This window comes from Spermophilus citellus, assembly GCF_964194105.1.
Source record: "Spermophilus citellus genome assembly, chromosome: X".
Taxonomy (NCBI): domain Eukaryota; kingdom Metazoa; phylum Chordata; class Mammalia; order Rodentia; family Sciuridae; genus Spermophilus; species Spermophilus citellus.
Window position 1 is genome coordinate 117,255,837 of NC_138190.1, and position 72,089 is coordinate 117,327,925.

The 72,089-nt window shown below is 40.5% G+C and overlaps 1 protein-coding gene across 1 annotated transcript; it reads left to right on the top strand.

The window, feature by feature from the left end:
- Window positions 1–857: 857 nt before the first annotated feature.
- Window positions 858–1,280, top strand: LOC308639529 (rhox homeobox family member 1-like; the record flags this gene model as incomplete). Its single annotated transcript, XM_081277743.1, has 1 exon — window positions 858–1,280. The coding sequence occupies one exon, from the start codon at window positions 858–860 to the stop codon at window positions 1,278–1,280; it is 423 nt and encodes a 140-aa protein (XP_081133869.1).
- Window positions 1,281–72,089: the final 70,809 nt, after the last annotated feature.

Genomic DNA, 72,089 nt, shown 5'->3' on the forward strand with positions numbered 1-72,089 from the left:
AGACCAAGGCCCGCTCCAGCTTCGGGAGCTGCTCGCGACAGTCTCACTAAGTGTCTTAGGTCCTCACTGAGTTGCCAAGGCTGGCTTTGAACCCACCATCCTCCCGAGCTCCTCAGATTCCAGGCATGCATCACCACACCCGGGTCAGCCTGATAATTCTTGAATGTGACCAGCACTACTCAAAGTTTTACACCTGGACTCTGTCATGGATTCGATACTGAAAATGGGCAGCATTTAGACTTCCTCAAGGGACTCAAAGGGTTTCCCACAGAGTGGGCCTCTTGACCCAGAATGCTTTGCGAACCAGGCCCAAGATGCCGCTGCAGCACTTCTGGGAGCTTGGCTTTGCTTGCAGTTTCCCTGTGGGAACTCTGAGCAAGCCACCCGCTAGCGGGTCAGGTCAAGTGAATTCCTCTCTCGTGCCACATGGTGAATTACAGATGGCACGGTGGCCCTGAGGTATTCTCCAGATGTTCACACAGGGGCACCTGTGGTTAGAATGAGCTCTCATCCTCTACAAAGTCCCTTTGGAAGGCCATTTGTAGTTCATTTGTGGTTAGTCATCTAAGAGGCCAATCTGGCCCCCATTCTGCACACACCTGAGGTTGGCACAATTCTCCACACAGTCTTTCTTTGTGGTCCTGCCCCATTACTTCGTGCCTAACTAGCCCCGCCCATCACAACTGGCGGCAAACATGCAGCCAATAGCAGTCCTCAAAAGAGTAGCGCGTGCACGTCGAACGTGCCGTAAACCCGTGGCCAATACAAATCTCTAGGGCTAGCTCCACGCTGAGTCACCGCTCTTTGCCAGCCAAACCACTCTTGGGGGTGCCACGAGGTGTCTGGGCTTCGCAGCCATGGCACACTGGTGCCAGTATTGCGATTCCAACTACTATGGTCTTGGGATGTATGATATAGAGATAGCAGCTGAAGCAGAGGAAGGGATTGCAGCGGCAGCCGCAGAAGAAGAAGCGGCACCTGCTGCAGGTGGCCACTTCCGTGAAGGAGGTATAGGCCTCATGGAAGATGTGATTCAAGAGGGTAACCTCAACCTCGAGGGCGCTGTGAACCAGGCATATGAGGTTGACCACGAGGCCGATGGTGGTAACCAGGGGCCTGAGCAGGAGCAACAGCCCAGGCAGCGTGCAAATGTGGCTGCTGCGGGTCCACACCCCCGTCACAGGCGTTCACGAATCCAATACAAGTTCTCAAAGTCACAGGTGCAGGAACTAGAGAATGTTTTCCAAGAAACTCAATACCCTGATATGGCCACCAGGTAGGTGACTGGCTTGGGAGACTCTCAGGTCTCCAGGCGTTCAGATTCTTTTGGGGTTGCTTTTCTCTGTCCTGGCCCACTTCCTGACCAGCCTGTCTTGAGCAGGTCTTCACCTGCCCTTCTGGTCTGTGGGGGTTGCCTAGTGGGAACCAGGCCAACGTTTTATTGTAGTATCGTCATGAATTAAGTCTGGAAATCCGTTGGTGGCTGCTCATTTTGTTTTTTGTTTTCAAATTGGACAAAATACAAAAAAACAAATTTAATATCTAAACCACTTTTGAAGTGTGGCCTTCAGCAGCCTTAAGTATTTGCATTGTTGTGGGACAGAACTCCAGAAACATCCAAATGTGGACAAAATGAAACTCTGTACCGTTAAACACCTCCCCTCCCCAGCGCCCTGTAACTACCATTCTTTTTTATTTATTCTATGAATTTGATTCCTCTGGGCACCTCATATAAGTGAAATCATGTAGCATTTGTCTCTTAGTGATTGCCTTATATCTTTTTGTGTAATGTCCTTAAGGTTTAATCATGTTGTAGCATGTGTTGGAATGTCCTTCCTTTTTAAGGCTGAGTAATATTCCATTATATGGATGTATTCTTATTTTCCTTTTTTTTTTTTTTTTTTGGTACCAGGGATTGAACCCAGGGGTACTTAGCTGCTGAGCCATATACCCTCTCCTTTTTATTTATTTTGAGACTGGGTCTCAATAGATTACTTACAGCCTCACTTAGTTGCTAAGGGTATCTTTGAACTCACAATTCTCCTGCCTCAGTTTATTGAGCCACTAACATTACAGGTGTGCACCACTAGGCCAAGCTTATATTCCATTTGTTTAAGCGTTCATGTGGAGAAATAAATGGGGTGCTTTTGCACATGGCTCTTTTGAATAGGGCTGCTGTGAACGTAGGTAGACAAATGTCTCAAGTCCACATTTTCATTTCTTTGGGGTGTATACCAATAAATGATTTTTCTAGATCCCAATGAAAATTCTGTGTTTAATGTTTTTATACTTTTATGAGTATATCATAATGATACATAATAGTTTGCTTTTGACATAATCATACATGCATGAAATTTAATTTGCTTCATTTAAATTCCCAGTCAGTGCCCTCTTTTTAGCACCCCTGTTCCCTCCCTCTGTTAATGATTTTTTTAAAAAACAATTTTTTTGTAGCTTTTCTTTTTTTATTTTTATGCAGTGCTAAGGATTGTACCCAGTGCCTCACACATGCTAGGCAAGTGCTTTGCCACTGTTACAACCCCAGCCCCTAAGTTAATGTTTTTGAGTATTTTTTAATCTTTTATTTTTTTATGAGGTACTGAGGATCAAACCCAGTGCCTCATGCATGCTAGGCGGTGAGCACTCCACCACTGAGCCACAACCCCAGCCCTTTATGTTAATGTTTTGAGGAACCACCAGACTCCTTTTCCATAGTCACTTCATAATTTGACATTTCCACTAACAGTCCATGAGATTTCCAATTTCTTTGCAGGTCCTCACCAACCGAAGTTATTTTCTGTTTTTTTTCTTTTTAATATTGTTTTAGTTGTAGATGGACACAATATCTTTATTTTTATTTGTTTTCATGTGGTGCTGAGGATTAAGCCTAGTACCTCACACGTTCAAAGCAAGTGCTCTACCACTGAGCCACAACTCCAGCTCTTTCTGGGTTTTGATATTAGGCATCGTAATTAGTGTGAGATAATATCACTGTGGTTTTGATTTGTGTTTTCCTAGTGATTGGTGGTATTGAGCATCTTTTCATGGGCTTCATGATCATTTACATATCTTTGGATTTGTATTTGGAGAAATACTTCAGTAAACCCTTTACCCATTTTTAAATCTGGGAGGGTTTTTTTGATTATGGAACTATCACCTGTTTCTAAAAGTTACCCTCATCAGATATTATAGTTTGGAAATATTTTCTTCCATTCTGTGGTTGCCTTTTAACTCTCTTGGTTGTGTCATTTGATTCACAGCCAATTTTATTTTTTACATAGTCCACTTTATCTATGTGTCTTTTGTTGGCTGTTTTGGTGGCCTGCTTTTATAAGTGAAGTCTTTTTTTACTATCTTTATGTGGTGTTGAGGATCGAACCCAGTGCCTGGCACATGCCAGGTGAGTGTGCTACCACTTGAGCCATATCCCCAGCCCATAAATGAAGTCTTATTGAAATAAGAATTAGGAGAATAAAGTCCTGTCGTGCAGCTGCATTCCTATAGCATTCTTGTATAGATAATTTGTATAACATGCTTATTATAGATTTTGTAGTCACTTTTATTCTTTAACACAGTGGGTTAAAATTATGTGCCTTGACCACTGAGCTTTTAGTGTCACCTTAAATTTTGTGATGAGGTAAACCCACTTTTTTTCTTTCTTTCTTTCTTTCTTTTTTTTTTTTTTAGGTGTAGAGGAACACATACCTTTATTTTATTTTAGGTGATGCTGAGGATCAAACCCAGTGCCTCATACATGCTAGGCAAGCACTCTACCACTGAGCCACAACACTAGCCAAAGATTATAATGCACATATTATATTGTATTGTATCCACAACACTGAATACTGAACATCTATTATATTCTCTCTACAGAAGAGAACTTGCAAGATACATGAATGTGAGTGAAGCCAGAGTGCAGGTCAGTAAATCTGAGAAAAGCAATTTGTGAGGGCAGTCATTCTAAAACCTGCTTCATGATGTGCACAGCTCTGACCTAGACATTTTTGTTAATTTTTAAAATATTTTTTTTAAAGAGAGAGAGAGGAGGGAGGGAGGGAGAGAGAGAGAGAGAGAGAGAGAGAGAGAGAGAGAGAGAGAGAGAGAATTTTTAATATTTATTTTTTAGTTCTCGGCGGACACAACATCTTTGTTTGTATGTGGTGCTGAGGATCGAACCCGGACCCGGGCCGCATGCATGCCAGGCGAGTGCGCTACCGCTTGAGCCACATCCCCAGCCCTTTTTAAAATATTTTTATTAGTGCATTATAATTATACATATGAGTAGGATTCATTTTGACATAACCAAACATGCAGATATTTTAAGTTGGTGTTATTTTAATTGTCTTTTGAAGTAGACTAATTTTGAAACTTTGGAGTTTGGATGAAAAATAGAATGATAAATGTGAGCTTGTAGTAATTTCCCATTACCACAGGGAATATTATTTCCTAATGGACAAAAAAATAAACCAAAAAACTACTTCTGCATTTCTGTGTACAAAATTAAATATATAAACATTAAAAATATATAATTACATACATAATAAATATGTATAGGTATATATTTTAAAATAAAGTTCGGCTTTAACCCCAGGTATCTGTAAGATAGCATTTCTGTGAAGAGTAAGAATGGGCCTGGTCTGACCTTAGAAGTACTCAAATTTATGGTGAAAGGTCTAGAATTAAGAGAGGGAGAGAAGAGAATTAAGAGACTTGAACTAAATTATTTGAACCAAGTATAAGCACTGAGTTATCTGAATGAATGTATAAATACTGTGGTGAGAGTAATTCATTGAAAGCACACACTCTGTGTGTAAGAAGCATAGGTTAACCTGAAACTGATGTGGGAAGCTACCTGAAAAGCAAAAGTGCCTAGTCCTCCTACTTGTGTTTGTACATATTGTTAAAGTAACAGAAAGTGGCAGCCCTCAATTTTAATTTTCTTGTATACTGTGACATATCTACCTTAAAACATTGCCAAAATGGTAATATTATGGTTACAATAGGGCAAAGGTTTGCAAAGGTTGGGAAATTTATCCAAAGAATGATCCAACAGGGGTTGAGTTTGTAGCTCAGTGGTAGAGCACTTGGCATGCATACGGAAGGCACTGGGTTCGATCCTCAGCACCACATAAAAATAAAGTAAAGGTATCATGTCCATTTAAATATTTAAAACAGAGTGACCCAACAAAAAGAATACTGAGGGGCTGGGAATGTGGCTCAGGTGGTAGCGCGCTCGTCTGGCATGCGTGCGGCCCGGGTTCGATCCTCAGCACCACATACAAACAAAGATGTTGTGTCCGCCGATAACTAAAAAATAAATATTAAAAAAAAAGAATACTGAATTAATTTCACTTTATGTTTATGTAGACTTGAGGGATGGGACCTTTTGGATCCCCCTCAGCCTGGGCTTTCTTACACATGCCTTCTTTAAATTATATATTCATGTAGCTGAAGGAGGTGTGAGGGCAGGGAGGCCATTTGTGTCATTTACATTTGCAGTGAAGAACTTACCAAAGAACTGAATACAATGGAAAACTCATCAAGTAGGAGACTGAGAGGATAATGACACCTGACAGAATGTTTTCCTTTTGTATTTTAATATTTGCAATTATGGTTGCAGCTTTTTGCCTTAGGAATCAGGGACAGCTCTTGCATATCTTGGTTGAACAGTGGGGCCTAGGATGCCCCTTCATGCTGGGCAATAGCACCACTGTCCAGGATCTGGAAACTGTAGCTGAAACTGTGAGCTGATTTTGTCCTGTCTCCAGAGAGGTTTGGAGGCTGTGGCAGGTTGCTAGGGCAAGACTGACATTGGCTTGTGTTGCTCTCAAGTCCCTTAACCTTGTCAAAGCAGTGTCTGGTCCTCCCTTGCAGATACTCCTTCAGTTCTCAAAAGGTTTCAGAGGTAAATGATCCAGGGGCCACCCTGAAAGGAACCCTCTGCCAAAGGGCTCACACACCCCTTCCTATTGAATATTGACTTCACACCGAGGATGGGTTTTTCAACAGGGAGGGGTATTCCAACATCCCCACAAACAGAGTGAAACTATCCCTAGTGAGGAAACAGGAGGCAGCTTCATGGCCCATGGATAGCTGTCAGGATACAGACTGTGCTTTATCAGTGGTTAGCAGGTGCAGGATTAGCATGAGGGACCAGGAGCCACTCACAAGATAGACCTGCATCCAAACTTGCAAGAAACCAGTAGAGAACATTAGAATTGGAAGGAGAAAAATAAAGAACTCAGCCTCTTCCAGAGCAGGGCACAGAGTTGGTGCTCACTGAGGATGAGCTGAAGGAGGGGGTAGGGTGTTTAGTCTCCTGAGGTGGTTTCCTTTGTAGTGCTAGGGGTGGAACCCAGGTCCTCCTGCACTCTAGGCAAGTGCCCCCCTCCTGAGCTACATCCAGGCCCCCTGAGGTATTTGAGCAATAAGAAAATAGCTTCTGGTGGGCTAGGGTTGTAGCTCAGTGGTAGAGTTCTTGCCTAGCATGTGTGAGGCACTGGGTTCAATTCTCCGCACTACATAAAAATAAATAAAATAAAGGTATTGTGTCCATCTACAACTAAAAATTATTTTTTAAAAAAAGAAAGAAAATAGCTTCTTTTTAAAAATATTTATTTTTTAATTGCAGTTGGGCACAATATCTTTGCTTTATTTATTTATTTTTATGTTGTGCCGAGGATGGAACCCAGGGCCTCCCATGCGCTAGGTGAGCGCTCTACCACTGAGCCACAACCCCAGCTCCGAAAATAGCTTCTGGTGACAGAATATCACTCAGTGATATCCTTCCTTGCCTAGGAGGTGTGAGGCCTGGAGTTCCATTACCAGTACTGCAAAATTCCAAAGCAACAGAAACAAAAAAGCTTTTGCTGTGCAATTTAAAAATCCAAGTGGCCTATAGGGCTGCATGATGTGTTTTTTACCATTATGACATTAACTTCAAGATATTAAAATAGTACCTGTTTCCCTCTGATACAGGTTTGGTTTAAGAATAAGAGAGCCAAATTCAGGAAACAACTGAGGGAGTCATTGCTGAGAAATGCACCTCCTCCTACCCAGGAACACCTTGAACTCCAGGTGTTGGAGGGGCCCTAGACTGCCTTCCTTCTTCAGGAACCAGATTGTTGATGTGTTTATCTGTTGTCACTGACATATGGGCTACTGTTGATACCCACAATGCACTTATTTCCTCAGGACTTAATATTGGCAATAAAAAAGTGAATTATCAATATATTTGTTATATATGGAAAATGTGATGTAAATTTTTCCAAGAGGGACATTTCAACATAATAACAAGAAGCTCTGCTTTCATAGGTGACATGCCTGGGTCACCATCAGTAGGCCCTGCACTTCACCTTTTCCTAAGTTTCATGGGGGTCCACACTGACCCATACATTCATCTATGTTCCCTCCCCTATCATGCCATTGTCACCCCTACTCTGCCCTTTGGGACCTCTACATGTGCAAGGAGGGGCAGGCCAAGTCTTTAGCTAGAGAACAGTAATGTCTTCATGGAGGGCCGAGTTCTAGCCAGGCTGACAAGTTCACTGTGAATCCTGGCCTGAGAAATTCCCCAAAGGGCAACTCACAGGATTTATGGGAAGGTGGCAACTGAACATTCATGTTGTTAGCTCCAAACTGTTCACTGCCCTCCATTTTTGTGGTGCACGTGGCCTCTAGCAGCTATTGCCTAGATGTCCTGCTGCTCCAAAGAAACAGCAATACCATCAAAGCCAAAGTGTTGAATAAACTCTTAGGAAAGCAGGGTGATAGCTGGAAAGCCTTCATTATGCCAAGTAGCATACAAAAGACTCCCCTGGAAGGACATTATTTTTTAACTATTTTTTCCTAACTATTTACTAATAAGTAGACATAATAGGGGGACTCCTTATGCATAATTGTATATGCACATAACATAATTGATCAATTTCCTTCCATAGAACCTTCCCTTTCCTTTCACTCCTCCTGAACCCTCATCAAGTAGCTCTATTCTACCCCCACGTCTATTATTATTATTTCAAAAGTGCATCTTAACTATGTGTGTATTTACATACATAACATGTGCATTACATACATAATTATATGTACATTTTAAATATAAATGTAAATATATTTAACATATTTAAATATATGTTCATATATATATATGAATGATTCATTGTGGAATATTCCAATGTGGACATTGCATCATTTGTGAGATTTTTTCCCCCATTGGGAACTACATTTAGTAGTATTTCACAAAGGGACACTGTTCTCAAGTTCTGAGGTTTCCCTTTCCCAGACCCCCTGAGGTACTGAAGAGGGCTTCCCCACACTCAGCAGTAGTCAGGAGGACAGGAGGCAAATGGCCTATTTCCCCACACTCGGTGGGGCCTGGTGCACAGTTGAGCCCTCAGATTCTTCCTCCAAGCTGGGAGTTGGGACCTGCAGCTTTGACTATTTCTTCTTCCTTTTGCATACACATGAGTGTGGGCACACAAACACATGTAGGGTCTTCAGCGACAGAACATCCTGGAATAGTCACCCCACTCCATTTGTCCCTAGTTTCCTTCAGTCATAAGAACATACCTGCAAGTTTCCCTCACGTTTCCACCAGCCACCAGGCCCAGCTGTGAAGCTGTTCCAGACAGAAAACAAGAAACACTTGTGGATTTATGGGAGGGTCTTGCCAACGTGAAATTCCAGAATTTCCCATATATACAGTGGCCTAATGTCAAACTGCATCCCATATGAATTGTAGCAAATACATCATCTAGAGAATCAAGCATGTCAAGCTGGTGTTTGACAGGACCCACAAAGCCAGCCCCCTCAGTAGAGTGTCACAGTGTGCAAATGTGTATTGCCTCAAGAGTACTCAGAATGAAAATTAATGTTTAAGTACCTAGTTCAGGTCCCATCAAACAGATTCCAAAAGAAAACTTTTAATCACTCCTCTTGAAATCTCCTAAGCAGTTATTGACACAATTGGAAACAGCTTATAAAATCAACCAGCACAGATGATCCTAAATTCCTGTACATCCTACATTCCTGTGTGTACCTGCCTCTGGTGCTCTAGGTGGCAGTCAAGCCCCTGCCGATGCCACTGCAGGTCAGTTTGGACAGAGGGGACAGTGAGTAGAAGTTGAGTGCCCCTCCCTGGAACCCTATAACCCTCAAAGGACTCAGTTACTGAAAAGAGGAGCTCAGTAGAGTCACTCAGAAGTGATAATGACCCCTTTGGGGGCCTGGAATACTTCAGTAGCTGCCCTCTACAGACAGACTCCACAGACTGCCTGAACTCCTGGTGAACCTGGCCTCTCCTCCTATCCCATTCCAGAATCCCATGTTGCTCCCAGGAAAGGCAAAAAAAGCATCTTGTGCTGGACATGGTGGTGCATGCCTGTAATCCAGTGGCTCAGGAGGCTTAGGCAGGAGGATCTCAAGTTCAGATCCAGCCTCGGGTACTTATCATGGCCCTAAGCAACTTATTGAGAGCCTGTCTCAAGGGGGGAAAAAAAAGAAAACAGACTGGGGATGAGGCTAAGTGGTGAAGCCACCCTTGTGTCCATTCCTGCTAATGCCCTAGTGCGCGCGCGCGCTCTCTCTCTCTCTCTCTCTCTCTCTCTCTATATATATATATATATATATATATATATATATATATATAAACATATAAACGTGAAGCTTCCAGAAAGGGAGACCCATGCCCACCATTGATGGGGTGACAGACCAACCGTGATTGCAACTTTGGCTTTTTGAGAAAGTGAAATTTCAGCTGCCACTAATGTCAGGCCATAGAGATTTCATGGAGAACTTTCTTGTTAGACAGCTCCCCAAGTCTCCATCCCCTTCTCTCATTCAGCTCTTTGACTCTTCAACAATTACTTTCCAGAGCCAACAGTATGCTCCAGTTTCTCCACTTAACCATATTTCAGAAATACTGTGTCGTTTCATCATTTTCTTCATAGTCAAAAATATGTGCATTCATGTAGTTCATATGCATAGAGTTGTTTCCTGGTACCACTGGAATGAAAGAAAGAACATCTGCATATGTATGGGTTTTTTTCCTTTAAATCTTCTGAGGCTAAGGTTCCAGACTGAAATGTGTATGTTCTTGTTGCATATTGCCACGAGAGGCCGTGTCTGGTTGTAGTTAAGAATGTGTGAGTTTATCTGGGCATGGTGGTGCACACCTGTAATCCCAGTGACTCAGGAGACTGAGGCAGGAGAATGGCAAGTTTGAGGCCTGCCTCAAACTTGGTGGGACCATCTCAAAACCTAAAAATGAAGCTGGGTGCAATGGTTCATGCCTCTAATACCAGGGCTGAGGCAGGAAGATCACAAGTTCAAAGCCAGCCTCAGCAACTGCAAGGCTGCTAAACAACTCAGTGAGACCCTGTCTCTAAATAAGTTACCAAATATGACTGAGGATGTGGTTCAGTGGTCAAGTGCCCTTGAGTACTGGGGAGTACCCCCCAATAGAAAAGAAAACTTAAAATATATAAAGGGCTGGAAACAGCCCTGGGCTCCATTCCCAGTACCAAAAAAAAAAAAAAAAAAAATTCTGAGAGTATAAGGAGATATTATATATATATATATATATATATATATATACACACACACACACACACACACACACACACACACACACACACACACATATATACATACACACACACACACTTATACATTTTTCTACTAATTAGCAGAGTTTTTTTAAGGGATATCATATATTGATATGAAAATACCATTCTGAGATAGGAAAATTACAAAATTACACATATATATATTCACACATCTCTGTGTATGTAAAACATATACCTGGGTATATGGGTGAATATAAAAACAGACATTCACAGCAGAGATCTTATACCTTTCATTCTCCAATTTTAGCCACGAGTTAGGCAGAAGCACAAAAATACAAAACTCACTGGTTGATATAAAGAGAGTTGGCCATTGCATTTATATTTTATTTATTTATTTATTTTTAGTTTTCAGCGGACACAACATCTTTGTATGTGGTGCTGAGGATCGAACCCGGGCCACATGCATGCCAGGCAAGCGTGCTACCACTTGAGCCACATCTCCAGCCCCTGGCCATTGCATTTAGTAGACTTTATATTTCTGTTTGGAATGTGTTTCTGGCAGATGGGAAAATTGAGTTTACTTGTTGAATGTGAGGACCTAATTTTCCTGCAAGTATTTTTGGAGGAGACTAGGATTTTCTTTGCTGTGATATGCGACCTTATGGAAGTTGTGGATTGTAGTTTGGGTGAGGGACCAAGGATACATCAAGTAGCTCTCAGAATGACTCCAAAACTCAGCAGAGTAGATGAAAAATCCATTTTTTTCCCACTAGCTTTTCTGTGTCTCTTGGGAGTCCCTGAGTCCCTTGATACCCCTAATGAGGAAAGGGGCAGAAAACTATGGTGACCATAGGGCAGTAAGAGGCTGAAGTAAGAAGGGAAAAGTCTGCAGGGATGGACATCAGGGTAGGGAGGTGAGGGTGTTGAAGAGCCACAGATCAAGGGATTTCCGGGATGTGAAGGGAAGATCAAGGAAATTGAAGGAAGAGGAGGAGAGGTCTGATGGGACAGGAGAGACCTCAGAGGAGCCAGTCTAGTGAGGTCTCCAGTTTCCCAGTGCAGTTTCATCTTATCCTTGGTGAAGTCTGCCATGTATGGAGACAGGAAAGAATGGGTACCCTTTCAGTATCAAGAAGTTCCCTATTAGTGCTGTATTGCTGTCTATTCTCTATGTGTTCTGTAAGTATTTTCTTTACATATTTAGGTGCTCTAATACTTAGTGCAGATATATCTACAGTTTTTATATGCCCCGATTAATCAACACTTTGCCATTATCTAGTAACATTATTTTTATATTTATATAGTCAAAACCTTTTTCTTTTTTCCTTCTTTCTTCCTTTTCTCCTTCTTTCTTCCATTCTTCCCTCCCTTCCTCTTTCCTCTTTCCTTCCTTTCTTCTTCTGGGAATTGAACCCCAGGATTCTCTACTGCTGAGCCACATCCCCAGCCCTTTTTACTTTTTATTTTTAGACAGCATCTCATTCTCTTGCCTCAGCCTTCTTGAGTCACTGGGATTACAGGAGTGCACCACCATACCTAGCTAAAACCTTTTCTGATCTCTGCTATGTATAGTCACCAGTGTTTTCTTTGGGTTACCATTTTCATGGAACATCTTTTTCCATCTCTACTTTCTACCTTTGTAAGTCTTAATAGCTACGGTGAGTGTCTTCTAGGCAGCATGTAGTTGGACCTTTTTCAAAATCCAAAGCCAGGTGTAGTGGAGGGTGCCTGTAATTCCAGCTATTTGGAAAGTTGAGGCAGGAGGATTGCAAATTCTAGGCCAGACTCAGCAACTTAATGAGACTCCATATCAAAACCAAAAACTCCATTCAGCCATGGTATGTCTTCTGATTGGAGAATTTAGTGCAGTGTCATTCCATGTAGTTATTGGTAGGTAAGTACTTAGTATTTTCATCTCATTGTTTTCTGGCTGTTTTGTAGAGCCTTGTTCTTTTCTTCCTCATTTTTTTCTCTTCTTTGTGATTTGGTACTTCCTAAAGTTATAAGCTTGAATCCCTCTGTCTTTCCTTTTTTGTGTACCTATTATAGGCTTTTCCTTTGTGGTTACCATGAGGATTACATTTTAAAAATCTTATGACAGTCTATTTTATACTGATAACTTTGCTTTGATTGCTTATAAAACTCTACATTTTTATTTTCCCCATCCACGTTTTATTTTATTTTAAAAAATATTTATTTATTTTTTTAGTTGTAGTTGGACATAATACCATTTATTTATTTATTTATTTTTTTATTTTTTATGTGGTGCTGAGGATCAAACCCAGGGCCTCCCATGTGCTAGACAAGTGCTCTACTGCTGATCCACAACCCCAGCCCCATGTTTTATTTTTTAATATCGAAATTTACATATTTTTGCATAATATCTGCATACTTTTTATTTTCTTAAGGGATGCTGTCTACCTAGCTTGCCTGGCCTTGACCCAAACTCATGGGCTCAAGAGATCCTCCTTAGTAACTGGGGCTATAGGTGACACCATACCTGGGTTTTGTATTATTTCTATTACTAACTCTGTAACTTGGTCCAAGCCACTTATGCACTGTATCTCTTTTCTTTTTGATATAATCTTTAGAGTAAGAACCTGTATCTTGTGTACAGTTATCCTTGAGATCAAATTCAGAAATATTTCAAAAAATTAGAAGATGTAAAGGAGTTACACAAACATAAGGAAAATTTCCATGCACTATTACCTAACATTCACATTTTCCCATTTGTATTTCTATTCCTTGCCTTCTTTTCCAGGCCAATCCTTCCCATTTTTTCCTTGATCAGTACAGGAATCCCTTTAACACCTATAATTCATGCTTCTGGTTTACTCTAGGTAGTTCTAGTTAACAAATTACCTGGATCCTACTGAGTCTCTGTACAATTAACTCATTAGAACAAGCAAATACAAATTTGGATGTAAGACTATTGTTGTCCTCAGTTTCCTGGCATGGACAGATTATGCCAGTTGTCATTAGTTATCTATACTGTAACTCATCATCTAGGTCTGCCTACATATGGTACTTACTCACTTTTCCAAAAGAAAATAATAATTTATATTTGAGAGGAATGTCCTTTTTAGTCTCCTGACACCAATATGTATTAGCAGTTACCTTTAGATATCCTATAATCCAATTAGTTATGATTACTATTCATCTCAGATCAATGAGTTCTTTCAACATGAAATTCAGAGTGAAAAGGATGATTTCCTATTCAGTTCTTTAGTTGCATCTCACAATGTAAACTGCATTCAGACTACCTCCAAGAGTCTTCATAGTCTCAACAGTTCAATCACTGATTGAAAGTCCAAGTCAAAAGTCTTCTCTGAAGCCGGATACAATGGCACACGCCTGTAATCCCAGTGACTCTTAAGGCTGAAACAGGAGGATCATGAGTTCAAAGCCAGCTTTAGCAAAGGCGAGGCACTATGCAACTTAGTGAGACCCTCTCTCTAAATAAAATACAAAATAGGGCTGGGGATGTGGCTCAGTGGTTGAGTGTCCCTGAGTTCAATCCCTGGTACTACCCACCGCCCCCAAAAAAAATAAAATAAAAAAGTCCTCTCTGAGACCCAAAGCAAAGTCTTAGCTGTGAACACTTATAAAAATTAAAAAGTTACATATTTTCAACACACAATAGTGGGAAAGTTAAACATTTCCATTCCAAGAAAGAAGAAAGGGGACATAAAATGGAGGGATGGGACCAAAGCCAGACCAAAATCTAGCAGGGCAAACCCAGCTACAGAATTTATTCTATAGCTCTATGTCTTGGATCCAGGGTACATGGTGCTGGTATATGGGTTGCAATGGGCTTGTGCAGCCCCCTATGGCCTTGTTGACTTCAGCCTACATGGCTACTCTCTTAGCTGGTTCTGCTTGTTGCCTACAGTTTCCTTGGCCTATGGGCCCTGTTCCCAGCATCTGTAACTTCTTGGGGTCTCCACTGCAGATTTAGCTTTGGTCTCACAGCTTCACATATTGCCTTCTCAGGGGCTGTCTGCAGAGATTCTGACCCTGCCACACACTGCTTGGCTCCTTTCAAATTTCAGTGGAAGCCTCCACAACCCTGTAAAATCAGCACCACGTGGATGATGCCCAGGTCTACAACCAGCAGGAGCAGTAGCTGAGTCCCCTTGGACCACAGCTGCAATGGCTTCTGAGAGCCTGGATGACTGAGAGTGGTACAAGGATTCCTGGGGAAACAACTTCCTAGGTGTCCCTGTGAGAACAGGGAATGCTGGGAGAATCTCTTCTCAAAATGAAGTCCTTAAAAGGAAGTTTATAGTTTAAGCCCCACCTTGAGCCTTTTTCCTATTGTCCCCATGTAAAACATGTGGCTTCTTTTTGATGGTGCTGGTCTCTTCAGCAACCACAATATTCTGGGCTCAGATTTTTTTCCTGTAGGAACCAATACAGTAGATTTTATTTTATTTTATTTTCAGGGGGAGTTAGGCTTTATTGTTATTAAAAGTTATCTTGTTGGAGACAACTCCTCCTAAAGCATCAGGGGCTTTTTCAATCTGGGGATGGTCATTACTCCTGGTACACCAAGTATGACAAGGAAAGAACCCAGTTCATGTGGTTCCTATGGCATTTCCAAAGACCAAATTTTCTGAATCAATGGATGAAGTGACATAGTCATAATTCCTCAGAGGTATGTCATCCTGAAGCTGGTCATCATTGCTTACCTGAGTAATCAGCAAGAACAGACCAAAGTTCAGCTGAGAACAGAGCAGACAATGCCCCCCCCACACACCAAGCCTGAGTGCTGATGGCTCACAATGGCCTGCCATCCCACTTTAGCCTGTATGCTGCCACTCTGTGAAGATATCAGATACCAGAGGAGTCCATCAGTGTCTTCTAAAAACCAGTGCAAAGTTGAAAGCACTCTGAGTTTTGAACAGTTCTCAAAGAAGAGGGTGAAGCCAGTTTGTTGTGATGTTCCTGGGGAGCCACAGAAACCCAGCTGCATTTTAACTGGTCTCCTACCTCTTCTTCCCATCACAGTAGCCAGGTGATCCTGCTAAGACTAGGATGATGTTACTGCTCCACTCAAAATCCAACCGATGTAAGATGGCTGTGGTCAGGTCAAGTTGGATCCCTACATATTTCCAGTTTTAACTAGTTATTTTAATCATATTTAGTTACCCACAGTTAACTAAATGTCTATTTATTACCAGTTATTTGCAGTCATAACACATTCAAAAAAAAGTTTTAGCAGAGAAAAGTACTGTTTTTTTTTGGGGGGGGCAAGTAGGTTACCAGTTATTTCTAGTTATCTTTTAGGTAAGATGTTCACCTATGGGGCTGGGGTTGTGGCTCAGTGGTAGATTGCTCATCTAACACGTGCGAGGCCCTGGGTTAGATCCTCAGCACCACATAAAAATAAAATAAATACAATAAAGATATTGTGGGGCTGGGGATGTGGCTCAAGCGGTAGCGCGCTCGCCTGGCATGCGTGCGGCCCGGGTTCGATCCTCAGCACCACATACAAACAAAGATGTTGTGTCCGTCGAAAACTAAAAAATAAATATTAAAATTCTCTCTCTCTCTCTCTCTCAAAAAAAGATATTGTGTCCAGTTACAACTAAAAAATAAATATTAAAAAAAGATGTTCACCCATATACCACTAGTTATCTAACTGTTTCAAGAAGAAATAAGTCACACTTAAGAAAAAAATGTGTTTTTTCAACATCTTGGTTTCAATTAGTTTACTAGTTACTTCCAGTCATTCCTTGACAAATAGTTACCTACTATTTGATACACTATCTAATCTCATTTGACTACTTTCCCCCCTAAATCTTATAAAACAAAGTTATCACATCTTACCCAGTTTCAACCAAAGGTTATACCTTCACGTGTGCATTTGTTCTTAGGCTGAATTTATAATTTCAATACTCTTAAACATCCAGTAGATATAATATTATCTTATTTGACTAATAAAACCCAATATAATGAAAATATACACTCACATTATACTTAAAACTGACAACTCAGAAGATATAACTGTTTTTATTAAACCAACAATATTAAACTAATCTTATTTACAAAGATTTACCCGTCACATTAAGTTGAAAAGTATTTGGATTTTTTCCTAAATTCTGGGAGTTGTAGGAATATTTAATTTATCTAAGTGCTCATTTATTTCTAATCCAATTTGAATAGAATTCCCTTCAGGGATTTTAAGAATTCTTTAGTTAATACTACACAGAGTTGAGAAAATGTCACATATACATAATTTATATTCATACATAAACATAGAGACAGATACACACAGAGCTTTTCTAGCTTTCATTTAAAAATGTTAACCATACATCATCAGTAATACAAAAGTCGTTGCTTTCAGCTGAGAATGGTGGCACACACCTAATAGTCCCAGCTACTCAGGAGGCTGATGCAGGAGGATCACAAGTTCAAAGCAAGGCTCTGAACTTAGGAGACCCTAAAGCAACTTAGCTAGACACGGTCTCAAAATTTATTTTTTTAAATTTTTTTTAAAGAAAGAGTGAGAGAGAGAGAGAGAGAGAGGGAGAGAGAATTTTTAATATTTTATTTTTTTAGTATTTGGCGGACACAACATCTTTGTTTGTATGTGGTGCTGAGAATCGAACCCAGGCCGCACACATGCCAGGCGAGCGCGCTACCGCTTGAGCCACATTCCCAGCCCCACGGTCTCAAAATTTAAAAACAATTAAAAGGTCTGGGGATGTAGCTCAGTGGTAAAGTGCCCTTGGTTCAATCCCTAGTACTCAAAAAAGGTCATTGGTTCATACCCACTATACACACACACACACACACACACACACACACACACACACACACACCTCCAATATTTGTGGAGTAGACTTTTAAGTTTTATTTTGCCCTCATATATCATCTTATGGAGACTGCAGACTATATTTTAGATGGGAGACTGAGGAAATTTCTACCATTTATCCGAATGTCTCCAAAACCCATGTAAGTGGGTAAAATATTAAGTCTATTTCCAATTTGCCTTTATCCGTTTGAGCTTCATGTAGTTACTGCTGGGGGATCCTGAGTCCTTTGAGAGCCCCCAATGGTAACAAAGGCCTAAAGTGAAAGTGACTGTAGAGATCTGAGTGGCTGAATTGGAAAAGGAAAAGTCTGGCAGGAACAGAAAGAGGGATGAAGGTGTAGGGGCTTGTATGGCATCTATTAAATGATTCAAGGCCACTGAAGACAGGATTGAAGGTGGTAGGAGGAAGAAGAGGTGAACCAGTGGAAAGCGAAAGGTCCTCAATTTGGGGAGGTATTATCCTCAGCAAAATCATGGACAGAGTTGGCAGAATACATAGCCAGTGGGGACTCAACAAGAGGGTTTAAGTTAGCTAAGACATTCCCATGAGAGAAACAGGATCAAATAGAACAGAAATGCCTCACAAAGACCAAGGGAAAATATTTTTCAGCCCAAGGAATCTCTCCACTCAAGACAGCTAGAGAGAGGCCTTCTAGCCCAGGACGTGCCTTTCAAAAGAAGCCTGGAACTCTCATCCAGCTTCAGAAAGTACTCAAAATCTTAGTCATCAAGTCTATCCTTTCCAGCTTTAACAGAAGTTTGGAGCAATGAATGCTTCAGGACTCTGGTGCTTCAATGGATCCCCAACCTCCAGGACTGGAGGAAAAAGCTTCAAATGTGCACCCTTAGGGTCCTGAATGAGGTACAGAAGTCCAATGATCAGTCAGATTCTACCCAAGTCATGGCACCTGTTGAAAATTTTAAAAATTTTCATTTGTTATAGATGGTAAGGAAATTTTGCAGAAACAAACTCAGAAATGCCAAAGTCTGGGCCCTTGAAAAAGAGCTCAGGGAAGCCTTTATAATTTGGTCAAGGAGAGAACCTCTGTCAACATGGTGAAATCTGAGACGTATAAAATAGGGCTCCTCCCATCCATGGGAGAGAGGAGTAGCCCAGGGACAGGGATGGACAGTGGCTGCTGCAGAGCCTCCCTATAGGTCCAGAAACAATAAGCTGCCAGGGTCCTTGGAGTAATGTGGATGGGAAAACAGATAGCTATGCAGATTGCTGCAGTGGGTCTTGCAGTGTGGGGAGAGATTGGGTTCAGCTGTAACACAGCATGACCAAGTGGGAATTAATAGCAGGGTGGAGGGGCCAGAGTTGTAGCTCAGCGTTAGAGTTGTAGCCTGGCACGTGTGAGGCCCTGGGTTTGATCCTCAGTACCACATAAAGATAAATAAATAAAATAGAGGTATTGTATCCATCTATAACTACTTTTTTTAAAAAAATAGCAGTGTGGGGGCTGGGATTCTGGCTCAGAGGGAGATCATTTGCCATGCATTCGTGAGGCACTGGGTTCGATCCTAGCACTAGATTAAAAAAAAAAAAAAGATATTGTGTTCACCTATAACTAAAAAAAATAAATATTTAAAATAAATAAATAAATAGCAGGGTGGAGCTCAGTGGATGGAAAATTATTAAGAGTAAACACCCTGGATAAGAGAGGATTCTGGCCAAGTGGACCAAATAGGATTATTGCCCAAGTCAGGCCAGGGTGATCAGACATTACCTGGAGATGTAAAGCATGAGGAACCAGATCAGATACTTACAGTGAACAGATATGGAGGATGACTCAACTGAGCAAGAGTTTTGCTAAAACTGGACAATGCAGAAACAAACTCAGAAATGCCAAAGTCTGGGCCCTTGAAAAAGAGCTCAGGAGAGCTTTTATAATTTGGTCAAGGAGAGCTTCTCCACTGATGATGTCAGGCAATTCCCATGAGTGAGTCTGACTTGGGCATTGGCTATGTCAGCTCCAGCCAGCAGGTGGAGGAGAGGAAGGACAGGAAGGAGACCGGGGACCTTAGGAAGGGACCTGAGGAAAAGTAAGAATATAAGAGCGTAGAATGAAGAAGGGAATGAAAGTGGTTGTGGAGCGGGTAAAGAGTGAAATGCTGAGTCAGGTGCAAGATGTCAGGGCCTCTGTAGGCAGGTGAGGTCGCTCCCCTCTGGGGCAGGCTATCTTCATCCTGGGGGAGGAGGCTAGGCGCCTGTGGCTCCCACAAGGGGGCGAGCAGCCACCAAAATAGGCGTGGTGCAGGGGGAGAGGAGGTGAATGGGGCGCCCAAGGCACCGAGGGCAATTGTGCAGTGTGGGATCTGCAGAGCTTTTGGGGGAACCTTGGCTGAGGCCATTCAGACCTGGAGCGTGAGGGCCCACAGGGAGAGCTCAGATTTGCTGGGCTTGGGGCTTTGGGACACAGGAGCCATTGCTACCTTGGGGTAACAGGCTCTCAAAGAAGATGGCATCATGTCTTGTAGAAAACGCCACTGCTGTGCCACTACCAAACTGGGGTTACCTTGGATACCAGGAATGTAGAGAAGACTCTTCCCTGTTCCTCCAGTGGACTAGTGCTGACAGTTAGGGGTGGGAGCATCAGTGAAAAGAACCTAATGGGGCAACCAGGTCCCTATCTCCTTCCAGTTCCTTCTGAAACTTGATCTAAGAAGAAAAGGAGACTTTTTTCTCTGCCTCATCCTGAACTAACTGATGGGAAGGACCCTGGTCCACAAGGCATATTTCAAAGGGCAGTATTTTCAACACTAACAAACTTGTGTTTCACATGTGTTTCTAACATGCTATGTAGTCTAGAGTAAGGATTGTCATAAATATATCTAAGCATATTTGTGCACATTATATATGGCTCTATCTAATATAGGAATGACTTAAGTTGAAGTACATAAATTTTTTTCTGGGGGCTGGAGTTGTAGCTCCCCAGTAGAGCACTTGTCTTATATGTGTGAGGCACTGTGTTCGATTCCCAGAACCACATATAAATAAGCAAATAAAATAAAGGTCCATCAACAACTAAAAAAATTTAAATTTTTTTTTCTGAATCCCTGCTGAATTAAAACAAAAATATACATGGGGTATATGTGTAACAGTGGTCCACTTTACCTTTTGAATATAGCCCTTGCTATATATATATATATATATATATATAGAGAGAGAGAGAGAGAGAGAGAGAGAGAGAGAGAGTGTCAATGAACCTTTCTTTTGATATTCATTGATATGTAGTGCTGAGAATCGAATCCAGTGCCTCACACATGCTAGGCAAGCACTCTGCCACTGAGCCCCAGCCCCAGCCCCTGTTTATTTTTAAAGGGACATTTTTTTTCTTTTCCTCTTCTTCCTCTCCCCCTCCCTAACCTGCATTCAAGGAACAAGATTACCTTGAGTTATGGGTTCTCCACAGGAAGGAGATTTTACCAGAAGAACTAGAAGTGATTATCTCCCAAATTAACAAGTGAATTTCAACACATCATCAGGGCACACCTGGGACCCCCTCTTCTCCCTCTCCCCCTCTCTAACCTGGATTCAAGGAACAAGATTACCTTGAGTTATGGGTTCTCCACAGGAAGGAGATTTTACCAGAAGGACTGGACGTGACTATCTCCCAAATTAACAAGTGAATTTCAACACAGCATCAGGGCACACCTGGGACCCCCTATCAGGGCAAACCTGGAATGCAGGCTTTGCAAAGCTTCCTTAAAAGCTCTCTGTTTCCTGATTAAGCAGAACCACAGCTTCTGGGACTGGAGTTCCCTGTGTTTCTCCTTTGCTAGCAAAGCAATAAACCTTTGTTTTTCCTTTCAAAACCATGTCCTCATTATTAAATTGGCATGAATTGGCATCGGGGACAAGGACCGAGCTTTCAGTAATAAAATTGGCACCTCAGATAGGACCTGAGAGCAGCCCCCACTCTGTTTTTCTTGGGCAGGACTGGCCCTCCAAGAAACCACACTTCTATGCTGAATATGTAAGGTGAACTTTTTGAGAATTGACTGCTGGAAAGTTAGGAGACAGGTGAGTAAGCCTCTGGTGGAACCAGAGGAACTATTCCTCTGAGCAAAGGAAGGGAACTGAGGCAGCTACCTAAGCCCCTTTTGCTTTGGGGAACTCCCACCTTCCTTCTCTGAACTGTATGGATTGCTCCATTTTGGTCTACTTTTGAGAGAAAGGAAACTAAACACAGTAAAGTCGCCACATCTTGACCATTCAGCAAGCTCCTCCAGGGTGCACATCTGATTCTACACATCTGGTTCCCCTTTATGGGAAAATCTAGTCCCCTTCGTGGGAACATCTGTGGTGCCACTGGTGTAGAAATCACAGTTAAGTAGGAGTTGGCAATTTGGGGAGATTATTCCTCTATCTGGTCTGTCTGTTTTAAAGGTTCCCATCTGTCAGCCATGAGTTGGGGATCCTCTCTGTTTATCTGTCTCTATTTTTTTGTTGTTTGTATCTGTTTCTGGCCCTTTAAGACATGAGCAATACTGCGTTGATCCTATAGATTGTTTCTTGGGAAGGATCTTGGCTGAATGGGCCACCTATAGATATAAATCTGTCTAAGAAAAGATGTTTTACTCTAAATATATGGTCTTTGAATGGTTTTCTGAATTATTGTACAATCTTGCAGTTGGGAGTTGGTCTGTCAGAAATAAAATAAGTGGAGCTGGAGTTGTGGCTCAGCCGTAAAGCGCTCACCTGGCATGTACGAGGCTCTGGGTTTGATCCTCAGCACCACATAAAAATAAACAAATAAAGTAAAGGTATTGTGCCCAACTATAACTAAATTTTTTTTTAAAAAGAAAACCACTGAATTTTAAAAAAAGAAGTAAAATAAGTGAAATATTCCTTATGTGCAGGCATGTATGCAATTACATAATAAGGAGTCTTAACAGTCAAAAACTAAGTTGGATGCAAAAAGGTGTTGCCTCTAATGTGCGAGTATAGCAGAACACCAAAAGAGGATTTTAAAATTTATTTATTTATTTTTTGGGGGGTACCAGGGATTGAACTCAGAGGTACTCAACCACTGAGCCACATCTCTATTCCTATTTTGTATTTTATTAGAGACAGGGCCTCACTGAGTTACTTAGTGCCTCACTAAATTGCTGAGGCTGGCTTTGAACTCGATCCTCCTGCCTCCGCCTCCTAAGCCACTGGGATTATAGGAGTGCACCACTGCACCAGGCCTAAATTTTATTTTCTTAATGAATTAATTAACTTATTTGTTCTAATTTTGTTATACATGACATCAGAATGCATCTAAATTCATAGTACATAAATAGAGCACAATTTTTAATTTCTCTGGTTGTACACAAAGTAGAGTCAAACCATTTGTGTTTTCTTCTTTTTTTTCTTTTTTTGTTTTCAACCAAGAGATTTTATTGGGGGGTTGTCCGAAGGGGAAGAAAAGGAGAGGCAGAGAGCAGAGAGAGGAGAAGAGGAAAGCAGAGAGAAAGAGACCAGAGCAGAGAGAGAGAGAAAGAAGATGAAGAGGTAAGAGTGGAAGAAGGCAGAGAGCTTGCAAGCTTTGGCTTAAAAAGGGTTGTATAGGTGACATGGCAGGTGTTGATTGGCAGGGTGACTCAGGAACAGCAAGCAGACATTGTGTCCTGTGGGGATTGGTCAAGACAACCTTTGAATTTGGTGCTCTTTGGCTTGGCGCCCTTTGGAGAGGAGGGGTAGGGGTAAGTGATCCTGTGATGTTCTCCTGAGAGGAAACTTAACTTTGGCGGGGAGTCTTCCAAATACCCAACATTCCTCACTGTTTGTTTTTGTGTTGGGAGCAGGGCGATGAGATTTTCTGGCTACTTACTCCTGGAGAGGGGCGACAAGTGTGAAGGAAGGGAGGGGTGGTCAGGGTGTGGGGACAAGAGAAGCATAGCTGTAAAGGCCAGGGCACTGAAGATGTGAATTTCCTTGGGGCCGATATCCATGAAAGTTCCTCGAAGCCATAGGTCATGAGTAGTCTGGATCCAATCTTTGTCCCTGCAAATGGGGGGACTCAGCCGGATGTCCTGTTGGAGGGCCTCCGCCGGATGTCCTGTTGGAGGGCCTCCATGGACTTCACGAAGCAGGTGCAGGAGGGAAAGGTATTTGTCATTTGATGAACCAGCTTCTGCCGGAAGGCGGTGCTCCGCCAATCGGTCTCCTGCCCCATATGTCCATGTCCATGCCAGTAACCCAGTTCCCACAAGCTGCGTCCCACCCCTCCTCCGCTGCGGCACCTGCTGCCGCCTCTACCCTAGAGGCCCCCATTTGTGTTTCCATACACGTACCTAGAGTAATGATGTCTATCTCATTCCACCATTTTTCCTAACCCCTTGCCCCCCCTTCCTTTCTCTCCCCTTTGCCCTATCTAAATTTCCTCCATTCCTCTCATGCTCCCTCCATCATTATGGATCAGCATCCACTTATCAGAGAAAACATTCAGCTTTTGTTTTTTGGGGGGATTGGCATACTTCACTTAGCATTGTAAGGGTCCGGTGAAAAGTCGGAGGAAGAGACCACCAAGAGACTGACTCATGCAATTGCAGAAAGGGATTTATTGAGGATCCAATTCAGCAAGCTGAGGCTCTAGGCTCACTCAAGAAGCCAGAGTGCCCAGAGCCCAGAGCAGAGGCTAAGCAGTGCTTAAGTACACTTTTTGGGGAGGGCGGGGGCTTTGCATACATCAGAACAAATCAGCATGAGGCTCGGGAAAATTGAACAACAACTCTCATACATGATTAGCACATTCATTGGTGGGAACAGGTTGGGCGGGGGTGATTGGTCACTCCTAAGTGGGGGGGGTACACATTCAAACTGATTGGTTTGGGCCCTGTATGCTTAGGCTAAATGGCCAGTAGGGCCATTTAACTATCTCAGGAATTTCAGGTTCTGGGTGTAGCAGAGGAACTTAACAATACCTGGTCTTTCACTTTTTAATTCAGGCTTTGCAGCTTAGAAACTTTACCCTTTCAGCATAATATTTTCCAACTCCATCCATTTACCTGCAAATGCCATGATCATATTCTCTTTTAATGCTGAGTAATATTCCATTGTGTATATATACCACAGTTTCTTTATCCATTCATCTATTGAAGGACATCTAGGTTGTTTCCACAATTTAGCTTTTGTGAATTGTGCTGCTATAAACATTGATGTGGCTGCATCACTGTAGTATGCTGTTTTTAAGTCCTTTGGGTATAAACTGAGGAGTGGGATAGCTGGGTCAAATGGTGGTTCCGTTCCAAGTTTTCTAAGGAATCTCCATACTGCTTTCCAGATTGGTTGCACCAATTTGCAGTCCCACCAGCAATGTAAGAGTGTGCCTTTTCCCCCACATCCTCGCCAACGCTTATTGTTGCTTGTATTCTTGATAGCTGCCATTCTGACTGGGGTGAGATGAAACCTTAGAGTAGTTTTGATTTGTATTTCTCTAATTGCTAGAGATGTTGAACATTTTTTCTTATGTTTGTTGATTGATTGTATACCTTCTTCTGTTCAGTTCCTTAGCCCATTTATTGATTGGGTTATTTTATTTTATTTTTTTGGTGTTTTTTGAGTTCTTTATATATCCTGGAGATTAGTGCTCTATCTGATAATGTAAGGGTAAAATTTCTAAGCTGATTCTAAGCTGCAAAAGTCTGAGTTAAAGTGTAAAAGACTAGGGCATTGTAAAGCTTCTAGATTGCAAGGTCTGGGCTAAAAGGTAAAAGCCTATTGTTACAATTCCTCTGCTATCCCCGGAACCTGTAAGTTGTTAGGACAATGCAGGAGCTGCTCAGTAAATATCTCCATTGATTCCCTGGTTGTTTAATAGCTAAGGGCTCCAGGTAGCATGGCACGTAGGCATCCAGGCCCCAGAACCAATCAGTTTGAATGTGTACCCCACTTAGCAGTGACCAATCACCCCTGCCCAAACTGTTCCCGCCAATGAATGGACTAATCATGTATCAGAATTGTTGTTCAATTTCCCCGCGCCTCATGATGATTTGTTCTGATGTATGTAAAGCCCCCCACTCTCTCCAAAAAGTGTACTTAAGCTCTGCTTGACCTCTGCTCTGGGCTCTGGGCTGCTCTCCCTTCTTGAGTGAGCTCAGAGTCCCAGCGCGCTGGAACGGATCCCCCTAATAAAATCCCCCTTGCAATTGCATGAAGTTTGTCTCGTGTGGTCTCTCCTTCTCCGACGCTTCGCCGGACCCTTACAATGTGCGTGTGGTAAAAATTTGCTCCCATTCTGTAGGCTCTCTCTTCACCTCACTAATTGTTTCTTTTGCTGAAAAGAAGGTTTTCAGTTTGAATCCATCTCATTTATTGATTCTTGATTTTATTTCTTGCACTTTAGGAGTCTTGTTAAGGAAGTTGGGGCCTAATCCCACATGATGAAGATTTGGGCCTACTTTTTCTTCTGTTAGGTGCAGGGTCTCTGATCTAATTTCTAGGTCCTTGATCCACTTTGAGTTGAGTTTTGTGCATGGTGAGAGATAGGGCCTTAATTTCATTTTGCTGCATATGGATTTCCAGTTTTCCTAGCACCATTTGTTAAAGAGGCTATTTTTTCTCCAATATATGTTTTTGGTGTCTTTGTCTAGTATGGGATAACTGTATTTGTGTGGGTTTGTGTCTGTGTCCTCTATTCTGTACCATTGGTCTATAAATTTATTTTGGTGCCAATATATGTTTTGTTAATATTGCTCTGTAGTATAGTTTAAGGTCCGGTATTATAATACATTTCTATTTTATTGGAGTAAAAATATTCAAAATAGTTTCCAATTATTTTCTGTATTGTGTCCATCTGCAACAAGAAAAAAAAAAAACATTGGGGTTAATTGTTGGAATCTATACTGTACATATATTGGGAAGGCACCAAGGCTATTGTCTTGGCCCAGGACTTTCTATTTGGCTCTGTGCTTTTAGTTCTTAAGTCTGAATTTTCTGTAACCTCCATTTGGATCCACCCCCATTTCCATTTTCCCCACTCTTCTGGGACAAAAGAATGGATTATAATGCTTAACTTCACAGGGTTACATTTACATTTGAAAAAACCTTATTTGGGGCCCATTACCCTCATTGTCTGATTAACTAGGCTACCTTTTGGGGGTAGGGTGGGGATAAAAACTGCCAGTCACAAAGAATGGGGCAATGAGTTCCAGTGCTATTAAATTATAACCTGGGACAAAATAGTTTCTCCTTTTAAGATCTGAAAGGATGGCCCATTTAGCAAGGGGTTGCAGCCCTGCCTGTTGCCCACAGAACTAAAATATAAGGGCTTCCCTAAGTCCCCATGTATGCAAGCACCTGTGTCTTGGCCCTTCTAATTTTTGCAGAGAGAGGTCCCTAACAATTTCTGTATGGTCATTGTGACCTTCATTGGACAGAGTATCCTAGATGTATATGTATATAAAGAGAGAGTCTCTTGGGTACAGTTGCCAGTGGGGAACTCACTTAAAGTTCATGGCATTATGATGATGATAAAGGAGACTAGTCAAATAATAATACCCTGTGCTCCAAATCCTGGGGTGCAAACTGCAAGGAAAAAAGACTAAGGCACAGTTTTTTTTTTTTTATATGCCATACTTTTGGATCCTCTCCTGGGATAAAATTTGTTGTGTATATTAAATGTACAGATAGCATTTTCATAGAAAAAACAAAAACTTTATTTGCAAGTGCATCCCAGGAAAGGAAACAGGGCCTGCTCTGCTGGAGGTCTATTAGAAGTAAGACCTTTTAGGCCAAAGGGACTCTGAGAAATGTGATCAATGTCGTCCTAACCAAGATTTTGTTTTAGGAGGAAGTAACTTGCCCCAGGGGGCAAAAAAACAACCAAAAAAAAAAAAAAACAACCTTAAAAAGAGACAATTAATGGGGATTCATTCTCTTCTGTACAATTGTTTAAAATGTAATTTGAGTCAGCTTTGCCAGATATCCTACTCTGCCTGTTCTGCCTGTTAAAAAAACTCACACTAGGACTATAGCTCAGTTGGTAGAGTGCTTGCCTCACATTCACAAGGCCCTAGGTTAAATCCCCAGCACCACACACACAAAAAAATCTCATACTGATGACTACAAGTTTGTGCAAGACTTGGAGATATTTTCTCTATATATATCTATATATCTATATGTAGATATATAGATATATATAACCTAAATGTTCTGTAAAAGTACAAAATGAAAGTTTAGGGGTTGGGATTGTGGCTCAGGGGTAAAGTGCTTTCACAAGGGAGGCCCTGGGTTCGATCCTCAGCACCACATAAAAGTAAATAAATAAAATAAAGGCATTGTGTCTAACTATAAAAAATAAAATATTTTTAAAAAAGAAAGTTCATATAGGTTTAACCAATAAGTGTTATCTTTTATACATTATTACTGACATAAAAGGGCCATACTGCCATTTGAAAAACTGGCTTACATCTGTCTACTTTGACTAATTCTAGTTCTGATCATTAACACCGTTCCCTAAATGTATAAGAGATTTAATGACTATCCTTTGATTTTTGCTAGTACTGCTAAATTCTACAAACCTGTAATTATCTGTGGATTCTGAATTTTACTGTGAAAATTAAAGCTAGTTAATATAAGGACATCTGGGAAATTGTGACACTATTGGTTCTACTTTGTATATTAAATATATTCATGTTCTTCTAGTATAAAAATTTTAAAATATAAAGCTTAGGAGAGCACTTTATCAAGCTAGTGTTCTCCAGACTAAAGTTTCTGTAATCGTAATTTTAAACTTAAATAAATCTCCAATTAAATTTGTTATTTCTATATGTCATTTAATGTTCTGTAACTGGACCTGTTATCAATAAGATGCATGTAGAGCTGGGGATGTGGCTCAAGTGGTAGTGTGCTCGCCTGGCATGCTCAGGGTGCTGGGTTCGATCCTCAGCACCACATAAAAATAAAATATAGATGTTGTGTCCACCGAAAACTAATATATATATATATATTAAAAAATTCTCTCTCTCTCTCTTTTAAAAAAAAAGATGCATGTAAAATTTTTAAAGGTTAACATTGGGAACATAAAAATGAGTGAATTTTAACACACCATCAGACTGGACCTGGGACCCCCTGCCAGGGCACACCTAGAAGGTAGCCTTTTTTTTCTTTTTTAAAGAGAGAGAGAAGAGAGAGAGAATTTTTTTTAATATTTATTTTTCAGTTTTTCGGTGGACACATCTTTATTTTATGTGGTGCTCAGGATCAAACCCAGCATCCCACACATGCCAGGCAAGAACATTACTGCTTGAGCCACATCCCCAGCCCTAGAAGGTAACCTTTGAATAGCTTCTTTAAAAGCTTTCTGTTTCCCCTAAATAGCTTCTTTTAAAGTCCTCTGTTTCCCCTGATGGGCTGAACCATAGCCTCTGGGACTGGAGTCCCCTGTATTTCTCCTTTGCTAGCAAAACAATAAACCTGGGGCTGGGGATATGGCTCAAGCGGTAGCGCGCTCGCCTGGCATGCATGCGGCCCGGTTCGATCCTCAGCACCACATACAAACAGAGATGTTGTGTTCGCCGAAAAAAAACTAAAATAAATAAATAAATTCTCTCTCTCTCTCTCTCTCTCTCTCTCTCTCTCTCTCTCTCTCTCCCCCCCCTCTCCTCTCTCTTTAAAAAAAAACAAACAATAAACCTGCATTTTCTATTTTTCTTAAAATCATGTCCTCATTATTAAATTGGCCGAATTGGCATTGGGCACAAGGACCAAACTTTTGGTAATGGTAACGAATGGGGAGAAAAGGACAAAATATTCAAAGTATTTCCTATACGGCTCAGTGATAGAGCATTTTCTTAGAGTGGATGAGGCCTTGGGATCCAGCCTGGCACCAAGTACACACACACACACCACAGTTAAAATACTGTTCAAGCCAGACATGGTGGCCCATGCCTGTAATCCCAGCAAATACGGAGGCTGAGCCAGGAAGATCACAATTTTGAGGCCAGCCTTGGCAACTTGGATGCTGTCTCAAAATAAAAAATAAAAAGGGCTAGCCTGTAGCTCAGTGGCAAAGGACCCCTGGATTCAATCCCCAATGACAACAACAACAATAATAATAAGGGGCTGGTAGTGTAGCTTTGTGGTAAAGTGCCCCGGGATCAATCCCCAGTACCAAAGAAAAAATATATTGTTCAGAACCAAATATTTTTGGATAAACATATCTCATTTAATGTTTGGGACATACCTATACTAAAAGATTCTTTGTTGTTTATTTGATATTCAAACATAAGTGAGGATACAGCATTTTATGTGACAATACAAGATTTTTACCCTTCTTCTAAATCAATAAGATAAAATATTGATGCATTTTAAAACTTTCTGGCCATTTGTTCCTTTATGTAACAATATATTTTAACAATAATTGGCTTTATGAAAATTCAAGCCATTCATAAAAGCCTAAATAAGACAGAACAACTAATGACATCTGATGATAAAGAAATGATCAAGGGTGACACTGGTGATCCATCTCACAGACATTAGTACAGAGAACAATAAAGAGGGATAGGTAAATGAATGCAGAGAGAGAATGTAGTAAGACTAGAAACATAGTATATATGTTTTTTTAAAAAAATGTCTAAACTGAAAATTTCCATCCACTTAAGAAACAAAGGAGATAGAAAGAACTACTGAATTTCAAGAAAACATTTCTTGATTACAAGATATATTAGTTTCATAAAATCCCCTTTACTGTCTCCAGGGTACCCTCATTTTCACAGTCTGTTGTTTTGACCCTTGAGGCATAATATTTCTTAAGACTCTCCCAAGCACCTGTTTATCTTTCAACAGAGCTTCAAAATGTCCCAGAAAGAAAGATCAAGTCAGGAGGTACCTGGATCATTGCTTTGAGGTCTCCAGTCTTGGACACGTGAATGCCTTGGTATTTGGTGCTCAGAACTTGGAGATCAGAATAGATAAGGAGTGTGAAAGAGGAAAAACTTCAGGCAGGGTTGCAGGGCCCAGAGAAAAGCACATGCAAAAGCAGTACTGACAATGACAGGACAGAACAATAGCAGTTTAGGAGTGTTGGCTTCAGAAGTGCTTTCAATTATCTTCTTCTGTTCCATGGAATGAAAATGATTTGAAATGGGCTTCTCAGGCAGAGTTTGCAAATTGGCAGCTGTGGCCTGAGTCTGTTCTGTAGACCTGATTTACATGGCCAGTGCACTTTGTGATAAAACATATTTCAGTTCATTGCCAATATTTAAGGAATTGAAGGTTTTCTACAAACTTTTTTGGTGTGGTGCTAGGGATTGAACACAGGGACTTGTGCAAGCTTGGCAGGCACTCTAATACTGAGCCACATCCCCAGCCCTAAACATTTTGACTTTTGACCAAAATAGAAAAATGGGAAAATCTGGCAGTCTTGGCCCAGCATTCCTAGCCAGCAATACTGAGCTGGAACTGAATATTGGTCATCCCCTTTGCAAGAGGCATATTCTTCCACACTATGCCACACTCTCCACCTTGCTTGCTTCTCTCATTGATGTTACCTGCCTGGCCTTGGCAGCATTTGAATTTGCTACTCTGATCATTACAAGTGTTTAATTCCATCAAATGTCAGACATATCAAGCAGAAAGAAAGACAAGAAGAACCCCATGTTCCCATCACCCAGTTTCCACAATTATTCCTAGACAGCCTGGTTTTATGAACACCTAAGGAATTCTTCAACACACTTGCATCTGCCTCTGAATTTCTGGATTGCAAATCTAAACATCATCATTTCATCAATAAATATTTCAGTGTGTATTTCTAAAAGAGCTTAATATGTGCCTCCCAATTAGACCTCTTTTTGTTATGCCATACATGCCATGTCTTCTAGTGTGATAATAGGAGGGTTGTGTGTGTATGTGTCAATGAGAATGTGTGTGTGTGTTTTACTGAGTAACAGTAGTGAATGTTTCTGATGGCTTACTCTGTGAGTAGGCATCATGTTAGGTACTTATGTGTATATACTGTGTCATTGATTACACTCATCAATTCTATGGCAGAGACAATGCATTTATTCCTATCTTATAAATTTTCTTCACATGGAAGCCCTCCTTAGCCAAGGAACACACACTTGTAATCCCAGCTACTGGAGACATTGAGGCAGGAGAATTACAAGTTCAAGGCAAACCTGGGAAATTTGGTGAGACCCTGTCTCAAAATAAAAATTAAAAGGACTTAGCTTGGTACAGTGGCACACACCTGTAATCCCAGCCACTTAGGAGGCTGAGGCAAGAGGATGAAAAGTTTGAGGCTGGCTTTGGCAACTTAGCGAGGTCCTAAGCAACTTAGAGAGAACTTGTATCAAAAATTAAAAAGGGCTGGGGATGTGTTCAGTGGTTAAGTACTGCTGGGTTCAATACCCAGTGCCAAAACATACACACACACACACATACCACCAAAGCAACTGAGACATAGCTCAAGGGTAGAGCAACCTGATTTCAATCCCCAGTGCCAAAAAAAAAAAAAAAAGTCCTCCCTAATATGTATACAGGCATGTGTATGTGTCCCTGCACATGTTCACAAATATATATACAGACTACATACTACCTATTCATATTTATATGATGTAAGCATCTTATGTATTGTACATATGTATTTAATTATATATAGGGTCTGGAAGATTTTTTTTAAAATTATGAACCTTCTCATAATGAGCAATTTCTTTAAGCTGAGGATTCCATATCTTGTTTTACATTTACAAAGCTTCCAAAGTTTAAAATTCCTCCCTAAACTTGGAAAAGACACAAAACCACGCTAGCCTCAGACTTTCTGGGGCAAAGCCATCCACACCCTGAAGCAGTTTTTAGAATGGCTGCTCTGCCAAATAACTTATTTCACCTATAGTGACCTGCTTATGAGTTTCTGTCACTTTTGTGCATGGAACAAGCTTCCGTTTGGGGGAAGAAATCCACAGTTGTTCAACATCTGTAGCTGCAGATGAAACAAAGTGTACAGTAGTGTATAGTGTACAGCATTTTCAAGCTCACTTTCAATACCTGTACCCCCACACCACTTGCACAGTACATTCTTTTGTAATATCTAGCTTAAGGCTTCCATTAGAGGTGGGTTTCCCTCCACATTCAATTGAAGGAGGCATCCTCAAACTCAGAATTCCAGCTGAACACTACTTTTTGCAATATTTTGAAAAATCACAGTTAAGTATTATGAACACATTCTCAAAAACTTTGTCTTTTTTCCCCCTTAGCTTTATTGAGGTACTATTGAAGTACAATAAAATGCACATATTTGAAGTATGCAGTTTGATCAGTTTTGACATGTATGTAACCAAAACAATCAATATAAAAAGCATTTCTAGGGCTGGGGTTGTGGATCAGCAGTAGAGCACTCACCTAGCAAGTGTGGGGCCCTGGGTTTGATCCTCAGCACGACATAAAAATAAATAAATAAAATAAAGGCATTGTGTCCAAGTCCAACTAAAAAATATTTTTTAAATTTTTTTTTGGGGGGGGAGAGAATTTTTAATATTTATTTTTTAGTTTTTGGCGGACACAACATCTTTGTTTGTATGTGGTGCTGAGGATCCAACCCTGGGCAAACGCATGCCAGGCGAGTGCGTTACAGCTTGAGCCACATCCCCAGCCCCCAACTAAAAAATATTAAAAAAAAAAAAAAAGTATTTCCAGGGCTGAGGATGTGGCTCAGTTGGTAGAGTGCTTGCCGAGCATGTGTGAGGGCCCAGGTTCGATTCTCAGCACCATATATAAGTAAATAAATAAAGGTCAATCAACAACTAAAACAATTTAAAATAACCAAATACTTATTAAAAAATTAAAAAGCATTTCCATTACTTTTTTAAAAATTTGAAATCATGCTATGTTTCCTGCATGATTTATTACATTAGAAATCAATCATGTTAAGATATATAGAACCTCACCCCTACATGTCAACTATTTCTAAATTAAATGGCACACTTATAAAAATTTCAGAGGTCAAGGAAGAAAGAACAAGAAATGTAAATAAAAACTGCTTTAAGTCATTGATAATAAAAGCTTAAAATACCAGGATTTCTGGGATTAGAACAGTACTCAGATGAATAATTATAACTTAGAGTATTTGTATCAGAAAAAATCTAGAATAATAATCAAACTATTTTCAAATCATGTAGTAGGAAGGAAAAAAAGATGAGGAGCAGAAATATATGAAATAGAGAAGAAATAATATAGCCAAAATTTGATAAAAAATAAACAAGTCTAGGGCTGGGGTTGTGGCTCAGCAGTAGAGCGCTCGCCTAGCACAGGCGAGGCCCTGGGTTCGATCCCCAACACCACATAAAAATAAATAAATAAAGATATTGTGTCCAACTACAACTAAAAAATAAATATATTTTTTTAAATAAACAAGTTCATCGATGTGATTCTGCAATCTGTATACGGGGGTAAAAATGGGAGTTCATAACCCACTTGAATCAAAGTGTGAAGTATGATATATCAAGAACTATGTAATGTTTTGAAGAACCAACAATAAAAATTTAAAAAAAATAAAATAAAATAAACAAGTCTAATCAAGATAAAAGCAAGAACACAAAAATTGATGTCATTGAAAAGGGTGCTATCAAAATAACCCTACAGATGCCAAAAATATATTAAGGTAGTACTACAATTGTATACCAACATATGTGATAGCTTACATAACATGGTCTATATTAAGCTGCTGAGAGAAAAGTGTATTCAGTCACTGATGGATGAAATATTCTAAATATGTCTGTTAAGTCTATCAGTTGTATTTTTTACTTCTATAACTTCTTTATTTAGTTTTTATTTGGAGGATCTATCCAGTGTTGACAGAGGCATATTAAAGCTACCTAGTATTGGGGGCTGGGGATGTGGCTCAAGCGGTAGCGCGCTCGCCTCGCATGCGTGCGGCCCGGGTTCGATCCTCAGCACCACATACCAACAAAGATGTTGTGTCCGCCGAGAACTAAAAAATAAATATTAAAATTCTCTCTCTCTCTCCCTCACTCTCTCTCTTTAAAAAAAAAAAAAAAAAAAAAAAGCTACCTAGTATTTTTGTGTTGTGGTCTATTTGATTCTTGAAATTGGGAAAGGTTTGTTTGATGTATGTAACTGCTCCGTTGTTTGGGGCATAAATATTTATGATTGTTATATCTTGTTGATGTATGATTCCCTTAAGCGGTATGAAATGGCCTTCTTTGTCCCTTCTGATTAGCTTTGGCTTGAAGTCCACTTTATCTGATATGAGGATAGAAATCTCTACTCGTTTACGCAATCCATGTGAGTGATATGTTTTTTCTCATCCTTTCACCTTCAGTCTGTGGATGCCTTTGCCTATGAGGTGAGTCTCTTGGGGACAGCATATTGTTGGGTCTTATTTTTTAATCCAATCTTCCAGTTTGTGTCTTTTAATTGATGAATTAGGTTGTTAATGTTCAAAGTTATATTTCAGATATGATTTGTATTCACAGTCATTTGGGTTTATTACTAGTTTTTAATTTGTATTACTTTCTCCTTTGATTGACTATTCCTTTAGTGTAGTTCTTCCCTTTGCTGGTTTTCACTTTTTGTTTTTCATTTCATCTTCATAGAATATTTTGTTGAGAATGTTCTGAAGTGCAGGCTTTCCTCATTGTAAATATTTTTTTTACTTTTCTATGATAAAGGAAGGTTTTTATTTGATCTTGCAATCTAAAGCTTAATTTTGCTGGATATAGGGTTCTTGGTATCTATTTTCTTTCAGAGCTTAGTATATGTTGTTTCAGGACCTTCTAGCTTTAAGGGTCTGGGTTGAGAAATTAATTGAGATCTGAATTGGCTTCCCTCAATCCATAACCTGATATTTTCTCTCACAGCCTTTAAAAATTATATCCTCATTCTGTATGTTAGGCATTTTTTATTATAATGTGCCTTGGTGTGGGTCTGCTGTAATTTTGTACACTTGGGGTCCTATAAACCTCTTGTATTTGATTTTTATTCATACATTATTCAGGTTTGGGAAATTTTCTGGTATTATTTCATTGAAAAGATTGTTCATTCCTTTGGTTTGAATCTCCATGTCTTCATCTATCCCAATAAATCTTAAATTTGGTCTTTTCATTTATCCCATAGTTCTTGGAAGTTCTGTTCATGGTTTTGTAACATCTTCTCTCCGTGGTCAACTCTATTATTATCTTCATTTTGCATTAGGTTCTGTTGTCCAAGTGGTCTAGTTGGTGATGCTTTCTATTGATTTGTGTGTGTGTGTGTGTGTGTGTGTGTGTGTGTGTGTGTGTGTTGTGCTTGTACATACAAGGCAGGCACTGTACCAATTGAGCTATATCCCTAGCCCTTGAATTTTTGTTTTACTGTTTCCTTCATTTCGAGGATTTCTGTTTGTTTGTTTGTTTGTTTAGAATATCTGCCTTTTTACTGAAGTGATCTTTCACTTGTATTTTCTCTCTGATTTCATTTCTTACACCATCCTTTACTTTGCAGATCAGTTTAACTATGTACATTCTAAACTCCTCTTACATTTCCTCCACTGTGGTGTTGATGGATTGTGTTATTGAAGTATCTTGGTTTGTTTGGGATGATTTGTTCCCGTACTTTTTCATGTTGTTTGTATGTCTCCCCATCTAATAGTATGGATTTGAGGCAGTAGAGTTTTTACCCTGTGGTCTTATAGTGTCCCTGAAGGTTTCCAGTACCTCACTGTTTAAGGGGAGACAAATAATAACAACAACCAATGCAAAAAATATACAGCATTAAATCAAATAGTTCCTATCATGATGTCTACAATGTTAATTATCACAATAAATAGAAATGATATGATCAGTTATTGCCTACAATAAAAAGAGCAAGTGTGCAAAAGGGTTTATAATTTCAAATGGTGGACAGGAAGAGAACAGAAGTGACATAAGATGTGATGATTATGAGGGAGGAGGAGAGAAGAAGAAGAAGTAAAAAATTAAAGGAGTTTTTGAAATTTTCTGGCTGTTAGCAGAAGAAAAGAGGATCAAGGGAAACAGGTAGGAGAAAAAATATATATGTATAATAAAAAGTAAAAAAAAAATAAAAGAATACAAAACTAAAATATACTAATCAAACATGTTAGTTCTTAAAAAACTAATTTGTGATAAATACCTGGCTTCAAAAATGTTAAAAATGAGGGGGAAACAGATATGTATAAATGCTGATGTACTGTTAAGGTCACAATTAAACAGATAAGAAGAATTTTTTAAAAAAAGACTTTGATGAAAAGTTAAAGAATTATTTCCATTGGAATTCAAAAGATTCTCAGTTTCTTTTCTCAGCAGTTTTAGGTAGGGTCCTCTAGAGTGTAATGCTCCGCCCTCTGGATTGCAGGAGTAAGAACGATAATGCCTTAGGTAGAATTCCTGGAGGCAGTGTTTAGGCTTAGATGGCTCCAGGCTCTTTGCTGAATGCCAGTTGGCCTGGAGGTTTTAAATCAGTGCACCTCTAGCACCCAGTACTTGCTGGTAAACTTATGTGGTAGGGGATCCAATTCTTAGTCCCCTATGTCACCTTCAGACCCCCCACATTTCCTGGTCTCAGGTTCTGTCTCCAAACAATCTCTCCTGCCCCTGCCCTTCCTAGTTCCCAACCAGATGCATTTCTCCCAGCCTCAGCTGATCCTGCAAGCAGCTGTTTTAGAGGTGGGGGCAGGAATTGGGCCAGGTGAATTTCCACAATCAGTTGTCCTCTGTGTAAACCTCTCTCCACATCTGATTTTCTTTGGGCCACTTAAGCACACTCTGTGTCATGCAGTATGTGTTTACTGGGCTTGTATTTCGGGCCAACTCTTGGGTTTGCCAATAATTGGCTTCCTCAGGACTGGCCCCTGCGTAGTGGCTGCAAAATTGTTCCTTCCTTTGTCCTCTGCATGCTGCCTGGAGATATGGCAGCTTCTTTCCCCACACTTGGATATTGTGCAGTGCATCATTCAGGTTTACCAGGCAATGTCCTTGATCTCTAAATGCACCAAAACTTTAGTTCCCTTATCCCTCCACTATGCTCTTGGAGGGACCACTCTGGCTGGTGCTTCTGGCCCAGCTGAAGCAGTGGCTGTGCTGCTGCGGATTTCTTCCTTATTTTATTATATCCAACCTCCTGAGTCCCTGGTCTGTTTTGAACGTCCAGTTTTAAATTCCAGTAAAGTACCCCCACTTTTTTTGTTGTTGTTCACGCAGCTTACACAGAAGCTGCTGTCTGCATTCTTTGTTTCACTCCATGGAGCAGCCAGGAAAGTGACCTCCTCTATTCTGCCATCTTGAAAACCTCAAAAACTTAAATAAGAGCAGAATCCTACCCTCCATTTATCACCAACCATGCCTTACCCTCCTGGCTCAAATCAAATTCTATTTCCAGATGCCTAATATCAGGGCAGTTTCCACAATTTATTCACTGAAAGCCTGCATGAAAGTATTTCCTTTGGTGCCCAGAAGGCATTGCCCCTGCCCTGATGCCCAAAGGAAGGTGGGTCTCATAGGCTTTGGATCTAGTGTGGCCTTTGCTCAGAAAGGGTGAGAAGGGGCCCCAGGGACAGGAGGCCTGGACCCAGCCCCTGTTCCAAGGAAAATGGCTGCTACCTTGAGCTTGGATCCTACCCCACAACCAGGTTTGAACATGGAATGCATTTCAAAACCCTCTCTTAATCCTGCAGGAAGCATGAAGTGAAATGAAAGCATTTAGGTAGAGGGGCTGCTGCCTGTCCCCAGGCTGCCTGAGTTCCACAATGAGGATATGGCTTTTAGAAAAAGGGAAAAAAAAAGGTTTATTGCTTTGCTAGCAAAGGAAAAACATAGGGGACTTCAGTCCTAGAGGCTGTGATTCTGCCCACCAAGGAGAACAGAGCTCTTTCAAAGAAACTATTCAAGGACTTTAAGTCCAGGTGTTATCTTCAGGGGAGGATTGTGATTCACTTGTTAATTTGGAAGATAGTCACTTCCTGGATCGATCGGCAGCCTGTCCTTCCTGTGGTAGGTGTGTGCTCCAGGAGAGAAACTAGGCCTAAAACGGGAAAGATAACCCCTGCTCCTTAATCCTGTTATGGAGGAGGAGAGTGAGAAGAAAGAGGGAGGAAAAAAAAAGTCCCTTTTAAAATAAGCTCCAGAGCAGCTAGGGCTATATTCAAAAGGTGAAGTGGACCATTCTTACAATCACAGAGCTTGGAGGCCTGGAGGAAGGACTGGCAACAGGAAGCCAGGTGCTCCAACTCACAGCAGGAGGGACAACAAAGCTTCCAGATCCTAGGGAGTTTACTGGAGCATGGATCACCATCCAGGCACTGGGTATAAGTTCATCCCTGTCCTGGTAGACTCCAGGTTCCAGTTCATTAGTGGCTTCAGCTGGGTAAGACTCCATGCCCTGGGTGCTGTGGTCAAGCTGTGTGCCTTCCCAGACTCTGGGCTGTGATCTGCAGAGATCCTCCACAGACAGGAGAGTCTGGAAGAGTACTCAGTATCTGGATTTGGTCATCTTGTGACTGTTCCCGGTGACGAGGACGCCTACCTAAGGTTGGAAGCCAAGGTACTAATTCTTACTCATCAGCTACTGGCTGTTTTCACGTTGCTGGTCCTTAGAACTGCTCGTGTAAAGATGTAAAGACATGGCCATAAAATAGGCACAAAACATGAGAAAACGGAGTGCGAGTGGGTTGGGGGGTGTGTGTGCCCTCAGAATGGGAACTCTGTGTTGCAGAGCAACCTGCGGGGATACCCAAGCTGAGAAAGGGGCCTTCCTTCCTTCCTTCCTTCCTTCCTTCCTTCCTTCCTTCCTTCCTTCCTTCCTGCCTGCCTGCCTGCCTGCTATTGGCTGAGGGAATGGGGATAGGAAGACTTCACACCACCGCTTAGTGAAACTTTTCCACTGTGCATTACCCACAGCCCTTCATATCCTACAGCCAATAATCCAGCAAGAGTCAGTATTTAAGTGGAAGTGATTTGTTAGCTGGCAGCTTGCTTTGAGTGTTCGTAGTGATGCTCAAATCAGAGCCCTCCACACAGTCGGGAGCTCTGGGAGTGGAATCTTAGGGCTGGGTTTGCCCAGCAGTTAGTTATAGGGATCTCAGATGTCCTGTGAAAGAAAGTCAAAGAACCTCTTGAGGAGTACAAACCAAGTACTCCAGGTTTGTAGCAAGGAATTCAACACCTCATGGTGCAAGTGTAGACCCCTGCCCAGAGCTTAGTGCATGGAGAATGCTCACGCTGCTCACACTCTGGGTGCAACAGTGGTACATGTGTTCTGTGCTCTACTTCACCCACGCACTTCTGGTTGCTGGTCCTCTACATTACCTCAGGTGTTCCCTGTGCTGGGCTTCTGCTGTGGACCAGGGTGAGATTCCACCCTTCCCCTGCCTCCTTCTCCTCCCACCTGCCCTTTCTTTCTCTAGAAATATTGACCTGATTTCTTGTTGAGAAATAATCCAATTTGATTGCCAAATAACAGAGCACCAGGACAGATGGAGGGCATGTGGCTCTTCTTTTAAACCATGATTTGTGGATGTTCTGGGAGGTGTATGTGTCCTGAATATCGAAAATGACTTCTAATAATGGGCTCTATGCTCAATATCATACTTTGATATTGCTTTCTCCTGTCTTCCCCTTCATAACCACCTTTATCTTCAGCACCATTTTAGGAAATAAAATAAACCATTTTGAGGAGCCCTAAAGTATCATGGGGCTTAGGGACCTCACCTCCTCTTCCTCATGCATAAGTGGCCCCTGCCTCATGTTTCTGCAGTCTGGCTAAGAAATCTGCTTACAAAAATTGGTGACTGACCAGTTCACACCCCAAAAGAGGTCAAGGGCTGGCAGTCCCACAGCCTCTCTCTGACTGTCATGCAGGTGCCTCCTCCTGAGTCTGGTTCTTGCTGGATTCTGCCTCCTCCCACTGTCTTAGCTGCTCAGTCCATGATCCATTTGCAGCTTTGGATCAGTTGTGACATGAAAGACCTCCAGGGGTTGTAATAATGGTAGACTGGCTGGGACATGTGTGACAGCTCAGTGTTCCCTCACATCTCAGACCTGCATGGTGCACTCTGGAGTTATCTAACCTTCAGTCACCCTCAGGTGCCTTAGCTGTGTGTTACCTTTGTGTCAACCAGGCATGCTAGAATTCACCAGAATGTTTAAATTGAATCATAATGTACATTTGAAATGTGAATCATCCTTTCAGTGTGTTAATTACCCAATGGATGTCCATCCTAGGCAAAATTTGCTGCAAATCACATTCTGACATAGAGGTAAATGAGCAGGCCCTGTATGCCCTGTATCCAGTCTGGTGATATATCAATCCTGCTTCACTCAGTACTTGCTGCCTGGCTAATCTGGTGACTATCCTATTCTAACGTTGCCTGATCTTTTTTTGGGGGAGGTACTGGGCATTGTACTCAAGGGTGCTCTATCACTGAGCTACATGCTTAACCCTTTGTATTTTTGTAATATTTTTTGAAGATGCAAATGATACCTTTATTTTATTCATTTATTTTTATGTAGTGCTGAGGATCGGGCCCAGTGCCTTGCATGTGCTACACAAGCACTCTACCACTGAGGTACAACTCCAGCCCCCTTTGTATTTTTTTTTTTTTAATTTTGAGTTAGGGTCTTGCTAAATTGCTGAGAGTAGCCTCAAACTTGATCATCCTGCTTTAGCCTCCCAAGTAGCTGGAATTACAAGGGTGTACCACTGTGCCTGGCTCTGAATTTAATAATTTTAAAATGGAGAAAACATTCATTCCTCATTCATGGATGTGCTGTGAGTATCAATTGAGGTGATGATTACAAATGACTATGTCATGCAGCCTTGCATTTCCTACTTCAGTCATTTGCATTTTCCTTAATTTTATCTATTTATTTTTAACTTATAAGTGCTCAAGAGAGGAGAGAGAGATTGTGATCTTCTGGCAGTGTGTGATAAAGAAAATATTTTATTTTCTTTCTTACTTTTTTTTTTGGTACCAAGGATTGAACCCTGGTGTGCTTATCTACTCTGCAACATCCCTAGTCCTTTTTATTGTTTATTTAGAGAGAGGGCCTTGCTAAGTTGCTGAGACTGGCTTTGAACTTGTGACCCTTCTGCCTTAGCCTCCAGACCGGCTAGGATTACAGGCATGCGTCACTGGGTCCAGCAAGATATTTCTTGTGGAAACACTGCATGGACCTGTCTGTGTTTTGATCAGGAAGCCTCTGTTGGCTGCTGTGTGTGCTGGCCCTGTGCAGCAAGTGTGCCAGGAGAGTGTGTGTCCCCTCAGCAGATGGACTTTCTCTCTTGACCTAATGCACTGTATTCCTAGAACACAGAAAATTATACCAGTTACCAAGAATGTGGTGCCTTCTCTGGCCCAACCCAAGCAGCAGCATTATTAAAGTTGAAGCAGGGCCTGGGGCTGTAGCTCAGTGTCAGAGCACTTCCCTAGCATGTGTGAGTCATTGGGTTTGATCCTGCACAGCACATAAAAAAATAAATAAATAAAGGCATGTTGTCCATCTACAAATATAAAAAAAATTGAAAACAAATAGTTGAAGCAGGAGCACGGCAAAGGCTCATTCATGTTTTTACTGTTGGGTCACTGGCTGCTAGTGGAGAATGGTGCCAGGATGAAAAGGGGGAAGCATGGGGATGGGAGGCTGATGCAATATTCCAGGCTTAAGGTGGTGGTGGTGAGTTCTGAAGTGTGTTGCAGGAAACGGGAGAGGTGTGGGATGTTGTTCTGAGGTGGAGTCAGCAGGGTTTGCTGACAGGTTGGATATGTGGAGTTGAAGGAGATGACAGTGTACAATCATATCTCCTTGACCCTCATAAATACCTGTGAGGTGGACACTGTAGATATACCTGTTCTTTAGAATGAGGAAGTTGAGGGTCAGACCAATTCATCCTATGTCCAGGATATGCGGGGATACAGGCTTTAGACCTGTGCTCCTCCCTGCCACTCCCACAACTGGTGATCCTTTCTAGCTCCTCACAACACACACCTCTTCCTATGCTTTTTTCTCTTATCAGTGTTCTTTTTTTTTTCTCCTTCTTCTCTCTTCCTTGCCTAGGGATAGAACCCAAGGGTCTCATTTGTCCCATTTGGTGGCATTCAATTATTTGGACAAGTGGCTGAACCCTGATGTCCTGATATCCTGTATACTGCAATGTGCAGAGGCCTGCCCATGCTCAGAATCACCCTGAAGACCAGAACTACCTCTATTGTTTGTCTACAGACTCAAAATTTTGCCTCTTTCTATATGCTGACAAAAAGTTTTTAAAAATCAAGTAACCAGTTTTTACAGACAGAATTTTTAGAACGTGAGTGTGACACCACTTGGACAAAATAAGGAACGTATTCATTGTCTACCTTCAGAAACATCCTCCATATCCTTTCTCATGACAGACTCTCTTGGTTATTAGATTTGTTGCAGTAGAGATGTTAGACAGTTATGAAGCCCTATGGTGCAGAAGGTACCCCAAGTCTGGTAAGATTCATATCAATAGATATGCCAGGTCCTCGTTGGTGATTTGTGGCAGATATGTGCTTACTGGGACTCTACTTGTACCAGCCCCCAGAATTTTTTTTCAGTAGGGCCATTCCTGTCCTTGAATCCTGCTTGCTTGTCCTAGTAACATTATTTTCCATAAGTGCAGGGCTCTCTTCCCTAGCCAAAGATATTCAAACTCAAGACTAGCATGTTTAAATAGCATTTATTCTCATCCAAAGTTTCTGTAATTTTTAAAATGCCTCCATCATCATACTTAACTAAAGATAAATCTTTTAAAAAAAATTTTTTTTAGTTGTAGTTGGTACAATATCTTTATTTATTTATTTTTATGTGGTGCTGAGGATCAAACCCAGTACCTCACATATGCAAGGCAAGTGCTCTACCACTAAGCTACAGTCCCAGCCTCAAGATAAATCTTTTTTTTTTTTTTAAAGAGAGAGTGAGAGAGGAGAGAGAGGAGAGAGAGAGAGAGAGAGAGAGAATTTTTTTAATATTTATTTTTTAGTTCTCGGCGGACACAACATCTTTGTTGGTATGTGGTGCTGAGGATCGAAACCCGGGCCGCACGCATGCCAGGCGAGCGCTCTACCGCTTGAGCCACATCCCCAGCCCCTCAAGATAAATCTTTTTAAAAGTCAGAAAGCATCAGCTAGTCAGCAAATAGCTGTCTTGAAAAAGTCCATTTTTTCTGTGGTTTGGAGTTCACATATGCAGGATGAGGTATTAACACAGGAATATTTTTATGAATCATGGGGATTGGCCTGCAGTTCCATGTTTCTATCACTTTGTGTTCCAAATAAGCTTCTCAACCTTATAGGAGTTTTCTATATTGACATCTCCCCACACCCTGCAAACTCACTACAAACCTTTTGTCTGTATTGATTGTAGCTGGGCAATATCCTCCTCATATTTATTTCTTTAACAGACTCTTTTACCTTCACTACAACAGAGGGAAAGATCCCAAGCACTGTAAGCATCCTTGGATGTGATCAGCCCTGAGCAAGTTACACTTGGTCTCCAAAGTAAACTGAGCATCAAGAATGTGGTGTATTTGTACTTCCTAAAGGACTCAAGAGGTTTTTCTTTTAAGGGTGTGTCTTGCCACATGATCCCACGGGGGTGCTTATAGGAGCTTGGCTTTGCTTTCAGTGTCCTTGTAAGAACTCTGTATGCAACCTCCTAGTGGGTCAGGTTGGTTTAATTCCTAGCCTTAGGCAGGTTGTGAATTATGGAGAGCAAGGCTAAAATTCTCTAGATGTTCACACAAGGGGTCCTGTGGTCAGTGTGAAATCTCCCCTCCTCCCCTCTAGCTCTGAGTTATCTTAGAATCCAGAGTAGTCCCTTCTGCAGGGTTACAACTCAGATCCAGGTGGCTTATTCAGCTAAGTGGCAAACTTGTCCCCCATTCCTTGCACATCCCCTGTTGGCCCATTTCCTCGCCACACAATATTTTTGGCTCCGCCCCATCATTTACATATCTATGCAGAGAGCCAATAGTAATCCTGGAAAGGGTAGCGTGTGCACGTCAACCGTTAAACATAGGAATGCCTCAGAACCCCTGTAGCCCATAAGAAGCTCATAAGCTGAGCTAGCTCCGCCCTGTGGCCTCAAATTTGTTGCCACACCTCACCACATTTGTAGAGGCCACAGAGCCTCTGGTGCTTTCCAGCCATGGCTAGCTGGTATCACTACTATGATACTGACTACTATGTTCTGGAAGAATATGAGAGGGAAATAAACCCTGAATCTGAGCAAAGTGCAGCAGCGGCAGCAGAAGGTGGCCACTTAAGTGAAGGAGCTGTAGGCCTCATGGACGACGTGAAGCCTGGGGGCCACCTGAATCAACTGGATGTGAACCAAGAGGGTGAAGTGAACCAGGAAGGAGATGTGAACCAGGAAAACAACAGTGACCGTGAAGATGATGATGATGACCAAGATCCCCAGCAGGACCTTGAGGAGTCAGTGGCTCCTCCTTCCCGTCGTAGCAGGCGGCCACGAATCCCGTTTCAGTTCACGCCCTGGCAGTTGGATGAACTGGAAAGTGTTTTTGAGGAAACTCAGTACCCTGATCTGCTCACAAGGTAATTGACTGGCTCCGGGAGGAACCTAGTCTTCCAAGGAGTACTTTTCCAGGGGGATTTTCCTCTCTCCTGTGCCCTTCAGGTCCCTGTCCTCAGTAACCCCCCTGCCCCCCCTCTCCCCCCCACCCCCCACCGCCTCTCCCCCCTCTCCCCCTGCCTCTCCCCCATCTCCCCTACTCCCCCCCTCCCCTTCGCCCCCCCTCTCCCCTTCTGCCTCTCTCCCTCTCCCCCCCTCTGCCCCCTCTCCCCCTGCCTCCCCCCTCCCCCTGCCTCTCCCCCCTCTCCCTCCCCTGCCTCTCCCCCTCTCTCCAATCTCTGCCCCCCACCTCCCCCCTCCCCCTGTCTCCCCCCTCCCCTTGCCTCCACCTCCTCTCCCGCCCCCCCTCTCCATGACAGGTGGGGGTATGCCATGTGATTTTCATGTAGGATTGGTATGAATTAACTCTCAAAACTGGTGCCACTTGTTTATTTTTTTGTTTTGTTTTTAAATTGTAGTAAAATACACAGAAACATGAAATATACTATCTAAATGAGTTGCTTTTCTTTTTTTTCATACTGGGGATTGAACCTGGGAGTGCTTTACTACTGAATCATATCCCCAGACCTTTTTATTTTTTCTTTTGAGACCGGGTTTCACTTAGTTGCTTAGGGCCTCCCTTAATTGCTGAGGCTGGCCTCGAACTTGTAGTCCTCCTACCTCACCCTCCCAAGTGGCGGTGGGGGTATTACAGTCATGTGCTACTGTGCCTGGCTCTAAATCACTTTTGAAGTACAACTTAGCAGTGTTAAATATTTGCATGTTACCGTGGGACAGATCTTCAGAACTCTCTTCACGAGGCCAAAATGAAACTATACCCATTGAACAATACCCCTATAACCCTCTCCAAACCCCTGAAAACCAAATTTCATTCTATGAATTTGACAATTCTAGGTACCTCAAATAAGGGAAATCATATGGTATTTATCTATTTCTGATTGGCTTATTTCACTTTGCATAATCTCCTCAAGGTTATCCATGATGTAGCATGTGTCAGCATTTTTTTCTTTTTTAAGGCAGAGTAATATTCTGTCGTGTGAACATAACTATTTTGTTTATCATTTGTGGAGGGACATATGGCTCTCATGAATAATGCTGCTATGAACATGGGATATAAAAATATCTCTTCATATCCAGGTTTTCAATATTGTGAGTATATACCAGAAATAGAATTGCTGGATCATATGGTATAATATTTTGAGGAACCTTCGTACTCTTTTGTAGTAACTGCATTATTTGATATTTCTACCAAAGTGCACTAGGGTTTCACTTTCTCCATGGGCTTATTTTCTGGGTTTTAATAGTAGGTATCCTAATAGGTATGGTATAATGTCACTGTTGTTTTTTATTTTAAAAAAGTTTTTTTTAGTTATAGATGGACAGCATGCCTTTATTTTATTTACTTATTTTTATGTGGTGCAGAGGATTGAACCCAGTGCCTCACATGTGCTAGGAAAGAGCTCTGCCACTGAGCTCCAGCTCCAGCCCTCACTGTGTTTTTGATTTGCATTTCAAGAGTGATTAGTAATGTTGAGTATCTTTCCATGTACTTTGTGATCATATATATATATTCTTTGGAGAAATGTCTCTTTATCTCCATTGCCTGTTTTTAAAACCCAGGTGGAAATTTTGATCCCCAGCTTATCAGGGCTGCTCTGTAACCTATTGCAATACCAATTTGCAAATGTTTTCTCCCATTCTGTGAATTTGTTCTTACTTCTTGATTATGTCTTTTGATATATAAAAGGTTTTCATTTTTCGAGAGTCCAACTTATCTATTTTTCTTTCATTGTGTGTGCTGTTGGCCTGATTTTGTAATAAAATATTTTATTGAATTCAGGGTTAGGAGCATGAAGTCCTCTCATGTAACTGTAGTGCTGTAACTTTCCTGTGTTTAGTATTTGTTCAATTTATCATGGGTTTTTCCACTAATTTTTACATTTTATGTTTTTATTAGTACATTATAGTTTTACATAATTGTGGGGTTCATTTTGACATATTCATAAATCCACATAGCATAATTTGCTCCATTTTAGTCCCCAGCACTACCCTCTCCTTCCCGTCCTTCCTCCCTGATTCCCTTCCTCTAATCTATTAGTCTTCCTTCTATTAATTTTTATTTATTTATTTATTTATTTTAAAAATTTTTAATTTTTAAAAAATTATTTTTGTAGTTGTATATGGACAGAATGCCTTTATTTTATTTATTTATTTTTATGTGGTGCTGAGGATCGAACTCAGTGCCTCACGCATGCTAGTCAAGTGCTCTGCCACTGAGCTACAGCCCCAGCCCTATTAATTTATTTTTAAAAATTGGATCATCATAGTTAAAAGTGGAATTCATTGTAATATATTCATATGCATATATAACATAGTTTGGTCAATTTCATTATTCAGTTTCTCCCCTTCCCTTCCCTCCTTCATCCCCCTTCCCCCCTCAATTCCCTTCCTCTACTCCATAGTTCTCCCACCTATTTTCATGAGATCCTCCCTTTTTAAAAAAAAATCCATATTTTCTGTCTAGATTCCACCTCTAAGAGAAAACATTCAACACTTGACATTCTGAGTCTAGCTTATTTCTAATTTTTATTTTTAAAAATAGTACATTAGGGGCTGGGATTGTGGCTCAGTGGTAGAGCGCTCGCCCAGCATGGGCAGGACCCAGGTTCGATCCTCAGCACCACATAAAAATAAAGGCATTGTGTTGTGTCAATCTACACCTAAAAAATAAATTTAAAAAATAGTACATTAATATTATCTGTCTTGACATTGCATTGCTAACACTACCTTCAAGTTTGTGGTGAGATCAAACCATTTCTAAAGAGAGACTGGATCTGAGTATCATATAAAAATATATTTAGGGGGGATTTCAAGGAGAGATTGTATATTTGAGAACTAGCACTGAACCTGTATACTGTATTTCATTTCATCCATAATACTGAATACTGAATATCTGTGTTTTTTCTCCACAGAAGAGAGCTTGGAAGACAAATGAATGTTCCAGAAGCCAAAGTGCAGGTCAGTAAATCTGAAGAAACAATTTGGCAGGGCAGTAATTCTACCTGCTTTATGACATGGATATTTTTATCCTAGACATTTGCAAAATGGTTTGTTTTTGTTGTATTTGTTAATTGGGCAAACAAATTTTGAAATTTAGTCTTTGTGGGTGAAAAATGGAATAAGTATATTCAAGTTTGTGGTTCTTTTTCATTATTAGAGGGTATGTGATTTCCTATAAGAGAAAACAAAGGAAAAAGCTGCTTTTCCTATTTTGTGTACAGAATCAAAGATATAATTATATACACATATGATACATTAATATATTCAATGTAGTTCAAGTTTTTGACACTAGTATACTTTATGGAGCATTTTTTTAAGATTTTGAATTTCAACTTTATTAGCATTTGTATTTGTGTCATTTATAGAAGTTACTTAGCCTCTTTTTTTTTTTTTTTTTTTTTTGTGGTGCTGGGGATTGAACCCAGGGCCTTGTGCATGTGAGGCAAGTACTCTACCAACTGAGCTATATCCCCAGTCCCCTCTTTAAAAAAATAAATAAATTTTATATATATATATATATATAATTTATATATATATATATATAATTTATACATATATATATATATATAAAATTTATATATATATAGAAAATTTATTTATTTTTGGTACTGGTGATTGAACTCTGGGGCGCTTAACCACTGAGTCACATTCCCAGCCCTTTTTTGATTTTATTTAGAGACAGGTTCTCACTGAGTTGCTTAGCATCTCACTGAGTTGCTTAGTGCCTTGCTAAGTTGCTGAGGCTGGCTTTGAACTTGAGATCCTCCTGCTTCAGCCTCCTGAGCCCCTGGAATTACAGGCGTGCGCCATCACACCCAGCTTCACTTAACCTCTTTATGGAGCATTTTCATGTGGAGTCAGGTTGCGGCATAACCTTACCTTGGAAGCATTCAAATTGATGGAGGAAGGAGCAAGGTTATAAGAGGGTTCAGTTGTACTAAATTATTTAAAACTAAGTAAGTATAAGCACTTTATTTTTAAATTTTTTTTGTAGTTGTAGATGGACAGAATGCCTTTATTTTATTTGTTTATTTTTATGTGGTGCTGAGGATCAAACCCACTGCCTCACACATGCCAGGCAAGCACTCTACCACTGAGCTACAGTCTCAGCCCAGCATAAGCACTTTAAATAAATGGATTTATAAATACTGGGATGAGACAGTAATTCATCCAAAGAACACATTCTATGAATAAGTAATGTATGTATCAATTGAGCTGAGACTGATGTGGGAAGATACCTGAAAAGCCCAAGTGTCTGATCCTCCTCCTTTTAGTTTGTAAATTTTTGGTAAGATGAAATGGAAAATGGCAATTTTCAATTTGAATTGCCCACATGTTATGACATGTCTACTTCAAATTATTGCCAAAGAAGTCACATTATGGTTGTGATAGGACAAAAGGTTTCAAGATTTGAAAATTTATCTAAAGAGTGAAATGAACAAAAACATTATTGAATTAATTTTATTTAACCTAAGAAGGATGAGAAGGGTATAGACAAAGTTACAAAAGGCAAAATACACCTTGCAGGTGCAATGTTAAATGCATAGGTGAATCCTCTCTTGAATATTTGCTAACTTGGAAAAATACATTTTTTTTTCCTTTTTGGTGGTAGTATTTTGAAGAGGCAGGTTTTGTGGAATTTGTTTCCCTAAACAGAGCCCTCATTTCAGGGTAAATTTGTACCTGTCTTGGATTGAATACTTTTCATTCCTTCAGGCAGTGATAACTAATATGTAGGCAGGTCATGGAATCAAACAGTGATTACACAAGAACAATAACCAAAGTGATAAATTCAAAACAACAACAAAAAAGGAAAGAAACATCAGGATGACCTTACTATTATTATTAGCTTTATTGCAGCATGCATGTATGAATGCAGTGATGGAAAAAGGCTGTGGACATGATGGTGGGTGCCCAGAAAAGTAGCTTCACAAAGCAAGCCACTGAGCACTGGTGTACTAATGCCACATGCCAGGCTCCACAGTCAAACCTGGCTCAGGTGGGAGAAGTTGGGAAGTGGTTGTGAGCATTTCTTAGGGTGGTAAGGCAAAGTCAGAAGAAAAGAAAATCTCAAGGTATGATGAGTTGCTTTTGCCCTCCCTGGATCACATGTCTCTCTGTGGAGTTCTAAAGGGAACTTGAGCTACAGGAGACAAAGGAGGGAAAACCCCAGATGTTCTCAACTACTTCCATACTCTGCAGGGAGAATTTCTCAAGATACTTAACATGTGATTTCCCCTTCTCTTTTGCAAATATAATAAAAGTGTTTTAGGAAACCAGTCTTGGGAATACCGACTTGATAATAGCCCACACCATCAGTCCATTGTAAGCTTTCTTTTTTTTAACTTTTACATTTTTTTTTATACTTTGTTTTTATGTGGTGCTGAGAATTGAACCCAGTGCCTCATGTGTGCTAGGCAAGCGCTCTACTACTGAGTCACAACCCCAGCCCCTTTCTTTACGTTTATGTAGACTTGACCAATGTACCTTTGTACCCCACTTCAATGTGAGCTCCTTTACAGTGACTTTCTTTAGATTATATGTTCTTGTGTCACCATTTGCAATTTGGGAACTTCCCAAATAATTAAATACAATGGAAATCTCATTTGGTAAGAGGATAGTGATATACAACAGGTTTGTTTTGTTTTGTTTTTTTTGTTTTTTTTTTTGGTACTGGGGATTGAACCCAGGAGCACTTAACCACTGAGCCATATCCTCAATCCTTTTTATATTTTATTTAGAGACAACACCTCACTAAGTTTTTGAGGCTAGCTTTGAACTCAAGATCCTCCTGCCCCAGCCCCCCCAAGCCACTAGGATTACAGATGTGCACAGCCGTGCTTGGCTGACAGGTTTTTAAAAATCTATTTGCATTTTAATAATTGGCAGGAAATTTACAGAAGAGCCCATTTTGTGACTCCCACTCATCCCTCATTTTGATCAGGATGCAGACTGTACTTTATCTGGTTACCAGACGGGTTATCATGAGTGACCAGGAGCAACTCACAAGCTAGACCTGCATTCAATACCTAAAGAAATCATTAAAGAATATTAAAATTGGAAGGAGGGAAACAAAAGTATTCACTCTTTTCCAGAGGGTACAGACCTGGTGCTCACTAAGGATGAGCTAAAGAAGGTCAATTGTGTTCTTACATTTCCTAATATTTTGGTTTTTAGTTAGTTTGTTTTTGTTTTTGTTTATGGTGCTGAGGATGGAACCCAGTGCTCATGGATTCTATACAAGTATTCCACCACTGAACTATAGCTCAGGCTCCCTAAGGTATTTGAGTAATGAAAAATAATTTCTGACTGGTATAGTGGTGTATGCCTGTAATGCCAGCAATATGGGAAGCTGAGGCAAGAGATCATGAGTTCAAGGTCAGCCTCAGCAATTTAGCAAGACCCTGTCTCAAAAAGAGGGCTGGAGATGTAGCTAAGTGGTAAAGCCCCCCCGGATGCAATCCCAGTACCAAAAATAAATAACAACAACAAAAAAGTTTCTGCTGTGCAATCCAAAATCTGAGTAGCCTATAAAGCTGCATGATGTGTTTTTTCCATATGGCATTAACTGTTCAAAATACTAAATCGATCCCTTTTCCCCTCTGATTACAGACATGGTTTAACAATAGGAGAGCCAAATATAGGAAAAGTCAGAGGGAATCAATGCTCAGACGTATTCCGCCTGGTGTCCCAGACTACATTTTCATGACAGATGTGGAGGAACCCTAGATTGCCATCTTTCTTCAGGAGCCAGATTGGAGATGTTTATCTGTTGGCACTGAAATATGGGTGATCCATGCCACCCCTGTTGCCCTTATCTTTTTAGCACTTACATTAGCAATAAAGAGTTGAATTTTTCAGCATTATTTGTTTTCATGTGCCTACTTGGGTATGTAGGGTATCAAAGCAAACTATTCAGGATATGCTATTTAAACAAAACAATCTGGAGCTATGCTTTCATGAGGTGATATCCCTGAGTCACCATCAGTAGACCCTGCACATCATAGTCTTCCAAGTGCTGTGGTAGGTTCACACTGACCCATAAATTCTTCTCTGTCCTCTCACCCATCATGCCTTGCTTACTCCTATTCTTGTCCAGTGTGTCTAAGAAGGGGCAGAACAAGTCTAGTGAGAGGACAGTGGGTTTCTACACAGGGTTGAGTTCCAGCCATGCTGACAAATTCACTCCAATCCCAGGATACTGAGACTAAAATTTCCTAAGATGAAACTCACAGGATTTATGAAAAGGTGGCTAGTGAACATTCATTTCTTTAGTAACCAAGCACACCATGTTTGGTCTCACTTTTATATGAGCTTCTCTGGTCAAACTGCAAATTTTCTAATTCTTTTCTCTCTTTCTGTTCCTAATTCTCCAAACTCTGTTTATTGCCCTCCATTTTTGTGGTGCGTGTATCCACTAGGAGCTGTTCTGCTTCAGAAGTCCTATAGCTTCCAAAGAGCACAGGAATAAATCTTGTTAAGGCCAGAGTGAGGTTCCTGTCCCTTATTCTCCTCCATCTCCAGCCCAGGAGATGTGTCACACCTTCTTCATCTCAGAAGCTGACTAATACTGCCTCACAGTGTTAGTCATCTTTACATACTTAGGAGAATCTCACTGCCAGTTCACTACTAAAAGGAGAGGAATCTTTTGGTTCAGAGGTGCTCAGAGCAAGAGTTAGAAGATGGTCCCTGAGGAAGATTCCAGAATAATTACTCACTGAAAAGAAGTCGTAGCTCCGCTTTCTTCCTGCTCTGTGCTTTGTGTAAAACAGACGGGATAGAAAAAAAAAATTCATGTTGTGGGGATGAAGAGACAAGGCCTAGTCTTTGAAAGCATTAAGTTCTTTTCATGTGAAACTCAACGTGAGTAATTTTGAGTTATGGGAGTTTCAATGGATGTGTATGTGAAAAGTGAATAACTGGATGGCATAGTCCTACTATTAGGTGATAGCAGTGACTTCAGGTCAAGTACCAAAGTGATCTGAGAATTCCCTCTAGTATGGGTTAGTCAAAGACCATTTCATAGCAGGGATTTCCTTGGCAAGCATGCCATGGCCTCAGCTAGTTTTCTTTCTTCTTTCTTTCTCTCTCTCTCTCTCTCTCTCTCTCTCTCTCTCTCTCTCTCTCTCTCTCTCTCTTTCTCTCTTTCTTTCTTTCTTTCTTTCTTTCTTTCCTTCCTCATTCTCCCCCCCCTCCTCCTCCTCCTCCTCCTCCTCTTTCCATTTCCTCCTCTTCTCTCCATCTCCTCTCTCCATCTCCTCCTCCTCCTCTCTCCATCTCCTCTCTCCATCTCCATCTCCATTATAGTTGTACATAATGTTGGGACCTGGCTGAATACAATAGAACAATATAATTTGGCCAATATCATTCCCAGTATTTCTCCTTTCCCTTTCCTACTCCTTCCCAGTCCCTTTCTTCTACTCTACTGATCTCCCTTTGATTTTTATGAAATCCCCCACCTTCCTGTACCTTTTTCTTCTCTACCTTCCACATATGAAAGAAAACACAATCCTTGACCTCCCGAGTTTGGTTTTTTTCTTTATGACTGTATAAAACTCCATTGTGTGTGTGTGTGTGTGTGTGTGTGTGTGTGTGTGTGTGTGTATAATCACATATTCTTTATCCATTCTTCCATTAATAGATACCTAGGCTGGTTCCATAACTTGACTATTGTGAATTGTAGTGCTATAAACATGGGTAAACATGTATTGCAACAGTATGATGACTTTAATCCTTTGGGATGAATGTGGTAGTTAGCAGGGTCATGTGGTAGTTCCATGCCTGGTCTTTTGAGGATCCTCCACACTGATATCCATAGTAGTTGTACTAATTTACAATCCCAGCAATAGCTTAAAGGTGTTCCTTTTTTTCTACATTCTCTCACTAGCATTTATTATGAATTTACTATTGTTTGTATTCCTTTTTCTTTTTCTTTTCTCTCTTTTTTTTTTTTTTTTTTGTACCAGGGATTGAACCCAAGGATGCTTACAACTGAGCCACATCACCAGCCCTTTTGTATTTCTTATTTTGAGACAGGGTCTCACTAGGTTGCTTATAGCCTCACTAAATTGCTGAGGCTGGCTTTGAACCTGCGATCCTCCTGCCTCAGCCTCCGGAGCTGCTGGAATTACACCATGCCTGGCTATTTGTATTCTTGATGACTGCCATTCTGAGTGGAGTGAGATGAAATCTCAAGTTTAGTTTTGATTTGTATTTCCCTAATTGCTAATGATGTTGAATGTTTTTCCATATATTTGTTAACCATTTATATTTCTTTTGAGAAGTGTCTGTTTAGTTCATTTGCCCATTTATTAGTTGGATGTGTTTGCTAATTTTCATTTCTGTCTTCTTCATTCACACCCTTGCTTGTGTCAGCAGAGTGGTTATGTGTAATGTGGCACCTTCACAAAAAGAAGACTGAGTTTGCTACCTAGAGGCTCCTTGCCCAGTTGGAAGTGCAGAAAATCCAAGAAAACACCTGTGTATGCCCCTGCCTCACAGGATGATTTTGAAAACTTCTATTTCTATTGCGCAGTGTGGACCTCTTTCCTTCTTTTTAATACTGTGGTTTTTTTAATATTTTAAGCAACCTCAATACTAATTACAAGGCCTGTACAAATAAGTCTGGGACATTGTCAAGCCCAACCTTGATGCCCTATCTGTTGTGGCCCAATATGAAAATGAGAGCCCAAGAGCACTCAGCACAAATCCATTAATCCTCAACATCCATTCTGACTCACAACAGCAGAGGATATTCTTTTCACATTTCAGCTACCTAGAAGAAGGCAAAAGAAGTGAATCACTTTCACATATCTGACTACATCCAGACAGGTATAATATAATCAGAACCTAGGAGATCTAACTTGGAAGTGGCCAAGAATCAAAATTCAAAATGTCTATTTAACTGCAAGTACTTAGAAACAAAAGGCAGGTGAAAGGATAGGGCACCAAAAATTCTTCATTGGACAAGAATGTGGTCTCCATGTAGACGTGGAAAGGGATTTCTGAATGAAGAGAAGAATTACCTTCCTTGAGTGTCTCTGGGCTGAGTATAGTGAAGTCAATCCTGGGGAAAAGCTTCCTAGGCATCCCTGTGTGAGCAGGGTGCCCCCAGCATCTCCAAAAAGAATTTTTGCTTTTACATCCTTGAGCTCTCCAAGTGTATGGTCTTGCTGATTCCTGAGATGCTCTCAAGTCATCTTTCCTATTGTTTCTGTGCAAAATAATTTAACTTCTCTTTAGTGGTTATAAATTCTTCAATAACCATACTGTGCTTGGCCCTACTTTTACATGAGCTTCTATTGTCAAACTGCAAATTTTCCAATTCTTTCTTCTCTTTCTGTTCCTAATTCTCACAGTTAACCTGTGTAAAAGCTGCCAGCAATACCCATGCCACCTTTGGAATACTGTGCTGTCTTGAATTTTCTCTGCCAGATTAATTAGTCCCTCACTTTTGAATTCAGCCTCAGGACACAAAGTCTCAGGACATGGGCAAAATGTTGAGAAGTTATTTGCCAGGATCTAACATGAATAATGGCCCCTAGTGCAATTCCCACTGGAGTCTTCATTCCCATTTGAAACCTCATGAGTGCATTCTTTACTGTCTGTGTTCCTCCTGGCATTCTGGTCTTTTGAGCTTTCACCAAAATTGCCCATTAAACTCTGCTTATGATATTCTAAGTCTTCTCCAGCCTGCATCTCCAAACTTTTCCAAACTCCTCTCAGAAACCAGTTTCAAAGGCTTCTGAACCACACAGTCAGGTTAGTCACAGCAATGACTCCACTTTTTAAAACCAATTTCTATGTTAGTTTTCTGTCACTATAACCAAAATACCTGACAAGAACAACGTAGAGGAGGAACTTTACTTTGGGCTCATGGTTTAAGAGATTTATGTCCATCATCAGCTGCCTCTATCACTCTGGAACTGAGGTAAGGCAGAAGATCATGGTGTAAGGGTATGGCACAGGAAAGCTGCTCAGTTTGTGGCAGGCAGGAAGGAGAGAGAGATGGAAAGGCTATCCAGGAACATAATAAAAACCCCAAGTCACATTCTCATGACAAACTTCCATCAGCCATGCCCCATTTGTCAACAGTTACCACTTAGTGATCAAATTATTAATCCATCAAGTTAAATCCACTAAGTAGTCACAGCTCTCATAATCCAGTCATTTCGTCTCTGAACATTCCTGCATCTTCTCACACATGAACCTTCAGGGAATACCTCATATCCAAACCATAGACTGGAACTGAAGCCAGGGGTGCTCTAACACTGTGCTATATCCCAGCCATTTTTATTTTTCTTCTGAGACAGGGTCTGCTATGTTGCTCATGATGGCCTCTAACTTTCCATCCTTCTGCCTCAGCCTCCCAAGTCACAGGGATTACAAGCCTGTGTCACCTTCTACTTCTTTCAGGTTCTAGATGTCTCAGGGCACACGGTGATGTGAGGCAAAATAGATAAGCCAAATATGGCTATGGATGAAACTTTATACATAGTCTAGATTTTCAAAGAGAAAATTCTAAAATTAATCCCACAAAGAGCATTTCTCATAATGTATACTTCAAATATCTAAAAAGCATTGCATACAAATCAGTATAAGAAAATACCTCTTTTTTTGTATTTTATTTAGAGACAGAGTCTCAATGAATTGCTTAGCACCTGGCCATTGCTGAGGTTGGCTTTGAGTTTGCAATCCTCCTGTCTTAGCCTCCTAAGACACTGAGATCATAGGCGTGTACCATCACACCTGGCCAAGGAAATAACTTTTGATTCATTTTCTAAAGTCTTTAGAAAGTGGTAAACAGGGAGCTGTGGTTGTGGTTCAGCAGTAAAGCACTTGCCTGGCATGTGTAAGGCACTGGGTTTGATCCTCAGCATCACATAAAAATAAATAAAATAAAGGTATTATGTCCATCTACAAATAAAATTATTTTTAAAAAAGTGGTAAACAACATATAAATTCACCTGACATATGTTGTCTTTGGAGAGGTAAGCTGGTTTGGGCTGAAAAATTATAAATACATTATCATGAGGAATGTAGTAGATGGAGCATTTTTAGAATAATCTAGAAGTTCTAGATGGGTACTTGCTTTCTATAGTGCTTCACCATGAAGAAAATATTGTCAAGAGGTTTCCAAATATGAATGCTAATGGTGAAACTAAGTATGAAGGAAGTATGGTCTATGTGAGTACAGCAGGTCTGTTGATTTAAAATAGCTGTATAAAACATAGATTTAGATTTTTAAAAGTATAATCAGAACTTTGGACACCTAACTTGGAAGTGCCTCAGGAACAAAATCTGAAACAACAATTTTAACTACATATACTTAGAAACAAATGGCAGAGAAATGATAGGGCATCAAAAATTGTTTATTGGACAAGGGTGTGGTCTCTCTGTAGATGTGGAAAGGGAATTTTTGAATGAAGAGAAGAGTTACTATGAATGTATACAAAGTAGGGAATGGAGTTTGTTCCGAGTTGTTTTCACAAGAGCCAAAGTACATTTACCTGTATTCCATCCAGCTAAAGACATGGCTGGATTCTTTCCAGAGGTGGTAGCAGGGGAATTCCCCTAAAGGACTGACCATCCCAGATGGGGCCATTCGGGACTCCCAAGAAAGGAACACTAAAGGGCAGGCAGATCAGACCAAAGCACTGATTAGGAACTCCAGCAGTCAGAGGGGGTTCTGCTTCTGCACAAAGAACAGTTACATGAGGGATGTTCTTAGCTAGTTCCAAATCAAGGATGTTGGGTTATAGAGCTTAAAGGAGGGTTTCAGGAATGTGTCTCAGGGCTAGGGCTGCTTACTCTGGGTTTGCCAACATGTTCTATCTTTCCCTGTTTCAGGCCATAACCTACACAAGTCTACCCATGCCTGGGGATGTTCAAGGTCCCAGATTGTGTTCTGGCCTACCAGGGAAAAAACAAGCTTCTGTCCAGGTCACATAGCCGTGCAGGCCTCTGTGGTTCTCAGTTTGGACACAGAGAGATAACAGGGGAGAGTTGAGGATCCCACAACCTGAATTCTGATCCTGGGTGTCGTACTGATAATTGGACACTGCAAACATATGGTTGTACCGTTTTCCACACTTTGGTTGGTGCTGATGTGACTCCTGGGGAAAGATTGAATCCTGAAAGTCAAGTAAGGGGAGTTGCAATAGTGTTCCTTGTGGCCTCCACTTGTTCTGGTCTGACTTGGGCAGGGGCTAGGGCTCTCATTGCTTCCTGCATCCCCCGTGGAATTGGTTGCTAGGGTGACAACTCTCATCACTTGGCCCTCATCCTAAGAATGATGCATATCACTTGTACTCTGGGATTCACCCCAGATTTCTTATGCTCCTGTCCTGTAAGCCAAGGCTGTAGGGATATCCCCAGGAGAGCAAATCCTTGCCTCAGCCACGTCCTCTTCTCAGAAACATTTATTTTTCTTTTCTGAACCTCTTACACAAGAATACCATCATTAGCAAGTGAAGCAAATGATCTTGCGTCCTGCAGCAAGAAGTTGGCAATGACCCACAAGCTGTCCCTTCTTCTTTTTTTTTTTTTTAAGAGAGAGAGAGAGAGAGAATTTCAATACTTATTTATTTTTTTTTTTTTAGTTTTTGGCGGACACAACATCTTTGTTTGTATGTGGTGCTGAGGATCGAACCCAGGCCGCACACATGCCAGGCGAGCACACTACCCTTGAGCCACATCCCCAGCCCATGTCCCTTCTTTTAATGCTGCCTGTCCCAACAAAGTGCCTCTGTCTTCTGGAGGATGCCCAGTTAAAAAGAAGAGGACAATGTAGTTTCTCTACAGTGTGGTGGCTTTCCCTGGCATCCTGCTGATACAGAAGAAGGAACCAAGCCCCTGAAGTGCGGGCCTGCAGGAGAGAGCTCACAGGGTTCATGTGGAGGAGACAAGGTTCTGGGAGGGTGGCACACACAACTCTGCAGTGCACACCCAGCTTCAGCTGCTCACTTCTTAGTACCACCATAGTGCCCAGAACTTTCCTTAAAATGGTGCAGATTCCAGGTTTCTCACTCAACACTAAGCCTCCTCCCCTCAAGGAATGCGGTTTCCTGATGTTCATTCTTGAATGTGACACTTTAGAGCCCTGAGAGAGTGATGGAGTTTACATCCTGTTCACACAAGGCTGAGGGGGGCTCCAGTGCAATGGCCATCATGCCCTCCATGTCTTTGCAAAGCCAAGCCTGCCAGCTGGCCACACAGCCCATGAGGAAAGATCAGCTCTATGCAGGTGTCGAATGAACACTTTTAGAAAAGCAGAGCGATAGCTGGAAAGCCTTCATTATGCCAAGAATCATACAAAGACTCCTCTGGAAGGACATTCTATAGAATTTCACAATAAGGAGACACAGTGCCTTAACAGGGCACTGTGGCATGTGCAGTATAATGGATACACCTGAATCCCTGCAAAGCACAGTTGCCAGACAAAACCAGAACCTCTAGGTGAAATGCAGAGGTGGAAAATGATTTTAATTCCAGGCCTATGAATTCTGGTTTTGAAAGAAAAATGGAGTGAAGCAAGGGTTTTTGATTTTGTTTTGTTTTTTACTCTCTCAAAGCACACTGTTTTTTCTTACTAGGGATTTTCTCCATCCTATTTTGTAGACATATGTGGTCCTAATGGGGCAGGGTGGAGGAGCGTTTGGAGTAAGGCATGTCAAGACAGTTGAATACAATTTGTATTGAATGGATCATGACACTTAGGAGACTTTTGTGATGTGCATGACCTATTGATAGTAAGTCAGGAATGCCATTTCATGAAAGGAGGACTCCTAACCAGAAAATATGTACTTTTATTGAAAATAAAAAAGTGAAAATGTGTCCAAGAAAGGTTGCGATATGACTGTTGATTGAATTCAGTAGACATTTGCTCTTAAGGATATGCTATGTAGTATTAGAATCTAGCAGAAAAACATTTTGGAAAACTATCATGGAGGCCATACCTTAAAAATGGAACCAATAAGATTATTGATGACTGGGGCTTTTGTTAGGCCAAAAGGAGGTAAAGGTGCAGGAAGCAATGGCAATGATATAAAGGCAAGACGAGCAGCCCAGGCAGTAGTGGCACCAGGAAAAATATGTCTAATCTGGTTCCTGAACAAGGATGGAATTATATTACCCATTCAGGATTATTATTTTTTTATGGTTGTAGATGGACATAATAACTTTATTTATTTTTATGTGGTGCTGAGGCTCGAACCCCATGCCTCACGCATGCTAGGCAAGTGCTCTGCCACTGAGCTACAGCCTCAGCCCCAGGATTTTTTAAAAAATATTTTTGTTGTTGTTGTTGTAGATGGACATAATACCTTTATTTTATTTGTTTACTTTTATGTGGTGCTGAGGATGGAATGTAGTGCCTCACACATGCGAGGCAAGTGTTCTACCACTGAGCCACAAACCCCAGCCCCCATTCATGGTTTAAATAACAGAGTGACCCAGGGTAACTGGAAACATTTCTGAACATTAATACTATCTGAAATCTCTTTTTTTTTTTTTTTTTTTTTTTTTTGCTGTTCTGGGGATTGATCCCTGGGCCTGTCACTAGGCAAATACTTTACCACTGAGCTTTATCCTCAGTCTAACCCTAACCCTCCAATCTTTTTTTTTTTTTTTTTTGGTACTTGAGATTGAAGCTGGGGTCCCTGTACCTGAGCTACATCCCCAGCCCTTTTATTTTTTATTGTGAGACAGGATCTCACTAAGTTACCTAGAGCCTTCTAAATTGCTGAGCTTGGCCTCAAAAGTGCGGTCATCCTGCATCAGCCTCCTAAGCAGTTGGGAACACAGGCATGTGCCACAGTGCCTGGTAAACACTCCATTTTTTTAGATGTTGATGGACCTTTATTTTGTTCATTTATTTATATGTGGTGCTGAGAATCAAACCCAGTGCCTCACACATGCTAGGCAAGCGCTCTACCACTGAGCCACAACCCCATCCCCAAATCCTCCAATTTTTTTTTTTAATATTTATTTTTTAGTTCTTGGCGGACACAACATCTTTGTTTGTATGTGGTGCTGAGGATAGAACCCGGGCCGCACGCATGCCAGGCGAGCGCGCTACCGCTTGAGCCACATCCCCAGCCCCTCTCCAATTTTTTAAACCAAACTTTCAATCAGAGAATAAAACTATTGGTTTAGTATATTGAACAGTTAATGTCATAATAAGAGAGTGTGACATGCAAATGTGTATGCCATTGAGATTTTAACCTACAAGAGGAAAAACTATTTCCTTGTTGTTAAATTATCTTGGAAAGTTAATACCATGTTTTTCCCCTTAAGCTTCTCTTTAGAGTGCATCTACTATGTGCAAGCTCTGGAATTGGCCAATTGCTTTGTCTTTCCAGATAGGAATTTGGGATAAAGAGAGAGACATAGAGTCTCAAAAAAAAAATGCCCATGAGCTACTGAGATGCAAAAAGTATCTAGGAACAATTGCAACCCTTGTAAAATGAGGGCAATGTGCATGCTCAAGGAAAACTGGCAAGAAATTGTGTAGCTCCACCCTGGCTCCACCTCTAGTCCATCCCCTAGCAAGGAAAGATTGCTATCTTTCCTTCTGGAGACAGCCTGCATTCTCCCTTGAATGCATATACCTTGCTTTACCCCAAATGCCATTCTCTTTTGAGATTGCCCCCATTCTGCCTTGAATATATCTCTACATCCCTAAATTAACCTCTGTCTATGCCTCTGACTGGCATGTTCTGAAATTCTTTTCCATCGTGTATGCCAAGAATCCTGCAGGTCCTGAGTCAAATTCCCCCTTCTTGCCGGGAACTCCTTGGACCCTTCTTCAGAGACATGTCTTCTCCCATAACATTTTTACTTCCACTTTAATATTCTTTAATGGAGTTTTCCTGTTCTTGAATCCACGTGTAGCTGATGCAGTGTACTGGGTCCCTAATGTTAATGCTGTGCCCACTAATAGGATAATGACTAGTTGGTATTTTGACAGCTGATCATCAGCTACTTAGTAGCCACTGTCCCTTACTCTATAGGGATAGTGTCACCCTGTTTTGGAGGAATGCTCATCATGATAAAAACTAGGCCCCTTTAAAAGCCATGTCAAGGTGAATGGCCCCTTATTTGAAAATCCTGCCTTCAGTATCAAGTAAATATTCTATAGTAGCAGGTTGGATTGTGAAAACATTTCTTTCAAGGATATCTAAAGGATCATTTATCTTTTAAAGTTTTGAGAGTTAAAATGTGGATATGTAGCTGGGTATACAATGGTACATACCTGTAATCCTTGTTACTTGGGAGGCTGAGAAAGGAGGATTTCAAGTTCAAGGCCAGCATGGATAATCTAATTTTTTTATAACTTTATTTTATTTATTTATATGTGGTGCTGAGGATCGAACCCAGGGCCTTGCATGTGCAAGGCAAGCGCTTTACCACTGAGCCGTAACCCCAGTCAGCATGGACAATCTAGCAGGACCCTGTCTCAAAAAAAAAAATTTTTTTAATGTTGTTATGGCAAAGGATGTTATGGGGACTGAGGTTGTTTATGGCTTGTCGTGTGGCTTGACATGAGAGTTGCATAAGCCCTGGAAAGTACCATGATATTTTGTTGAGGAAAGTTAAAACTATGTTGGTCCATATTCACTAAAATGCTCAAAAATCTTTGTATAGCCAAAACTTGTGGGTAGGGGGAAGAGGCATACCACATCAGCATGGTCAATTTTGCATGCTCCAATGTGCTCTGACTCCCAAATCTTCCTGGGTTCAGGACTGTATTTGTTCATTCAACTATATCTACAGTTTTAAATTCCTGCGAGGAAGCCACTATTGCCCAGCGTAATGGTGCATAATAGGTTGTCAATCTTATTTCTCAACCAGAAGACTCCAATCCCATTTGTGAGAAGTAATGAGATGACACTAGAAGTCAAAAATATGCTCAAAAGTGGGTGGGCAAGGGCTGGTTTTGTAGCTCAGTGGTTGAGCTCTTGCCTCGCATGTGTGAGGCACTGGGTTCAATCTTCAGCACCACATAAAATAAATAAATAAATAAAATAAAAGATATTGCATCCATCTACAACTAATTTTTTTTTTTTAAAGGTGGGCAGGCAAGACAAACGTTTATTTCTGGCAGAAGGGTGTGTACTGCTAGTGCAGGCAGTCCACTAGATTATATCTCTAACCTAATGCAGCATTGCCCTTCATTCTGATTGGTGGAGTTCGGGCTTAAAATCTATGCAACTGGCTGATTTTAGAATTAGGGTGGGCAAAAGGGAAGGGGTATAATCTGAAACAATTAAGGCTGAATACTATATTCTGAAAATGGATCACTGACTTTCTATTTTGCACACATTGAAGTTCCTGAGGCAGGGGCTGGGATTGTAGCTCAGTGGTAGAGCACTTGCCTGGCATGTGTGGGGCCCTGGGTTCGATCCTCAACACCACACAAAAAAATAAATAAATCAAACAAAGGTATTGTGTCCATCTACAACTATATATATATATATATATATATATATATATATATATATATTCATATTCATATTCACAAGGCAGAAGAGTAGAAGTGGGGTGTTTTAGGAACATGGTCAATAATAATGCAGACGAGGGGCCACAAAAGAAAAATTCCTCCCTCAATGCCTGCCAACTATTAAAAACCCAAAATCATACCTGCCAATTAGGCTTCGCTGTCCCTCAGCATTCTTTTGGAAGGCCAAAAATTGCAAATTGTGAATGATACAAATGGCCTCCTCTCTCTGCCTCATGACTCAATTTTTTAAAATATTTTGTTAGTTCTCAATGGATCTTTTATTTATTTATATGTAGTACCGCTTGAGCCACATCCCCAGCCCCTGTTTTAAACATTTTTAGTTGTCAATGGACTTTATTTATTTATATGCGGTGCTGAGAATCAAACCCAGTGCCTCACACATGTTAGACAAGTGCTCTACCCCTGAGCCACAACCCCAGCCCCTCCCCAATCCCCAAAGCACTGCTTTGTTGTTTTATTTTTGTTGTTGTTGTTTTTGGTGCTGGGGATTGAACCCAGGACCTTGTGCATGTGAGGCAAGCACTCTACTAACTGAGCTATATCTCCAGTCCAAGGCACTTGTTTTAATCCCAAGCATAATAAATATAAATTATAAGTATAAATATAAATAAAGGTATTGTGTCCACCTGTGATGGCAAAACCAGACCTAGTTGTGAAATGAAATTATAAAAATGTTATAGTAAGACAACAATGCCTGGGGAGGGGGTCAGTTCTCCTCCCCTCAGCCTTTCTCCAGGAATCCTGATTTACCTTGGGCCCCTACCTTTTGGATTGTAGACAACTTCCTCTGGGAGTCTGACTTTGAGATGTAAATGCACCTGTGGAGGCCCTGGGCCCATTCTTCCCCTATCACACTCTGTTCCTGTAAACAAGTTCTCAGGTGGAAACCCCAGGCACACTGGACTGGGACTGTGGCTCAGTGTAGAGCGCTCCCCTAGCACTGCTCCTCTAGCACGGGCGGTTCCATCCTCAGCACCACATAAAAAATAAAGGCATACTAGTGACTGTTGTCTAGTATGGCAATATGTAAAAACGTAGATGTATAACCGATGTGATTCTGCAATCTGTATATGGGGTAAAAATGGGAGTTCATAACCCACTTGAATCAAATGTATGAAATATGATGTCAAGAGCTTTGTAATGTTTTGAACAACCAATAAAAAAATGGGGAAAAAAATAAAGGCATTGTGTTGTGTCCATCTACACCTAAAAAATAAATATTAGAAAAAAGAAACCCCAGACTAGGCAATATATGACACTAGATAGCCTGTAAATATTGTGAGAAATTGTGGATAGGGGCTCAGAATTTGGAGTTTTGTTTTTCCTCTGGCCCGCCGGCATAAAATAAAGTTTGGAGTTTTCCTCCTCTCTGAGTGCTGCTTGCTGCTTCTTGAACAGTCTGTTTTCCACAACACACCTACAAATACAAAAATAATCTAAAAAATCTACTTTGTATTGACAGCTAATCCCCTACCCACCAAATAAATTCCAAAACCCCACTATTTCCAATAGTACCACCAAAAAGAAAAAGAATTCTTTCATGTTAGAAATTCCTCAAGTGGGGCTGGGGATGTGGCTCAAGCGGTAGCGCGCTCGCCTGGCATGCGTGCGGCCCGGGTTCGAGCCTCAGCACCACATACCAACAAAGATGTTGTGTCCGCCGAGAACTAAAAAATAAATATTAAAAAAAAAAAGTTTCTCTAAAAAAAAAAAAGAAAAAAAAAAAGAAATTCCTCAAGTGATTGATCACCTATGTATTTCACTGTTTCATTTCATTGAATTTATGAATAATCATCAAGTCATTTTTTTCCGAGGGGTGGTGGTTACTGGGAATTGAACCTAGGGATGCTTAACCACTGAACTATTTGTTTTTGTTTTTTGAAGGGCATTCCATGTGCACTTTAAAAAAATTTTTTTTTAGTTGTAGATTGTCACAATGTCTATATTTTTATGTGGTGCTGAGGATAGAACCCAGGGCCTCATGAGTTTGAGGCAAGTGCTCTACCTCCAAGCTACAACCCCAGCCTGAACTATTTGGATTTTGAGACAAGGTCTTGCTAAATTGCTCAGGTTCTTGTCAAATTGCTGAGTCTGGCTTTGAACTTGTGATCATCCTGCCCCAGCCTCCTGAGCTGGGATTACAAGCTGCACCCTGTGCCTGGCCAGTAAGTCATATATATATATATATATATCTCCCCCCAATTTTTTTATTTAATTGTCTTCTACTTTACACATACATGTATGTGATAATTATGACTAAAATATAACATATTTCACCACCCAAAATTCAAGTCAATCATTCCTTTCAGTAGCATTTTATATAAATTATTGTAACTGACACAGAAAGACATAAAATGCACAAATATGAAAAACCACATCTACCAAATTTTTGTTTGTGCAAGTTTGAGCTTAAAAATTTGGTTTCTTTTCTTCAACAATATTTCAACAATAACACTTTAGTCTTAGTTTCTTCTTCATACTATGGAATTTGAGCATTTTTTACCACTTTTGCTTTTTTTAATTAAATTTTTATTTTTATTTATTTATTTATTTTAATTTTTTTTTTTTTTTAGAGAGAGTGAGAGAGGAGAGAGAGAGAGAGAGGGAGAATTTTTAATATTTATTTTTTAGTTCTCGGCAGACACAACATCTTTGTTGGTATGTGGTGCTGAGGATCGAACCCGGGTCGCACGCATGCCAGGCGAGCACACTACCACTTGAGCCACATCCCCTGCCCCTATTTTTATTTTTTTTTTAGTCACACATGACAGCAGAATGTATTTTGACATATAATACATATATGGAATGTACATATAGTCTTCTTCTCATGCTCTTCCTCCCTATCCCATTTTGAGTCACACCCCCCCCCCCTTATAAATCAGAGAAGACATTCAGCATTTGTTTTTTAGGGATTGGCTAACTTCATTAGCATAATCTGCTCTAATGCCATCCATTTGCCTGCAAATGCCATGTACCCCCGCCCCCCATCCTCGGCAGCACTTATTGTTGTTTGACTTCATAATGGCTGCCATTCTGACGGAGTGAGATGGTATCTTAGAGTAGTTTTAATTTGCATTTCTCTGATTGCTAGAGATGGTGAGCATTTTTTCATGTATTTGTTGATTGATTGTATATCCTCTTCTGAGAAGTTTCTGTTCAAGTCCTTGGCCCATTTGTTGATTGGGTTATTTGCTTTTTTGTTGTTTAACTTTTTGAGTTCTTTGTATACTCTAGAGTTTAGAACTCTATCTGATGTTTGAGGGGTAAAAAATTGTTCCCAGGATGTAGGCTCCCTATTCACCTCGCATATTATTTCTCTTGCTGAGAAAAAAAACTTTTCAGTTTGAATTTGTCCCATTTGTTGATTCTTGGTTTTAACTTTTGTGCTATAGGTATCTTATTAAGAAATTTGGGAAAGACTAACATTAAACAGAGACATGAGGTGGGAGGGAAAGGGAGAGAAAAGGGAAATTGCATGGAAATGGAAGGAGACCCTCATTGTTACACAAAATTACATATAAGAGTTTGTGAGGGGAATGGGGAAAAAAACAAGGAGAGAAATGAATTGTAGTAGATGGGGTAGAGAGAGAATATGGGAGGGGAGGGGGGATAATAGAGGATAGGAAAGGTAGCAGAATACAACAGTCACTAATATGGCATCATGTAAAAATGTGGATGTGTAACCGATGTGATTCTGCAATCTGTAATTGGGGTAAAAATGGGAGTTCATAACCCACTTGAATCTAATGTATGAAATATGATATGTCAAGAGCTTTGTAATGTTTTGAACAACCAATAAAAAAAAAAGAAATTTGGGGCCTGCCCCTATGTGATGAAGATTAGGGCCAACTTTATCTTCTATTAGACGCAGACTCTCTGGTCTGATTCCTAGCTCCTTGATCCATTTTGATTTGACTTTTGTGCATGGTGAGAGAAAAGGATTCAATTTCATTTTGTTGCATATGGATTTCCAGTTCTCCCAGCAACATTTGTTGAAGATGCTATCCTTTCTCCATTGCATGGTTTTAGCACCTTTGTCTAATATAAGTTAGTTGTAATTTTGTGGATTTGCCTCTGTGTCCTCTATTTTGTACCATTGGTCTACCAGCCTGTTTTGGTGCCAGTACCATGCTGTTTTTGTTACTATTGCTCTATAGTACAGTTTAAAATCTGGAATCGCGATACCACCAATTTCACTCTTCCTGCTTAGAATTACTTTAGCTATTCTGGGTCTCTTGTTTTTCCAGATGAATTTCATGATTGCTTTTTCTATTTCTGGAAGGAATGTCATTGGGATTTTGATGGGAATTGCATTGAATCTGTAAAGTGCTTTTGGTAGTATGGCCATCTTAATAATATTAATTCTACCAATCCATGAGCAAGGTAAATCCTTCCATCTTCTAAGGTCTTCTTCTATTTCTTTCTTCAGGGTTTTGTAGTTTTCATTGTATAGCTCTTTCACCTCTTTTGTTAAGTTGATTCCCAGGTATTTTATTTTTTTTTGAGGATATTGTGAATGGGATAGTTGTCCTCATTTCCATTTCAGAGAATTTGTCACTGATATACAGGAATGCCTTTGATTTATTGATATTGATTTTATATCCTGCCACTTTGCTGAATTCATTTACTAGCTCTAGAGGTTTCTTGGTTGAATTTTTTGGGTCTGCTAGGTACAGGATCATGTCATCAGCAAATAGTGCTAAGTTATTCTTTTCCTATATTTATGCCTTTAATTTCTTTCATCTGTCTAATTGCTCTGGCTAGTGTTTCAAAAATTATGCTGAACAGAAGTGGTGAGAGAGGGCATCCCTGTCTTGATCCAGATTTTAAAGGGAATGCCTTCAATTTTTCTCCATTTAGAATGATGCTGGCCTGAGGCTTAGCATATATAGCTATTTTGAGATAATTTCCTGTTATCCCTAATTTTTCTAGAGTTTTGAACATAAAGGGATGCTGTATTTTGTTGAATGCTTTTTCAGCATCTATCAAGATGATCATATGGTCCGGAACAAGACAGGGATGCCCTCTATCTCCACTTCTATTCAATATAGTTCTCGAAACACTGGCCAGAGCAATTAGACAGACGAAAGAAAATTAAAGGCATAAAAATTGGAACAGAAGAACTTAAATTATCACTATTTGCAGATGACATGATTCTATACCTAGAAGACCCAAAAGGGTCTACAAAGAAACTACTAGAACTAATAAATGAATTCAGCAAAGTGGCAGGATATAAAATCAACACGCATAAATCAAAGGCATTTCTGTATATCAGCGACAAAACTTCTGAAATGGAAATGAGGAAAAGCACTCCATTCACAATATCCTCAAAAAAAATAAAATACTTGGGAATCAACCTAACAAAAGAGGTGAAAGATTTATACAATGAAAACTACAGAACCCTAAAGAGAGAAGTAGAAGATCTTAGAAGATGGAAAAATATACCCTGTTCATGGATAGGCAGAACTAACATCATCAAAATGGCGATATTACCAAAAGTTCTCTATAGATTTAATGCAATGCCAATCAAAATCCCAACGGCATTTCTTGTAGAAATAGATAAAGCAATCATGAAATTCATATGGAAAAATAAAAGACCCAGAATAGCAAAAGCAATTCTAAGCAGGAAGTGTGAATCAGGCGGTATAGCGATACCAGATTTCAAACTATATTACAGAGCAATAGTGACAAAAACAGCATGGTACTGGTACCAAAACAGGCGGGTGGACCAATGGTATAGAATAGAGGACACAGAGACTAATCCACAAAGTTACAACTATCTTATATTTGATAAAGGGGCTAAAAGCATGCAATGGAGGAAGGAGAGCATCTTCAACAAATGGTGTTGGGAAAACTGGAAATCCATATGCAACAAAATGAAACTGAATCCCTTTCTCTCGCCATGCACAAAAGTTAACTCAAAATGGATCAAGGAGCTTGATATCATATCAGAAACTCTGCGTCTGATAGAAGAAAAAGTTGGCTCCGATCTACAGATTGTGGGGTTGGGCTCCAAATTCCTTAATAGGACACCCATAGCACAAGAGTTAATAACAAGAATCAACAAATGGGACTTAATTAAACTTAAAAGTTTTTTCTCAGCAAAAGAAACAATAAGAGAGGTAAATAGGGAGCCTACATCCTGGGAACAAATTTTTACTCCCCACACTTCAGATAGAGCCCTAATATCCAGAGTATACAAAGAACTCAAAAAATTAGACAATAAGATAACAAATAACCCAATCAACAAATGGGCCAAGGACCTGAACAGACACTTCTCAGAGGAGGATATACAATCAATCAACAAGTACATGAAAAAATGCTCTCCATCTCTAGCAGTCAGAGAAATGCAAATCAGAACCACCCTAAGATACCATCTCACTCCAGTAAGATTGGCAGCTACTATGAAGTCAAACAACAACAAGTGCTGGCGAGGATGTGGAGAAAAGGGTACACTTGTACATTGCTGGTGGGACTGCAAATTGGTGCGGCCAATTTGGAAAGCAGTTTGGAGATTCCTGGGAAAGCTGGGAATGGAACCACCATTTGACCCTGCTATTGCCCTTCTCGGACTATTCCCTGAAGACCTTAAAAGAGCATGCTACAGGGATACTGCCACATCGATGTTCATAGCAGCACAATTCACAATAGCTAGACTGTGGAACCAACCCAGATGCCCTTCAATAGATGAATGGATAAAAAAATGTGGCATCTATACACAATGGAGTACTATGCAGCAATAAAAAATGACAAAATCATAGAATTTGCAGGGAAATGGATGGCACTAGAGCAGATTATGCTTAGTGAAGCTAGCCAATCCCTAAAAAACAAATACCAAATGTCTTCTTTGATATAATGAGAGCAACTATGAACAGAGCAGGGAGGAAGAGTAGGAAGAAATGATTAACATTAAACAGAGACATGAGATGGGAGGGAAAGGGAGAGAAAAGGGAAATTGCATGGAAATGAAGGGAGACCCTCATTGCTATACAAAATTACATATAAGAGGTTGTGAGGGGAATGGGAAAATAAACAAGGAAAGAAATGAATTACAGTAGATGGGGTAGAGAGAGAAGTTGGGAGGGGAGGGGAGGGGGGATAGTAGGGAATAGGAAAGGTAGCAGAATACAACAATTACTAATAGGGCATTATGTAAAATTGTGAATGTGTAACCGACGTGATTCTGCAATCTGCATTTGGGGTAAAATTGGGGGTTCATAACCCACTTCAATCTAATGTATGAAATATGATATGTCAAGAGCTTTGTAATGTTGTGAACAACCAATAAAAAAAATAAAAAGAAAAAAAAAAGATGATCATATGGTTCTTTTAAGTCTATTGATGTGGTGAATTACATTTATTGATTTCCGTATATTGAACCAGCCTTGCATCCCAGGGATGAATCCCACTTGGTCATGGTACACAATCATTTGATATGTTTTTGTATCTGATTTGCCAGAATTTTATTGAGGATTTTTGCATCTAAATTCATTAGAGATATTGGTCTGAAGTTTTCTTTCTTTGAAGTGTCTTTATCTGGTTTTGGAATCAGGGTGATGTTGGCCTCATAGAATGAATTTAGAAGTACTCCCTCTTTTTCTATCTCCTGAAATAGATTGAAGAGTATTGGTATTAGTTCTTCTTTAAAGTTCTTGTAAAACTCTGCTGTATATCCATCCAGTCCTGGGCTTTTCTTGGTTGGTAGTCTTTTGATGGCTTCTTCTATTTCCTCACTTGATATTGGTCTGTTTAGATTGTTTATATCATCCTGACTCAATCTGGGTAGCTCATATGCCTTAAGAAATTTATCGATGCCTTCACTATCCTCTATTTTATTAGAGTATAGGGTTTCAAAATAGTTTCTAATTATGATCTGTATTTCTGAAGTGTCTGTTGTGATGTTGCCTTTTTCATCCCGTAAGCTAGTACTTTGGGTTCTCTCTCTCTTCTTCTCTTTGTTAGCATGGCTAGTCGTCTATCAATCTTATTTATTTTTTTAAAGAACCAACTTTTAGTTTTGTCAATTTTTTCGATTGTTTTTTTTTTTGTTTCGATTTCATTGATTTCAGCTCTGATTTTAATTATTTCTTGCCTTATACTGTATTTTCTGCTGATTTGTTCTTTTTCTAAGGCTTCAAGGTGTAGTGTGAGGTCATTTATTTGTTGGCTTTTCCTTCTTTTAAGGAATGAACTCCATGAAATGAATTTTCCTCTTAATACTGCTTTCACAGTGTCCCAGAGATTTCAATATGTTGTGTCTGAGTTTTCATTTACCTCTAAGAATTTTTTAATTTCCTCTTTGATGTCTTCTGTAACCCTTTGTTCATTCAGTAGCATATTGTTTATTCTCCGTGTGATGTAGGATTTTTTTCTTATTTTATTATTGATTTCAAATTTCATTCCATTATGATCAGATAAAATGCATGGTAGTATCTCTACTCCTTTGTAATTGCTAAGATTTGTCCTGACATAATATATGGTCTATTTTTGAGAAGGATCCATGTGCTGCTAAGAAGAAAGCGTATCCGCTTGATGTTGGGTGGTATATTCTGTATATATCAATTAA